Source organism: Clupea harengus, chromosome 17, assembly GCF_900700415.2.
Source record: "Clupea harengus chromosome 17, Ch_v2.0.2, whole genome shotgun sequence".
Lineage (NCBI taxonomy): Eukaryota > Metazoa > Chordata > Actinopteri > Clupeiformes > Clupeidae > Clupea > Clupea harengus.
The window spans coordinates 11,300,334-11,370,893 of NC_045168.1; the positions used below are offsets into that span (position 1 = coordinate 11,300,334).

Here is a 70,560-nt window from a genome sequence, read left to right on the forward strand (position 1 = left end):
TCCCTAGCCAGGGGTGGTTTGGGATTAGCGTGCGACCACGGAGCAGGACTGTGGCTACTTTTGTCTCTGGGGCAGCCAAAGGCAGAGAGCTGCCTCGTTTTGCGGGAAGGGAGGCCAGGCAGGTTCACACGGCTTCTTCCCATAAAGAGCTGCTCTTCCCTGGGCCGCCCCAACCACTAGGCCTCTGAAAACTCTGCATGCGATGGGCACTTGAAGAAGTGCTAAGTACAAATCCAACAAGAGCTCCGTTAGCTTAGGGGTAGCATGCAATTATGTCATTCTATGGGAGGGCATGCACCAGCACTAGCCAGCTGTGGGCAAGGGCTTCCTGGTTAGTTCTGGGAGACTGGAAGATTCCCTGGCATGATCTCAGGACTGTTAACAGCACAGTGGAATAAACACAGAGTCTCCTTCTCTCTCTCTCCCTCCCCCCTGCTATTTCTCTTCATATGCCCCCCCCCCCCCCATCTCTCTCTCTCTTCTTCCCCTTTCCATTTTTTGTGTCTACCGTTCAAAATTTCTCTCTGTCTGGACCATCAATTGCATGCAAACTACTAGTTGCCCTGATTTCTATCTTTAGCCACTTTGTGATGAGTTCTCTAAACATAGCTGTCACTTAAGGTGGAGCTGAGGGTCAGGGGTATCTGGTGTTTTTGGAACACCGCAGATATATGGGTGGGGATCTTTCACTCCGACTGCCGTTATAATATAGATCAATCACTTTCTATATGTAAACATTCATCATCATTAGCCACAATGATCTTGAGTATCCCTGCATGGAAAAACCATGTGGGTGCATTAAAACAGACAGACAGCCGCCCCGCACATGAAAGTTTTATGATGCCTAGTCGTTTAATTGAAAGGTTTCTTTCAAAGGGATGTCTGCTGTGCGACTACTGTTTGGTTCCTCTGAGGCCGTATAGACAGCGCATGGGTGGCCAGTGATCATCACTAATAAACAGAACAGAGGCTTCACGCTGACGGCGGAGCGAGATGAAAGCATTGCAGACAGACAGTGACTGTAAATAAACATGATGGGAGAGGCGCTGATTGGAGACCAAATGGTATCAGGAAATGAGATTTTATTCCCAGTGCGGTCAACAGCACATCAAGAACTTATCTGAAACACACACCAGGCAGGGACAGTGCTGTGGCCCGAGCGTTTATGCTGTCAAGATTAAACAACACCTATGCACATCCCTGTCTGACAGTAAATTATCAGATAATTACTATAAATACAGACGTCTATTCATTTACTTGTTAGATTTGATTTAATAGGGCTTCCTTATAATTAGGCACATTCTCCATCAGAAGTACTGCATTACCTTTCTCTCTCTGTCTGTTTTGAACTACAGTGAGATACACTTCATAAAGTGAGAGGAGAAACAGGCACATACCTATGAAGCGTAAATGTGTGTTGAGTAGGGTTACAGTGGAGGACAGTGATTGATGCAGGGCTGTGGTTTCATTTAAATGATATATAATTAGATCCCAATCCATGACCAAATCTATTATTGTGTAAGGGCAACGTCAATTCCCACACGATATACTACTATATAAAGTCTGCATCGTAAAGTATTATAATGCTAAATAGTGATACCTTCATAGTTTAGCCGTAAAGTATTGTACTGCTAAATAGTGATGCCTTCATAGTTTAGCAGTCAGTAGTGAAACATTGGGCCTCATGCAGGAAGGGATATACTGACACAGTTCCTCTCATTTTTGTTTGTATCCTTGATTTGTTCTTATTTTGGTAGTACCCATTCATTTTTTGGGTTTCACCAATTTCTTATTTTTGCTCTTCTCTTAAGGCCCCGTCACACCATGACGTTCTTGTCAACGTTCTATGAAGTTAGAGGAAACGTTGGTAATCGTATATGGTCGCTGGTATAGCACCAGAAAAGCGTTGTGTGAAAGCTGGTGAACGCTGTAATCGTCAGTAATCGTCGGTGATCGGCGGAGAACGCTGGTCCGAAAATACATTTTTGAACATGCACAAAAGTTCTCATGGAGACCAGCGTTCTTCAACATTTAATTTAAACGCTGGAGAACTTTCGTGTAACGTTTTATTAACTTTGCACGCGTTTGGCTATCATAGTCAGTCGTTGGGTAGGGTAGACTGAGTACAGTTCATGCACCCGAAATAACTTATGTGCGCAGCAATTCTGAGACGTGATTTTTAGTTTGGACATGCCTACTAACGTCCTCTTTGATCCCGGGAAATTTGAGCACCTAACCCATCTCTCATACAAAGATATCGGCGAAAGTTTTTTCACCAAGGGAAGATCTTGATTTTATCATGTCCCTTCTACAATTAATATGTTATTAACCATACGTGATCAACAAACGCAACTTACATTATTGCAAACGTTATTCTGTGCACTATAAATCTACATATTCCATGCTATCATGTCATGCAAGGTCATTGCATAATCTAGCGAAAAGCGGAGTGGAGGGTATATATGCTTGCTTGAGCCCAGCATGAAGTAGATGTACTGAACTTGAACATAGCTGAGCACTGTTATAGCTGGTGCTGTTCCATGGCAGATGGATATGATATGAAGACTCTTGTGACATGGACAATGTGTGTGGATGTGTTGATGTTTTCTGATAATAAACATTCAGAAACACAAATTCAGTGTCAAATTTAAATCATTTATTTTAATAACATAAAACCCCAGGAATAACGCCCGTTATTTCGTAAATCACAGTAATAATAACAGTAAATCTTCGTCCGAAGACATTGCTAGTGAAAGAGGCTTTGTATTCTTCTTACTTTCAGCAGCATTTATCATCTTCTTACTTGCAGCAGCGCTAGTAGCAGACACGTCAGCACACGTTTGTCGCGCACCAGTGACACGTCACATTTTGCTGTTACATGCTCCTCATGCGTGAGTCCCACGCTAGTAGTCATGCGTCAGTCCTACGCTATTCTTTCGTTAAGTCACACGCCAGATGTGTCCACCTCGCCCTAGAACGCTCGAAATTGAACGATTAGAAAGTTCAGAGAACGTTGACCAGAACGTTATGGTGTGACGGGGCCTTTAGGTAGGAGAAAAAAAGTGGTCGACAGCACTCTTACTAAGATAAGAAAAAAACATCTAATTTTCACAGTCCATAAATTGTTTGTCTTGTAGGACGGTGATTTCCTAGACCAATGAGAGAATAGGCGTTTGGAAGGTTTGGGTGGATTCGTCTCTCTTTTTGCTTTGCTGAAAAAGTAACATTTATTAAAACACCTTTCTTAGTACGACCATACTTAATCTGACTCCATTTTCTGTGTCTGACTTCACTCTTTTGGGAACCCAGTCTAAGCTCCTAGCTTTTACTGTAGATGTCGACCGGGGTTGTAGGCTGATCTCCAACTCAATGCACCTATCGTCTGTAGTATGAATTTCCTCCCTTACTTTTTAGTAACCAGTTTCTTCTCCAATTCGAATAGTGTCATTTTAAGAATCATGCCACGGCCGGCCGAATCCAGTTTGACAATTCCACAGACATAACCTGTCATCTAGTTCTGGACTAACCCAGAGGTCCTACAGTGCTGTTAAAGGGGCTTTGCAGCTTGTTAGCTTGAATTGGCTCAGTGACAGACCGCCAGACTGCTTGTACCATCTCTGTATGTCCATTCGATCCAGTGCAGAGGCTGGTCAGCAATCCTATCGCTATATTATACCATTAACAGTTCAGCTGTAGCATGTCTAGCCCAGTTGATTCTAGCCAGGAACCTCAAGTCTTACGTTTTTGTCCGCTATTGGTCTGCAACTAAATCCTAGTCAGTCGTTACCGAAACACCGTTACCTGAATAATTTTCAGAAGAGGTCATAGTGGGTCAGAATTACCAATTCATTACGTCAGGTACACGTTACTACTACAGTTACAAATCCAACAAGTCTAAAGTGAATAATATAAGTCTAAAGAACCACATAAAACATCCAAACACTTAGAGAACATGAACATAGCTGGCTGCTTAGAAGTGACTACTCACACGGTTGTGAGGGAGATCTGGGAACAGAATGCTCCAAGTTCTTTGACTGTCTTACCCTAGGTACCCATTTTAGTCCTGCATCTGGTCTAATAATTACCCCCATGAGCAGTGGTTTCTCGTTAGGATCACACATTAACAAAGACAAATGGAGAGAGACATATAGGTTTGAGATAAGAGTCTCAGTAGGGCGTGAGAGAAGATCAACAATTGGGACAGTGCATCTCTGGAATGTTTGTTGGGGCCACCATAAACCAACACCTAGGCCCCACCAAATGAGCAGTTACCAGAGGAAGAAGGCCATCTGTGATTTCCCACTGGCCAGATCCATTTGCTGCCTTACAGTCTAATGCAAGGAAGCATGAATATCATGTATTCAGGTGTACACACACGTTGACTTTCTTTAAGTTTATTTAACAGAACATCTCTTTCACTACTGCTGAAGTTCTTCTTCTACTTCTTGTTCTTCTTCTTACAGCCTATGTTTTGGTGGTATCCCTCCAATTCGTGGGCACCAAAGTGTTTGCACACGGCACCGACCCTCATAGTGTTTAGGGGGTGTTACCTATGCTAATAACAATAACAAACAATCGGCCATGTGCCTCCAATTTATGATCAAGTGGGATTCATCATTCAGCACACCAGGGTAAGAGCAGATTTAGATGGTTAAGGACATTTGACGTTTGGTGCATCTGGAGAAATTTAAGAGATAATCGCTGCATGAGGCTCGTTGTTCCCTCAGTTTCCTAAAATATGGTCTCATCTTCAAGCATGTGTACATACACACACAGTCTCAGACACACACTCACACACACACACACATTCAAAAGGCCTGCTCTCATAAGTGTATTGGCTCAGACTGACGTTATGGCTCACATTGCGGGTCTAAGCCAAATCTCCTTCCCCACAGGGACTTTCATTTCATCTGGTGGGGTTGAGCAAAGCATGAGATCAGCGGTGAGCAATGATGGATTTCACTGCCCCTCTCTGTCCCATGAAACCACATGGTCGTGTGGGTGTGTGAGCACAGCTGTGTTTGAGTGTGTGTGTGTGTGTGTGTCCCTTTCACGCTCAGCTGAGTAGGACTGTTTGACGAACAAACATGGCCGGGATGAGACTGTACGCAGTGCCCAAGCTCCCGCTGTTCGTTCCCTTGTCTCCCTTCACACACACACACACACACACACACACACACACACACACACACACCAGCACCCACACCAACATCAACATCATAAACCCCCCGACTCGCCTGCTCTAGCGTGAGCCGGCAGACTCAATAAATCTCGCGCCGGATATTTCAGGAAGGGAAAACAGCCCCCAAAAGGAGTTAAATCTAGACACCACCATACTTTAATGGTCAGAAGAAGAACTTTGCCACCGTGGCTTTTCAGACATCTCTCTCCTCCCATCCCTTTCTCTCTCTCTCTCTCTCTCTCTCTTTTAGTTCCCCCTCTTCTTCGGGCATTACTTTCCATATATCAGTAAATGTCTGTCTGGGAGTGTTAGGCCTCTGATTGTTTTTCCAGTGCATTGCTGTGTAATTTGGCTAAATGGAGCCTACCCTGAGTTTACAGTGAGCTGGTAAACAGTCTCTCGCCTGGAAAATGAATGTGCCGATAGGCGCCTCAACTGTACAATCAACTGTAATTACTATTTGGCAACGCAGGGCACCGAGCACACCTGAATAGTTCCTGATTGGGAGCGTGAGGGCGGATAACGCAGAGCTATTCCAGGGACTTGGGTCGCACTCTAGTGGTCTCGCTCTAAACACTCTGGCCTGATGTGTTTACGCTGTGGTCAGGGCATAGGAGCTGAAGTGTCACACTAGACTAGTCAGCCTCCCCACTTCCACAGCCAAGCCTGTCATGAGAGCGCAAGGCTTTTATTGGGTGTCGGCTACTGTGTTCCTGAGGCCCAAGGATGTTGGTCTTGTGGGTGTCAGGACAACCATTTTACTCCATCTGGAACAAGGCAAAGAGGCATTGTGGAATGTAGACAGCCTTGTATTTGGATTCTCTCATGCTTTATTTCAGATTAATGAAAGACTGCTCTGATATGGAGGGCTGGGGCCTTGGTGTTGTGTACTGTGTTGCCTTGAGGGAAGTTGGTAAGAGAGGAAAAACTTCCACAATGGTATCTCTGTACTCCTGGGCATGTGGGCTAAATGGAGCCAGGACAAGAATCTCTCACCCCTCAACCACACACACATACACACACACGCAGACACACACACTCACACACACACGCACACGCACACGCACACGCACACACACACACACACACACACACACACACACACACACAAAGCTCGTACACACACTGACACATAAACACACACAAACAACATGCTGAAAAGAACACTAATTACATGGATGGGCTAATCCTGTGTCTGACACTCCTCAATTTAAAACTCATCTTCACTGGGGAGCCAAGAAATCCAGACTGCAGCACAGTTCTGCCAGTGCCCATGTGTATGCTCTTTAATATGAAAAGGGAAATTAAATTTAACTTCCATGAGATACTAATTAACCAACACAAGTACATACTGCAAAAGTAGGCAGGAAAATAGTAATTTGAAAGATCTATGATTGCTCCAAGGCAGCCCTCTTTGAGATACAGAAAGTCCACACACGCACACACACGCACACGCACACACACACTCATAAGCACACACAGAATCCCCCCACTCACACTCTCACACAATCATGTAACATCCTCTTCACAGGTTATGTTATCTCAGGCTATGTACACCTCCCTCAATCTAATGCTTTGCTCCCTCTTCCATGCTCTCTCTCTATCTATCTATCTATGCCTCTCTCTCTCTATGTGCCTCTCTCTCTCTCTCTCTCTCTATGCATCTCTCTCTCTCTTTCTCTCTCTCTCTCTATGCCTCTCTCTCTCTCTAAGCCTCTCTTTCTCTCTCTCTCTCTCTATGCCTCCCCGCCAGTACTTTTCCACCGGCTGAAAAAGGGGCTGACTCACCCATTCCCTCCTGCTGCCAGCCCAGAGGCTCAGGCCCGACCCTGCCAGAGTGTGGTGAGAAACTCCACTAAGATGCTCCGCAAGGCCTCCCTCATCAAACAAATATTTACATCCCCACGCCCGGAAATCCAACAACCCAGACTCCACAAGTTCATCTGAGCAGGAGGGGTCACAAACCTCCCCTCACAGCCCTCAATTTGATCTCCACTCATCTTCTCTAAACCTCTGCTTGAGGGCTCTGGTCTGCTAGGATACTGCGTATGCTTCAGGGCAGGGTGGGGGGAGTGGGGAGTATCGTGTGATTCAAAAAACGTGTAGTTCCAAGCTGAAAAACAGGCAAGTCGAAGCCCATTTTTCACCAAATGCTATAATGTGAAACGGTTTACTTTATAAATTCAGTGGAAATCACAGGAGGAAACCTCCAGTCCAAACCCCCCAGGAGACGGACATTTTCCCAGTAATTACCCTAAATGCTCCCGCGTTTCTGAACACAGCTTGACTAGTCTGTCAGCATGATAAGACTGGACACTTGGAGACTATTTTGTTTTTGCTTGGCGTCTGGGTAATTGTGTGCCTGGCCTGTGGCGGGCCGCGGATCAGATGGGTGGCACTACCTGCTGGGCTAAACCTGCTTCCCATCCCTCTGCCGAGTGCCACAGCAAGGCAGACCACAGGGTGGCACCCCCTAGAGCGAGCCTGGCACCACAACACATTGCCCCTTACCATCTCTGTGCATGTGTGTGTTTGTGTGTGTGTACAAACATTTATAGATGCATTTGTTTTCCCCTCGACCTCCCAGCGTACAGTAACTCCACAGGGCGGCCTGCGTGGCCCATGCGGTCGGGACGGTTGTCTGTGCCACAGTGCACATAATCACTGTCTGTCAGCAGGCAGTCTGCACTTACAGTCCATACGGGCTAGGCCCCCGCTAACTAGCGATCGCGCCTCACATCTATTTTCCCATACCAACCATGCCAGGCAGCCTTTGACCTTAAACTCTCACACAGACATGCCATTCAGGTCCAGCGTAACGTACTTGCATGACACAAACTTAACTTGCATGAGATACTAATGTATGACAGTTCAACCACTGCTGTTTTCTGGCAGGTTTGTACCACCTGTACATTTGCTCTGTTAGCCCCAGTCTACCATACATATTTCCACTGATATGAAGTGATGATGTAATGCCCTTTCCAGCGACCTCATCACCTCCACAGGCATTCTTCCCCCTCTTCCAGGATGATGCCACAAGAACAACCCCACAAAGTCTGTCCTGTACTTCCCCGAGTCATCACTATCACCATCTGTGCACACAATTCATTTCTGCTGACTTCACTACGAGACTGGTGCAGATGCTGAGGCCTTCTGACTGCCAGACAGTCACTTCTTGATGTGACTAAAGAGGTGGCTTCACACAGGCTGCGCCCTGCTCGATTCCATCAAGTACATACTGCAGTAGTATGCAGGAAAATAGCGTGTGAGCTATGGTCCACACAGGTTCACTCTGAGGCGAGTGACTGACATCATACATTCAATCCTCATGCAGTTCTCCTACGAGACAAACTAGAAGTGGGAATATACAATACTATTTCTCTCTCTCCATCTCTCCCTTTCCTCTCTCCATCTCTCCCTTTCTCTCTCTCCATCTCTCCCTTTCCTCTCTTCTTCTCTCCCTTTCTCTCTCTCCATCTCTCCCTTTCCTCTCTCCATCTCTCCCTTTCTCTCTCTCCATCTCTCCCTTTCTCTCTCCATCTCTCCCTTTCCTCTCTCCATCTCTCCCTTTCTCTCTCTCCATCTCTCCCTCTCTCCCTTTCTCTCTCTCCATCTCTCCCTTTCCTGCTCTCAGGACTTTTGATAGCTTGTCCTCTGAGAAACGGGCCAGCTTATTAACTGGCCGAGCTTCCTGTGCCGCTGGCCTGGATCAATGTCAGCTTTGAGAGCAGCAGACTGGGGGGGTTGGGGCAGCGGAGGGCCACAAAGAGGCCTTTCTGTTCGCGTTTGACCTAGATCCCCCTCCTGCAGCACGGCCGAGTGGGACAACGTGCGAGCAGTCAGGGACTCGTTCCACCAGAGGGGAACACAGAGGGCACACGCATACGTGCACTCATATTCACCTTCACTTACAGTCACATGTAAATAAACAGGTACAGTAGGCAGCATATGTAATGACACACACACACACACACACACACAAACACACACAAACACACACACACACACACATCAATTTCATCACACACTTGGGTCCATACATGTCCTTCACATTTACCTGCTCTTAGACATCCAATCAAACCCAATCAAGTATTAACCAAGAGCGGACTTCCGGGTATGGCGAGGTGCTAGGAGGTCGCACATTTTAAGCTCTACTGCTGGAATGTAATTTAATCCTACAATACTAATCAAAATATTGTCAAAAGTCACGCAACATAAGTATAAGAGTATCCATAATTAAAATGTCAGGAAAAAATATTAAAGACAAGGCAAAGAAAGAGAAAAAGAAAGCACGAAAAGACGGCGAACATTTGGAGGTCGAGGAGGCTAGCAACATTCAGATTGACAGTATGGCTAACGAGGATGACCTTGACGAAGCAGACGACGAAATATTAGATCCAGACAAGAATAGCAATCAAGATATCATGAAAGCCATATTGTCCTTGAAAAGTGGACTTTATAAAAAAACGTATGGAGTGCAAGCAACAATTGCGGATGTAAAAAAACAGATACAGGACTGCACAGGCCGCATAGAGCATGCCGAACAACGGATCTCTGATGTGGAGGATGACGTTAACAAGCTAACATCCAAAGTTAGCACACTGGAAAGCACAGTCAAAAGCCTTGCTGACAAAGTTGATGATTTGGAATGCAGAAGTCGGCGAAACAACGTGAGATTGGTGGGGCTACCAGAGAAGACTGAGGGTCAGGATGCAACTGAATTTTTGGAGAAATGGATACCGGAGGCTCTGAACATGGAACCACGAGAGGGGTTGGTGGTGGAGCGGGCTCATAGAATAGGCGCTCCGCCAAGCAATGACTCTCGCACGGCTCATCCAAGGACTTTAATCATGAAGTTCTTGAACTTTAAGGACAGGGAGCGGGTACTGAAGGCAGCTAGAACCAAGGGACAGGTCTTGTACCAGAATAAGCCGGTTCGTTTTTATGTGGACCTCTCTGCTGGTGTGCACAGGATGCAGCGTGACTACGATGAGGTGCGAAAGAAGCTACGAGACAGGGGGATCCACAAACACCGAATCATCTTTCCAGCCCGGCTTCTGGTAACACACAAAGAGAGATCCCACGCCTTTCAAACTGCGGCAGAGGTGGACCGTTTTATTCAATCCCTTTGAACTAAGGACTGAGTCGGGCTCGCCGTTGAAAGGTTCCGACAGGAAAGTAACACAGTAGCCTTACTAAATTTACTTTATTTTATAGCCATTTCCACGAAATTATTATTGTTCCGTTTTTGTTTAGCCTATCCCTTTGACACGGACAGGACTGAGCATCACTTCTTTAGGCTGTTATGGCTAACATACGTTAAAAATGTAACGTTACTGTTGTGGACAATGGATTTAAATTTGGATGAGAGACACTGTTTAAGCACCCAAACACTGGTAAGGTGAAGTGACATTTATCGTCAACTTGGGAGCACACATTGGACAGAGTTGACATTGGTTTAGCCCTATTGGACGTAGGCTACAACGCATCGTGGATTTTATGTGGCTAGGCTAAGAACTTTTTGCCCTTTTCTCCGTTTTCCAGCCTGCATGTGCGGGTTTCAGGTTTGTGTTAAATGTGTTCAGGCGGTTTTACTTTATAATATGTCTAGTGACCAGGCTACAGGTTGCAAATGTTGCATAGTTCAATGTTACATTACTTATGTTGTGTGTGATTAGTATTCAGGAAAAATGAGAAAGCTAGTTAGAGCTTAAGAGAAGGAAGAAAAAGTTAGTAACTCGCTTTATCGTTAGCTTAAAGTGTGGGATGGGAGGGGAGGTTCAGAGCGCATGGACTTCAGGTTCGTATGGGGGTGGGGGTGGGGGTGGGGGCTTTTTGTTTTACGTTATTATTTGTTCTCTTATTTTCGGGTGTGGTTTGTCAATGTACTTTACCAAAATGGTTCCTAAGGATACATTAATACATATTGGATTTAATGTCGGATAGCTGTAAGATAAAATTTACTTTGTGGAATTGTAGGGGTCTGAACAAACTTACAAAGGTGAAACAAGTAATGAGCAGGATAAAATCCTTGAAATCAAAAGTAGTATTTTTACAAGAAACACATCTGTTGAGTGAGGATGTTTCCAAAATAGCAAGAAGATGGCAGGGTCAAGTGTTGTCTGCTCCCTACACCACTCATGCTAGAGGGGTTATGATACTAATTCATAAATCTGTCCCATTACGGGTACAAAATGTAGTTAAGGACTCTGCAGGTAGATATATTATGGTCCAGGGCAGGTTATTATCTGAAACCATAACTCTGATAAATGTCTATGGTCCCAATGAAGATGACCCTAAATTCTATGATAGTTTATTTTTGACTGCATCAAATCTCCCCGGACAATACATAATAGCTGGTGACTTTAATTGCACGTTAGACTCTTCAAGAGACAGGTCGACTGGTTTAGATGATACTCACAATAAGTCGAGAAAGACGTTACACCATTTTATGAAGGAATTAAATCTGTTGGATATCTGGAGACATGGTAAACCAAATGCAGTAGAGTATTCCTGCTATTCTAGCACTTATAAAACTCACTCACGCATAGACTACTTTTTAGTTTCAGCACTACTTGTCTCCAAAATTGACGAATGTCATTATAGTAGTATAGTCCTTTCTGACCACGCAGCTGTATCCTTGACCTATGAAGATACTAAATTAGTGAGTGATCCCCCAAAATGGCGTTTTCAACCGGGATGGCTTACGGATCCCACATTCGTAGATTTCTTAGATAAACAAATAGACCTGTATTTTGAATGTAACAAGTCCCAGACCTCTGCTAGTACAAGATGGGAGGCTTTCAAGGCCTTTATTAGGGGCCAGATCATTTCTTTCACTAGCTCAAAGAAAAAGGCTACACGACTTGAAATGAAGACATTAGATGAGGAAATTAAAAAGCTGGAAACAGAAATCTACTATAACAGACATATAGCTACGGATGTACATTCAAAACTGCTACTGCTTAGATCTCAGTACAATGAATTGGCAGCTAACAAAGCAGCTGCTGATTTAATGAGACTCAAACAGTCCTACTATGATCAGGGGGAAAAGCCCGGAAAACTTCTAGCATGGCGCATTAAACAACAACAAACAGAAAGATCTATTAATTGTATTGAAGCCCCAAGTGGTAGAACTATAGTGGACCCGACAGAGATTAATGAGACCTTCAGAGTCTTCTATGAGAAATTATACAGCTCTGAGTGTTCTCCTAATCTGGACACGCAGACACAATTCTTAGACAACCTTGATATTCCCAAAATTTCGGAAGAAGAAAGTAGAGCATTAGATCAAAATGTAACTGTATTGGAAATTGCAGAAGCGATTGGCTGTATGAAGGCTGCTACATCGGCCGGCCCAGATGGCATTTCGATAGATATCTATAAAAAATTTCAAACCAAATTAATATCACCCCTTTTGGAGATGTTTCAGGAATCCTTTAAGAATGGTCTTCTCCCCACATCTATGAGGGGCGCCTTAATCACTTTACTTCCAAAGCCAGGGAAAACAAATACAAAATGTGAAAATATGCGTCCAATTAGCCTTCTAAATTCAGACACAAAAATACTTTGTAAAATTTTAGCAAGAAGATTGGAGGATCTTCTACCTAGGGTGGTGGGGGAAGACCAAAATGGGTTTATTCAAGGGAGACAGGGTTTTCATAACGTCAGACGAGTGCTCAATATTTTATACAGTCAGAGAGAGGCCACAGACACGGCCTTACTTTCACTTGATGCAGAGAAGGCTTTCGATCGTGTTGAATGGCCCTATCTGTTTGAGGTGTTAAAACAATTTGGCTTTGGAGGTACATTCATTAAATGGGTTAGATTGCTTTGTACAGGGCTTACTGCAGAAGTTTTGACTAATAGTAAGGTTTCTAAACCTTTTAACATCTGTCGAAGTTGCCCGCAAGGGAGCCCTTTATCGCCATTGCTTTTTATCCTTGCGATTGAACCATTTGCTATAGCGGTGAGGTCACATAGCGATATTTATGGAATTCGAGAGGGTCATTTAGAACATAAGATAGCGCTCTTTGCCGATGATGTAATATTAATGATTAAAAATGTACATAGATCTATCCCAGCGCTCTTAAGTCTTATTGAAACATTTGGAAAAATATCCGGTTATAAAGTTAATTACTCAAAATCATCTATAATGCTACTTAATGAAACAGAGAGGAAAAATAGCCCTGTATATGCTTCTACTTTCAAGTCAACAGATAATTTTACATATTTGGGAATACAAATTGTCCCTGAGGTGAATAAGATTGCTCAGATAAACTATGACCCAATTCTGGAAGCTAGTATTTCCTCAATAGAGCGTTGGACATCCTTACCTATCTCAATGATTGGCAGGATTAATATTCTATAAATGAATATACTCCCCAAATTTCTTTATTTGTTCCAGAATATCCCCCTACCCACTCCCTCATCCTTGTTCACAAGAATCAAGAAACTGTTTACCAACTTTATTTGGCAAAATAAACGTCCCAGATTACGTCTATCTTTACTTTATCTACCATATGATCGAGGAGGCCTTAAATGCCCAAATATCCAATGGTATTACTGGGCAGCTCAATTGCGGTCGATCATGTTTTACTTCTCTTCCGGAAATCCCCCTGCTTGGATTGATTTGGAATCCTGCTCTGTTAAACCGAGTTTACCATTGCACCTGTACTTGTACTCAGCAGGCCGTAAATATCTGAAGAAAAATACAGACAACCCTATTATATTGAATATGATTGATGTTTGGTTCGACACTTGCAAATATTTGAAAATAAATTTGTCCCATTCACGCTTCAGTCCTATTTGGGGTAATGCCAACTTTGAACCAGGGCTAAAGGATAGAGGATTTAAACTATGGGCTGAAAAGGGGTTAGGGAAAGTACAAGACATGTACAGGGAGGAGGATGAAGTGTTTATGTCTTTTGCGGAAATATCTACCAAATATGACATTCCAAATAATAACTTTTTCAGATATCTTCAGCTTAGGAGTTTTATATCTTCATCTCAAAACCATTCATTAGATATACCGACCATTTCTGCATTAGAAGTAGCAGTCACTAGACACTGTTATGGCAAAGGTTTAATTTCAACTCTGTATGACTTGTTTGTGTCTGGATCTATTGAATCATCAGAATCAAAACTGAGATTATGGAATGAAGATATAGAGGAGGAAATATCTTTAGAAGACTGGAGAGAGGCTTGTAAAGAGGCACAGAGGCAGTCAGTCAGCAGCAACCTAAAACTCCTACAGTATAAATGGCTGATGCGTACATATATAACTCCTGTGAAATTGCATAAGTTTAATGATAATATTCCTGATACCTGTATTAAGTGTGATGAGGCAAGGGGGACACTGTTTCACTGTATATGGGAATGTGGGAAAGTGAAAACCTTCTGGCAAGATGTTGTTAATATGATTGATCAAATTTTATCAAAGAAATTACCATTGAATCCCAAGCTTTTTATTCTTGGTTTATATCCTACCATACCACTTCTACAAAGCAAAGAGTTCAGATTCATAGATATGTGTATATTACAAGCTAAACGTATAATTGCTCTTAATTGGAAAAGTGTTGATGGCCCAAGAATTGGTATGTGGGTTAAAGAAATGGCCTCAAACATGTCAATGGAAAAGATAACGTATATTGTTAGACGTAAACAAAATGTTTTTGATAATACCTGGGGACCTTTTAGGTACTTCTTAAGGCATAATACTAATGTTGGTAACTTGCTCCAGCAAGAACAGGCTCTGGGGGAGTAGGACAACTATCTGGTTATGTACATTGACTAGTAGGAAAAACAACAACAAAAAACACCCATTATTCAGTGTGTAAAGTATGCTTTTATGTTTCTTTTTATTATCTGTTTTTAATTTAACTATTATTTAGTTACTCTATTATTATGGGTGGGGGAACAGGGTGAAAATGTTTGCTGTGTATTGTTCTGTTGTTATTCAATTTGATATGACTTGCAAACTGAAAAACAATAAATACATTGTTTAAAAAAAGTATTAACCAAGATGGCACACACACACACACACATACACACACACATACAAACACACACACATACTAACAAACGCTCATGTTCACTCGAACATGCCCTACAGCTTCCCTGGAACACATCTCCCAACACATGCACATTGCTGCGTTTCAAAGACATCCCCAGACTTGCCCCGCCTCACATTCGCCCACACACATGTGGATACACATAAAGACACATCTGTGGAGAATCCATAGATGCCCATAGGACATAAATCATCCATCACGTACACCTACAGATACACAATACATCACCCGTCACGTACACCTACAGATACTGAATGGTGATCTGTACTGACACCAGATGTGCTGACCTCATTCTGCAAGTTCTAGTAAGCAACAAATTACGTGCTGCTAATACATAAAATTCCATATGTACCAGAAATGCAAATATGGCCCCCCGATTGTTTCTGGACTCGGGCCCCGTCATCAATCTTGGCTGAGCACACATGTGCAGCTGGGCTGTACCCCGTGAGGAGTGACGGGATAACACTCTGGCAAACTCAACTTTGTTGATCTACATGTCTGCGAGAGGAGCAGAGAGGCCACCTCTCTGCACAGCGCTTCTGAAGCCCAGGATTCTTGAGGGAGGCTAAAATTCCCAAAAAAGTATATAGTTACAATGGTACTGTGTCTGTGTGTGTGGGTGTGTGTGTGTGTGTGTGTGTACTTTGTGTGTGCATCAGCATGCAAGAGCGTGGAACTACTCTTTGATTTCATCCATTGACTTTGGAAGGCTAGCGGATACTTTCGCCATAAGACTCCTGATTTGCTTAGTGGCTGTTTTTAATACATTTTAGGCTGTTTTTAATCATTTTTGGCTGTTTTGCATACATTTCTGGCTGTTTTTAATCAATTTTTCTGGTGACATTTCTGTGCAACAGATAGGCCAGTATCTGCAACCTTACAATAAACCTTTCTATAGAGATTTATTGTTTTAGCAATTTAGTTCACCGAGTCCCTGACTGTTGTTTACACATGGTTAAGTTAGCCTGACTTGATGGTATTAAGGAATGTTAATGCTTTAAAGGCCACCATCTATTTACTCAGTGCCTACATCATAAAGAAAACAGTCAATGTATATACATGACATATACACAAGGCACAACTATCGCATTTGTTTAAAATATTTATTTTTTTCATCCATTTCATCCATCTGGAAAATAAGTTAAGAGATTCCACGGGTATGAGGCTCAAAGTTCATTCATACAACAACTTTCAGAGAAAGTAAACATGAAGCATCTCCTAAATGTTTTTAGTTCAGAAACCTTCAAAGGGCTTAATTGTATTTGTTGTCATGAAAAACATTTCAAGTAAAAGCTTGTAATTGAACTTTTCAAACAGAATTCATATTAAATCCTGCTGTCATGTGTATTTTTACTGCTGTGCAAATTTACAAAAATATAACAATTCTCTCTTTACAGACAAGCAACAATGCTCTCTTCAGTGAAAAAAAAACAGGAAATAGACAGCGAGCATAAGGAATATCAGTTACGACTTCAAACATGAAACCGCAAAACAAACAAAAGAAAACTAAAAAAAAAAAAATCAAAACAAAACTACATAAAACTGGCAAGCCTTTCTGTGGACTCAACAGCAGTTGAACTTTTCAACTTTTCGTTATTCATGCCAAATGGAGATGTATATGCTACAGCCATTAGTGGGTGACCTGTCATCTCTCGGTTGTTGGTATTGAATGAAGCATTGACAAATGTTGCCCGAAAGACTAACCGTGATGACAAGAGAATCCTCTTTCTCTTGCGTTGTTGAACACATGTTGAAACAGACAGTAATGAATGGGATGGGTTGGAAACATGTATGTGTCTGTGTGGTTGTGGGTGCAACGTTCCCGTGAATTCCTACAGTAAATTGCAGCAGTAGAAATAAATGAAAAAATGAAAAAGAAAAGAAAACAAAAACAGCCACATAAAATGACACTCACATAACATTTTCATGAAGATTCCATTAGAAATACCAGTCAAAAGAGAGACGAGGTTCAAGGGTCGATGAATGATACTGCTATGTAGCGTGTGCCATTGGTGGTGGGTAGCCCCTCGTGGAGGTGAGTCAGCCGGCCTGGATGCATGAAGCTCCAGCCTTTTCTGGGGGCGTCTATGGAGCAGTTATACCTGTGGAAGCGGCAGCCTCCTCCCTGGAGAGAAACACCACCGGGGTAAGCACAACCAGAAGGGGAGCAGCCGTCATCATTCACAAGCCACTTCGGACTAAATATTTACGGCTCGAGATATGTTTGCTCTGTGGAGAATGTTGTGTGTGCTCAGTGATGAAAACTTGTCAGTAGATGTTTAGCATAGCGTGACGCGTGTCCGAGGCTTTGGAGGTTTGTAGCAAACATCTCATCTCTAAAAGCAGCTGTGCGACGATGGAATTTTGTACAGAGCACTGTGTACCTCAAATGGGATTAGGCAGAATTGAAATAAATCTAACTTAATGGACCAAACAGAAGTGGACTCACAAATTAAATTGAAACAGGGCGATTGTTACTGAATCAGAAATGGAATGCAAGTCAGCGTACCAGGAAGTCTGTTCCTTTGCTGTTGAGAGCGATGTTGATCGTGAACGTGGAGGAGTCGTGGTGGGGCCGAAGGTAGGATTGCCTTCCCGGGGTGTACTTCACCACAAAGTTCATGATGCTATAGGCCTGTGTGCAGGAGAGATGGAGAGATTGTAAAAAGGGCTAGAGAGACAGAGAAGTTACTCAGGAGACAGCTGGCTCTTTTCTAATCTCAAAAACATATTGGCACTTCCCAATTAACACAGTGAAACATGGTGAAAGAGGATCCTTTTTTTCCAGGCTTAGCCCAGGAAGGGAGCACCTTCAACCCATCCCACTGTGATCTCTGAGGAATTTTCGATGTCGGGTTTGCAAAGTTGTGTGGACATATCATATAGGAATGTTCACTACATGTTTAAACACATACAGCAAAGAAAGTGTGAAAAGGTTCAAATATCTCTGGGTATTTTTTTCTTCAATTATGAGCGTACCTTACAGCCAAAGAAAGTGCGTGAAGACGATGAAAGCACTCTAGGATTTAAAAAATATTTGAGGCTGGGGGAATATGTTCCAGGAAGCAGTACGACAGTATGTTGTGTCTAAGGATGCTTTTTATGGCCTGTAACTGGGCCTTCAGACAGGCAGACAGAGAGACATGATCTCATCATCGCAGTTTTGTTCCATCCTTGGTCATCTGGTAGAATGGCTCCGCCACTGGATAGAGTCCCATCTTGGCCTAGACATTTGCTGGCCTCTCACCTTTGTGTAGTAGCCAGAGAAGACCTTGAGCGTGACGGGCGCGATGAACTCGCGGATGAAGTGCAGCCACTCCTTCTCGTAGTTGATCTGCCTCATGTGTATGTCATCTGTGGGCACACTCTCATAGCCTCCTGTGATGCGCTTATCCTGAGGGAACCACACACACACAAACAGTGAGCCATTCTATAGACGATACCCAAAAACAGCATATACCATTTAGGTCAAGGTCTGCGACTAAACAGACACACAAGTGCCACTGCATATGGCTATATATAAACAAACAGCTAAACAACTGTATGATGAGTGCCTGTCTGTGCGCCTCTGTGTGTGGGTTTCGAGTGTACTTAGTTAACCATCATCCGTTTCTGCATAGAATCGGAGCTGAGCAAGCGTAATCAGTAGTGACAAATAAAAAGCAGGTTTGCTTTTTCACCTTCATTCATCCACACAAAATGACAGAGAGCTTAGAGTGCGCCTGAAAATAGGCTCTCCCTGGAAACGGAACAATAATAAACGCTCCATTTCAATAAGGTGGAAATAATGAGTTTTTAACAATTTCATGCTCCTTAATGCTGCTTTTTTTCTCCATTTCTCAGAATGATGACAAATTGTGTTTTTTTCTTTCTTGCGTTCGTTCTTTCATCCTCTTTTTTCCTCTATTTAATGAAAGTGTCGGGCTGACCTCATGCTTGCCTCCAGACCATGTGCCGAAGCTTTCCATCTCCTCTACCAGCTCATCACAGGCTGTTTCTGTGAACACGGGGAACCAGAAGACATCTGGACACGGCTAAAAATACACATCAAAAGATACTTATTAAATTGCCATGTGAACAGGGGCACAAGGCATACACTGCAAAGGATAAGCAAGGTGCCACTTCAATAACACAATGCATAAAAACAATTCTATATTCATTTCATCCTGTTGTCCTTTCATACTCAGTCTTTTCTGTCCTGTGCCACTATGCCCTATTTCCACTATAGAATACCAAGACATTCTCAACACCATCAGAGTTCATCCATCATTTGTTTCAGGCATGCTCTTACCTGCTCCAGTTGGTTCTCAGAGAAGATGCGTACATAGTCTGGATGAATGTACTTCGCCTTCCAATCCTGTGACACATCAGAGGCGAAGGAAGGGAGGGAAGTGAAAAACTGCTTACTTGTCCTATCATTGACCCACATACTTGACAGGCTTTGGGCCGTACCACAGTTTACACATACTCAGACAGCAAAACCTCCTTTAAGAAATATCACCCAACTTTATCTTGATTTAGATCCACAGAACAGCGGAATAAATAAGAGGAAGGTTTTATTTTGGCCGACTTACCACAGGGTTCTCAAAGATTTGCCACAGGTCACCGTTTCTGTGCGTGGTGTTATAGTTAGCGGTGGATATCAGTCTTCCAAACTCTTGGCGGTTTGTAATGTACATGAAAATCCCCTACAGCGCCCAAGGAAAACAACATTAGGTTCCAAAGCAAACACAGGAAGACAGTACAAAGCAATGGAGACAGAACTGTTAAGATATAAGAAGGTAGAAGGAGCACATAACTTATAACAAAGAACAGAAAGTTTAAAAGAAAAAACTTACAATGCCCAGCTATTGATATGTGGGGGTTTAAACTGACACAGGGGTCATCAGAGAGTTTTCAAAAGGAATAAATAATCTGTGATTATTTATGTAGTGGACAGACTGTGTAGGCCAGGGAACAGGGAAGGTGCTTGGAAGTTGGAGGACACAGCCAATTCCGGGAATCATATTCCCTCTTTGAGGAAGCAACACCAGGGGTGTACAGGGGTTTAATGTGAGTACATGTGTCAGCCTAGGCTTTTTCTGCTTTCTCTCTCAATGCTGTTTCGAAGGAGAGATTCAAATCGCTGGAGCAGCATATGATTTGGCAAGGGACTGGCCCAGATGGTGTTTTTCTGAGAGATTTTGCAGGAACTGTTGAGAGAAGGCCTAGGCTGAGATACGGTCAAGGCAACTGGAGAGATGCAGATGAGATGGGCAGGGGAGGGGAGGGGAGGGGAGGGGAGAGGGCAGCTTTGGTTACTTGTGGGGGGTGGGGTGGGAGGGGGGGGGGGCTGGGGGTGGGCAGAGCGGGCTGCTGTCGGGACCGAAAGCGTCTTGGGTTACTACCAGGGGCTCCTGGGAACGCAGGCGTGGGCGTTATCGCTGAGCAATCTCAACAGGCCCTCCTTCTCACAGCTCATGCGAGACACGACCTCGCAGGCGATACACTCTCACGGTCTGCAGGTGCTAACTACTCTCGGCTTTCGCTCTCTCACATTCAGAGTTATTCATTCACATAACACGCTATGAAATCGATCACAATCAGTGAGCCAACAGCATATTTCCAAAAGGTTTCCTCCTGACGGTGAGAAATACGTCTGTCTGTGAGGAGCAGACTGTTTTCGGGATCATTTTAACGTTTCCTCATTACACCATGAATGGGGTTTTGGACTTGGCACCGCTATCTGCAACACTTGGTTGATTCAACATGTTCCGAGTGAGAACCAACAATCTTTGAGCAATTACATCCATTCTCTTCAATTTGGATACTGCAATGGTTCTCCGCAAGTCTTTTTAAAAAACATCCTTTTAAAAGGACTGCAATGATCTGCAATCATTATCTTAACTTCCCAATCAACGTACTGAGCGGCTGTTGGTGGAGCTTGAGGCCAGTGTTATTTATACCACTCTGGATTGTGGGAAAATGCAATCAAATCTACAGGCACTGACATCAAATTACTCCTCTTTGATACTCTCTCTGAGGTCATTCTGAGGGAATACTCTGCCACTGCACTTAAAAAAGACACAGCACAGAATGTTCCAGGCTAGTAAGAGAAGTGATGTTTCTATCCTACCAATGCAATATCACTCTATGGGAGGGTAGTTAAGAGAGTTTTGATACTAGAGAGCTCTTAAAAATGCATTTCACTAAAACACTGAGCTAAGGTATGTGGTGCTGCAAATGATCAATTTCAAACATCTTTGCTGATACAATCAGATTCCAGGACTGTTGTCACTATGTCTCTAAACCCTCATTTGAATGTCTGTCAGTGCAGATTGAGATTGGGTCAGATAACTGCCTTTTGGAAATCGACTGTTGGCTGCTTACTTGAATCTCAAAGTACAAAGAGAGTGTAAAGGAGAATAGTCAAGAGCTTAAGAACCTGGGGCGGCCTGAACATATGGAATGATTCCGGAGAAGGAGAGTCTTTTTCTCTCTGTCTCGTCTAAAATGAAGGAAAAGGCACCATTATGAGATCCCATTAACACGAATTCATTTTTCTGTTTTTGAGAAAGAGGAGAGCGGCAGGTGTGAGGGATGGATTATCAACAAAAAAATATGTACGTCACACAACACGGAGCTCTTTGATTGACATGAGGATGCGCCCGCGCACAAGACAGCTAATTCCCCTCTAGGAAAGCCAGTGTAGTGTGGAGGTGAAAGTCCCAGGTGCACTGCATGCGGCTGAAATAAGACCCCCCAGGAAACGACTTGAAATTGTCCTAAGCAGTGTGAATGCTGGTGGGTGTTAAAGAGTTAAGAGGATGTGGGAAAAGAGAGAGGAGTGAAGGCGATAGGGGAAGGAGGGAGAAGGGGGGAAGAGCCAACACAACAGCCTTCTGGGCATTCTTGACTGTTACAGATGGGACTGCAGACAACACAGGACTAAGGGAGGGTGGGGTGTGATGGGGTATGGCTGGAGGCACACCACAAAGGCTAACATAAACAGAGAGAGAGACAGGTCATGCCCTCAGGAGGACGGGGAGTGTGTTTATTCAGAGAATACTTGCCCAGCAACTCTTGGCATGCCAGAGGGACTATGAAACTTCAGGGATTAAAAACAAACTGATAGACATGTGGCACACCTCAGTTCACATAGCTAAGGTAGATCTACAGAGGCTTTAGGCCTTTGAGATAATATACGAAATGCTTTGAACAGACAAGATAAATACACTAGAGACACTAAACACACTAGATAGAGATTAGGCAAAAATGGCTAACATAGCTAATACTTTATGTCGTCTCTTTATAGCAATGTATGGTAAGCCTTTTAATGTCCAAATGTAGTAAGTGATGAGCGTATCATTTAACTTAAAGCCCAGACAGTACGAAGTCTTACCAACTCCCTGGCATTTCGGCAGAGTGCCATGTCAGGGTCCAGTTTCTCCAGAACGAAGTAGTTTCGCTCCTTCATTTCTGTACGCAGCACCTCACCCTTCACCAGGTAAATATTCGCCATGAATGGAATGTTCCACACACCACTGCAAGAGAAAGTTAGTTGGGTAGAGATAGACAGACGGAGAGAAAGAGAGCGGTTAAAAAAAAGATGTACTCAGACCTAACACTGGCTTTTCATTATATTGTGCACCTCATCCATGACAGGAGAAACTGATCCAGCATTGTTATGCAAAATCCATGCCACTGTGTGTGTGTGTGTGTGTGTGTGTGTGTGTCTGTCAGCAGCCACGAAACACATGTTATCCATCCTTCCCATCTGTGTCTGCGGTAAGATGCGCCTGTTATAATCACCGATTATCCTCTTGTCTGACTTTCGCTCACACACGCACGCACTCACACAGTGGTGCTCATAAACTCTCTATGCGTCGCTTGACTGGGTCGCCAAATGGAGGCCTGGCGGGCCTAATGGGATGCAGAGACTGTGATTTTCACACTGCGGTCTCCCTCTCACTCACAGACATATTTTGAATTATGCAAGGCTTCATATATTTCCCTCAACGTGAATAATGCGGACAGAGGCACACATGTAGAAATACATGGCTACAGGCACATGGAGGGGACGTCTGGACGCCGGCCAGGTTTACTTACACACGCTTGCCCTGCACAATGTCAATGTAGTCCTCCGATCGTGCATAATAACCATCCAAGCTCAGGGCTCCCCAGAAGTTGGACCACAGTTTGCCATGGCGAGTGACAAGGGGACCAATTATTTTCCTGAGAAGAGAGAGAAAGAAGGGATCTGTCAGTGAGCATAAAAATCAGTGACGTCTTGTGGGGGTGGAATCATTTTTTTTTTGTGGTGCAACGTTAAGTGCAGCCCTATGAAAACTTTAACACCAGGCCAGAAAAACTAAAAATGCAAGACTTGTAATTTGTGCATCCGACGTTATCAAGTAACACAAGTGCTCAGTGGAGTTCCACCCATGGAACAGCAAACTAGCTACAGTGCAAATCTTTAGTTGAAGGATGAACAGTGTCAATGTCAGTATCAAATATGTAAATATGAGTCTGCAAATTCATGAAAATACGATAAAACATTGATGCCTGCAATTAGAAGCTGTTATAACAGATAAAGCCAATGAGGTTCCCAGCTGTTAGTTGGGGCCAACTGCGCTGTCTTAAAGAGACATCCGTGTAAACCCTTTGAACCCTTTGAAACGTCATTCAAAAAGTATTTGTGGAGTCCTCAATACAATTTCAATTTAGAACAATAAAACAATATATTTTGTTGAGATTTACATTCCCTCTTGCAATGTGATTCACACACACACACACACACACACACACACACACACACACACACACACACACACACACACACACACACACACGCAAAGCAATACCAACCCAAACGACAGAGAATGGTGTCTTTAAATATCTCGGCCGGGCTTCCTCTAAGGGTGCACGACAGCCAAAAAATGCTTGAGGGAACGACAGGGAGGGTATGCCACAGAGACCTCTGTTTAAAGTGTGCTTTTTTACATTCTCACATGGGAATGAGACAGAAAAAAGGTATTTTGTTTTGGTATAACACAGAAAGACATTCCTATTCCAGCTGGGATGCTCCCACAGGAAGCCATGCGGGACTATTTTTAAAACCATGAGGGATTTTTTTTTCATTTGCCCGGCTATAATGTTCCTGTGGTTTCACCACTTTAAGCCTACCAGGCGGCCCCAGGGGACGGAGTGGGTACTGTAGAATATTCCGGAATGTTTGGTTGCCAGACAGTGCCAGGGGAGTGTCGCGGTGCATACCTGTTCTGTTCAATGAGGATCTTCAGGGTCTGCTTGTTGGTCAGCTGCACATCTGTGTCTATGCTGAAGTAGTAGTCACACTGTGCGTCCTTCCGACACGAATCCCTGCGTGAGAACAACCACAACAACACGCCTCAAAATCATTTCATCAGAGTTATAGTCAGAACATTTCAGATGGAATATGGCAGGTCCATCAAACGGATAGCCTAAAAATGCATATTTTTGCGGAGCCACACATTTGCATAGACCCTAAATATACACCAGCTGAGTTCCTAAGAGGAGAGATTGGCTTCTCAATTACCGAGCCTTAGGCGCCGCAGATAACAAAGCAGGCATATTAAAATGAAAGATTCACGTAAAGCCTTGCATTATCATGTCCCACGTCTTGGCTCCTTTAACTCAAAGGGAAATGCTTTTTTTTTTTTTTCTCCTCTCTTTCTACATCCCTCCCTCCCCCTGTCCTTCCTACTTCTTCTTTTTGCTGAGAGCAACAATATGTGTGTTTCCATGTCAGCAGACCATCAGTCAATCAATAACTGAGGCACTGGAGAGCAAGGTGTACTGTTTGTGTCTGTGTCTCTGACTCTGGTCGCCTCAGCATGGAATAGGCTCAGCAGGTGTGACCCCCTACATGCTGTGTACACCACAGTCAATGACCTGGCACACCATAAATCTGCATTAGCATCTGGAAGGACTGATGACCACCCACCCCTCTCAATAACCACCATACACACCAGAAAGATTTGTAATGAGGATGGGACAGGCTTTGTGTGCTCGTCCTCAGACTTGTGAGGTTTAGTATACTGGTGAGGATTAGTCTGGCCCATATTGTGCTATGTGATATAATGCTGGGGTGAACTGTAGGGAGACGACGCCATGTTGCCTTCAAGAGGCCGAGCTGAACTGAATTGAACAGTGCGGTTCCGGAAGCGTCTGACTTCTTTTGGTTTGGATGAAGAATTAGAATGCACTGCTCACGGCTCTTCAGACATACCACTGTAATTTAGACTCATAATGTGTGTGTCTGTGTGTGTGTGTGTCTGTGTGTGTGTGTGTGTGTGTATGCATGCGCATGTTTTTCTCGTATTCAAAGCATCCCTGCAAAATGATGTGTGAATGCAGACACTCACATGCCCATGTTCCTCGCCTCGCCCTCGCTCAAGTTCTCTTCTGGCCCTACGACCTTAAAGCTCGCAAACGTGTTCTTGTTGTCTTCCCAGAATCTCTGGATGTGTCTCTCATGATGAACTTCCTGCAGTCAGCAAGATAAAAAAGAAAGAGCGAAAGACAGAAACAGAAAAAGATAAAGGGAGAGTGAGTGATGCAGAAAAACAGCTGATATTGTTCATCCCAGCCCATTTCCTCTCCCAGGCTCAGGCACTCACGTTGTTGTGGATGAAGACGTTCAGTTTATCTTTCGGATAATCCATGTCAAGAAGTCTCTGGAAGAATTCAGGCATGAAAGGGGTCGGCTGCTCGATAAACACCCCCACCGTCACACTCGGGTATTCCTGTTTAGATAAAGCAAAAGGTTCGTTTAACAGAACGATGACCTCACAGAAAGCTGCTAAACATCCTTCTTCTCCGCCATGGCAGGACTACAACTAATTACTACACTGACCTTTCAGCACAGGCAGTCCTGCACTCCAAGCAAAACACTGCAGGCAATCTGGACCATACGTTAAATATGCTACCCTTCAATTTGGTGCGCTAAATGAGCAACATAGATCGAAAACCAGGGGGACAGTTCTCACCATTGTCCTCCGCCCTAGATGGCACAGCCCTAAGGTCTCATGGCACACAGTACTTTCCCAATATATTCTGTATGGCCTGAGACAGTATAGCTTGGTCAGTGAGAGACATTTTTCCAGGCCTTGACCAGCATGTGCAGAGTGCCAAGGCCTGGATGAAACAAGAGGCCGAGCTCAAGCATGTAATTTGCTAGTTCCGTGATGGCTCGGCCTTCCTGGGATGGAGGGAGTGCCCCTGCAGAGATCAAGCCAGTGGGCCTTTTAAATTGGTACTGCTGGAGAAGACCATGGAAGGGAGGAGACGGGTCGTTGGATGAGACAAGGGACGGGACACAAGACAGACTCAGACGGCGCGCTGTCAGTCCCTTCAGAAGAGCCTCAGACGGACAGACCCATCCTGCCCTGGCGGTGCCAAACCAGAAACCACAGACATCAGAGCTCACAGGCAGCACTGACCCAGTGTGGGGAGAGTTCCCATACTGAGCTTCCACAATAACAGAGGGCTTTCAAGGATCCTACTGGGTGATCCACTGGCTGGTGAAGGAAACCCAGCAAAAGTGTTCTCTTAATCAAGAGTGCACTGGCCCAGCTAGGAGAATATGGAGCTAGCATTACAATGGTAATTAGTTCATTTTATTTAAAGAATAGTACAACAATTACCGCAAAATACAAACTTTTACAGAGGACAAAAGTATGTGATAAATGGCTAAGCATAAATGAACACAGCCAACATCTATAACCTCAGCAGAATGTGCCATACTAAAAACTAAACACCCTCTAACAGAACTGGAAATGTTTCTATGAAAGGATCAAAGCTAGCTAGCAGTAGTCCACGGATCTTGGTTTTTCTGGTGTGTCATCACTACTGGGAGCAATATGACCTCTGACACATTTATGGCTGAGTTTAGGAGAAGCTGTAAAGACGTCAACACAACCGGCCAATCTTTAATTCCACAGTCCTGCTTCACCTTCTCTCTGCCCTCCATGTGGTTGCAATCATCGTAGAATAATTGCAGGTGAGGGATGTCAAGCTAGAGAGAGTTAAAAAAAAAAACACACAGGAAGGAAGAAGAGGGACGTGCCAAGATGGCTTAAAGGTCCCTGCCTTGCCAGCCTTGGCTGAACCCTATGACAAATTTTCGGGGCAACCGCGGTAACTTACCCAACGGGTAAAACCCATACAGAGAAGGCCACTAAAAAGCAGCCTGGTTGACAGTGACACCCCTTTAAGTGAACCCTTCAAAAAACCAGAGAAGCCATTTCCTGGGCCACAGTCGCAGTGTGCTTCTGTCTTCCTCAAGCGGCTCAGCTGAGACACTTATGCACTTTTAATGAGGGTCCCGCAGGGCATACAGACTGTTGATGTTGGACTGCGAAATGGAGACTGGATAGGTTCAGAGAATGGAGGTTTTGGAGACAGATTCTAGATGCCTGGTGCCTGTCCCTGCATGGTTCTCTTTAAGGTGGCAAGGACATTTACTGATGCGTGTATGGATGAAGCAGGAAACATGGGAGTTTAAAACGGCTGTTCCTGTTTTAACTTTGGAAATCTTGGAACCTTTGGAAATCAAACTTAACCCTAGTGTTTGTAGAGAGAGCCGAAAATCAAACCCAGTGTGGCTTTTTTCACTGCTTGACTTACGTTGGCCTGAGACAAGTCCACCATGTTCTGGTCGCAGTTGCCACAGCCTTGCTCATAGTTCCAGGCATCGGGTATGTAGTTGGCCAAGTAGTTCAAGTAAATCTGTAAGGAAAAAAAAACAGTACGAGAGAGTCAAATAAAGAAAGAGGGGAAAACATTTGGACTATCAGCAGCACACAAGACAGCATGTGGATCAGACAAAGCCAAAGTCAGCAAACCAGCGGATGTATGAAATACAGCGTTTGTGAAATACAGCGTTTATCTGTTGGAATTCCACATTTGTCTTCCTGTTCTGTTCTGTTTTAGGGAGGGCAAGAGACGCGTTCACCCTTGTGAGTTAGAGAGGCCACTCACAGGTCAGGCCCAAAAAATGGTTGACCAAGATAGGCAGCCTGTCAAATATACATTGACGAAATAGACGGTAATTATTCCTTCGCACCCACGTTCTAGTCGTAAAAGATGATGCCTCAACCAAGATGATTTTAGACTGCCTCATCTCAGACGTCTTCAAAAACATTCCAAAATGCGAAGGGCATTAGTGGGAACTCGCTCAGAGACGAACATTCCAGCAGCCAATAAGCATTGAGCATGCCTGATAAAACGTTCTTGTTTTTTTTGGGGGGGGGGTTCTCTAGCTGAATCAAAGATTTGTGGCAAGAGAGAGACTCTATTTCATTCTATGTCATTTCTATGAGTTTGATTTAATGACAGCAGCTAATATGACTTGAAGAACACAGCCTGCACTGACAGGCAAAGACACATCAACATGCTGCACCTGATAACTGCTAACCAAAGCTGTGAACATGAGGGGGATCCTCAGTCTAAAACACAACACTGCCAGCAGATGGAACCCAGATGTATGGAACGCTGCTCTGAAAAGCCTTTTAAAGAGCCCAGATTATACCAAATGATGCGTTAAGCAATCACTGTTTACTTTACGCAAACAAGTTTACAGGTCAATAAAAATGAGTGAGAGACTCGCGTGGAAAAATGATCTCTCTCTCGCTCTTCCTGTTCCCAACTTTAGGGAGAGCACCCAGGGCAGACAGCTGTCTTTAAGCGGCCGAGGGAACGGATACAAAGTGATTCTTCACAGCCACGCTTGCACAGAAGTTTTACAAGGCTTTGTGTGTGAGCCCGAGCCAAACATGTTGGAGCAGACAGCACAGTGCTGCTTGGTGGCGACACGTCTACAAGGCCCGTAGTGTGCCAGCCCATCTGAGAGAGAGAGAGAGAGAGAGAGAGAGAGAGAGGCACGCTAATGAGGCCAATGACTACTCATTACCCGTCTCCATTGGAGCCTCTGGAGAGAATGACTCAGCACTGGTGGGGTTGCCTGTGAACACCATAGATAGGACGGGGGCGGATGGGTAGAAGAGGGAGGGAGAAATTACCCTATCTAGCAGACATCCGTCCCACCGCAGGCTGTCTAGGGCCACACCGCTGGATGTGTGAGGCAATAATGAGGTTTGGCCAAGTTGATCTGGTTCACTAAATAACCAGCTGGGTTCCTTTGAGGCCTCAGTCCTAACCCCCCCCCCCGCCCCCCCAAAGAGGTCTGGTAAGAACTTCAAAGCCCATAGGTCTACGTGTTGGAGGTCCATGGAAACGCACAGTTCTCTGGAAACCAACCGCCCAGTCAGCGGGCACACATGGACACACACCTCGCCAGCAAGTGAGACACATGATAACACATGATAACACACAAGTGAATCACTGATCTCCAAAATCTGTGCCCTGTTTGTCTTTCCCCTTCTGTTGAAGATGCAGAGAGAGAGAGAGAGGGAGAGAGAGAAAGAGAGAGAGAGAGAGAGAGAGAGAGAGAGAGAGAGAGAGAGAAGCCACTCACCTTGGTGTTGATGTTGCCGTGGACGACCACGGGGAGTGTGTCGTACATGGTGTTCCTCACACGTACCCTGTCGGTTGCGAATTTCAGCATAACCTCATCTGCAAGGGCCATGAAAACAGGACAATGATAGGATCTCCAAATACTCACAACCAAATATGCATAGTTTTGGCATTTGTAGTAGTGTCAATGGCAGAGCCACGCTGTAAATCACTTAACTCAAACTGGGAGAACACCGTTGCATTGGAAAAAACAGGAAACAACTGCTAACCAATTTTAAATACCTTTGACTTTTTATAACAATGCTCACCAATCGCTCCGTTTAAGTTCTGAAAAATCTGGCACTTGTGATCCAGGGTCATGTTCAGACTCCCCTAAGAGGCAAACGAAAGAGAGGGAAAGAGTGACAGAGAGAGAGTGACAGAGAGAGAGAGAGAGAGAGAGAGAGAGAGAGAGGGAAGAAATTCTCAGACCGTGTGTCCCCGAGTGACCAATGTGCTGTGTATTTTTAACCTGTTTGTTTGTTTTCTGAGGGTGTGATGTGTTTCCATGCATTTTATAAGTACATATGACGGGATTACAAGCTCGCTTGTAACTTTGCTGCTTGTAACTTTTTTTTTGCACGCAGCCATACCCGTCACCCCATCTGAACTTTGAATGCCTCTTACCCGCTGATGAGGGTCCACGTAAAGCTTGGTGTAGAAGAGCTGGTCATCATCGTTATCGTGCAGGTCCCACTGTTTAACGAGCCGGTTGATGTACGGGGCGTATCCAACGATTCCTGTGGAAGAAATCAGATGCTCTAAACACTTATGGCTCAATAAAGTCAAAGTATAGGGTACGAAAACCGAGTATGAAGAGTTGGGGCGCAAAGGGTACTATGGTCCTCCTATGTGTCAATTAAGGGGACTGTAAAAATGTTTGCAAGGCTAAATCAGGGCAGACTTAGCCTGGTTCAGTGCCAAGAACCTTCCACAAGAGTGAGACTTCTGGCAAGGCCTCCAGATAAACAAGCTACAAGTGATGGGCGGCACTGTGGTCCTGGCCGTCACACCGCAAGAGGGGGACAGGCGGGATTTCAGACCCCTTACGCTGAAGTCCCAGAGGCCCTTTAGCTAGATGTTGGCTCCTTCAAACTTCTGGGAAAACCTGTGTCCATTCCCTCTCTCTCCCCACACACACACACACACACACACACACACACACACACACACACACACACACACACACACACACACACACACACACACTCCCTCTAGGTCACTCTCCATTTCTCTTTTGCTCTTACTGCTCTCAATCGTTGTCATCTCCCTCCCTGAATCACACTGACCACAACAGAAAATTGCAGGGTTTGGCTATGTCACTGGTCTTTGTGCAGTTTTAGGTACCATCATTAAAATGCCCTCAGACACTGTAAACACAAGAAGAGGGACAAATACTGCACTTGTGAAAAAAGGACCAAAAGAAAGGAAAAGAATAGTGCTAGAAAAAAACATTTTCCAATTGTTTGGCAAGAGCGACGTGTTAACTTCTATTTGTTTTCCCTGTAAGGAGCCACAGAGACAAGGCTTCGCAAACATCACCCTCAATGCCAAACCTAATTACGAGCGACAAAGTCCTGCATAAGACTTGAACTACTAAATATTGCACACTGGCTGAACATAAACCAGACTTGAGTTTGAGTTTAATCACAACATATTGTCTCATTTCAAATTAAGACAATGAACGTCAAAGGCAATGACTTTCAACGCATGTGTGGTGATGTAGAAGAGAAACTGAAGCTTTCTGCACAGCTAACTGAATTAGAGAGCTCTTCAACTGAGGGCTACTCAATCATCAATGGGGGGAAAAAAGCCTCTGGGTGCTCAAATGAAGTAAACTGGGCTGATTTTACAACTAAAGCATTACTGCATTCATTTGGGTTTTACTGCAAGCTTTGATTTGGGCCCAAGACGTAATTTAAAAATATCTGAATTTAGAGCAGCATGTGGGAGTGTGTGTGTGTGTGTGTGTGTGTGTGTGTGTGTGTGTGGGCCTGAGAGGCTGCATGTCTGAACCACTCGAGGGCCATGACCAGTGAGCCATAAATCATTGGCTGTCCGCATTACTGAAAATATCCAGCTTGTGACTATTCGTGTTACAATAATAAACAAATCCACATCTTTTGTGGTCACCTCCATTCTACCAGACCTGAGTAAGCAGTGGCTGGAGATAACACAATCAAAAGACTTGGCCAATATGTGTGATTCAATAGCTTTTTTTTTTTACCATGGCATGGATTCTTTATGCTTGATAAATAACTAAATGCAGCTTATTGTGAAAGACTGCAACATGTGGTTTCAATACTGCTCTTCCCCTCCCCTCGTTTCTCGGGAGCAATTTATCTCATTTAGGCCTTCTAGGGAAACAGGACCAAGTTCATCACCGACTTCCCCACTGCTTTACTCCCTTGCTTTCCCGTCCTCCTACTTCCTGGAGACATAGAAGACAACTGTCCTCGCCCAAAGTTCAAGTGAAATTTCCAAGTGAGACGAATCAGCCACGAAACAGCCACCGCTGGGATTTGGACGCTCAAACCGACAATGCTGCGACCAACCTTCAATTTTGCGTGAACGGTTCGGGCACAGAAACCAAAACAAACATACATGTCAGGCTAACGACATCGATTCCTCAGCACCCTGACAGGTCTAACAGGAGTATGATTCACAAAGGCACAATTACAGATGCCAGGGTAGCAATTCTGCCTTTTTCAAAACAGTAGGCAACCAAACAAGCTATGTGATTTCCAAACACAAGTGACCACATATTGTTAATTGTCTCATCGATAAATAAACATAGCTCATAGTGGTGCAGCCCATTTGAAGCTGCATGAGTGCGGATCAACAGAGGGTGAAACGAGAAGAGAGGAGTTCAAAGCGGCCCACATAAATGAATGCGCTATTCACCTAATCCCCAAGACTTGAATGGACCAGTATATCCAAATGTCCTTCAGGAAATACCGCAACTATGTGACCGGCCAAGAGCAAACACATTCTTTATCTGCCGTTTTCTTTGGACTGGTGAAGATAATGAAATCCCCCTCTTTCTGGAGGCCCTGTATAATCATGTTGTTTACATTACTCTAAATTCTGCCTTGACCAAACAATGGCAGACAGCAGTATGGAGAAGGTAAACAATGACTGTGTTGACAGCTAAGGCTGGAGAGGGTCATGGCCTCCATGAGGTTGGCTGTGTGGTGGTGCTCTGATTGGGATGGATTTCTCCATACTCACTGTGGTTCAGCAAGGGAGAAGGAGTGAGGAGAAGTGTATCTGTATGATACGGAAGTGTGTGTGTGTCCACCGTGTATGTGTGTATGCATGCGTTAGTGTGTGTGTGTGTGTGTGTGTGTGTGTGTGTGTGTGTGTGTATGTATGTGTGGTTAGGGGCAGGTGGTGAGGGAGGACAAAGAAGGATAATGTTTGAGATTATTACTCTTGTGGGACTGATTCATCTGATACATTTCTCATGGGATGCATCTGTCAGCGTGCACACTTGTATGTATGAGAGTGTGTGTATGTGTGTGAATTATATATGCAAGTGTTGGAGGCATGGGTTAAATGTCAATTGCATAACATTTCCTGTATCCATAGGGAACACTGAGGTTCTGAAGTATCTGGGCTTCAGGGAATCACAAGATGGATCACTTGTGAGCTCATGCTAAAGGCAGCAGAATGTTCTAGCCCACACATCCAACCCAGGCCCCAGGACAGCAATGCTACAGTATGCTTGTATCAAAATAACAGCTTTTTAACATTGATTTGAGTCTCCAGAGCCTTCTGTAAGGCAGGCTCAAGCCAGGCTCACCCCGTAAACAGCATTACAGATGTATTCCATTCATGAGTCTCCTCTCAACATCTGCATTTAAGCAAACAGAAGCACAACATCAAGAACTGGACTCCAAGGATATCCGTCAATCAAAGCTGGTCAAAACGGCACGGAGCATGGAGAAGGAATGGAAAGAGGAAGATGCTTTTATTGCTTTTAGTGCTTTACTCTTTTCAAACAGGAATAATATTCTAATCATAGGGTTTCCTGTAACTGTGGGCAGTCAAAGAGAAAAAAATAATAGGTTAAACTAGGTCATGCAGTGTTGGTGGTCCTGGAAAATGATTTGAGACCATTTCAGCTGATTGGTGGTCAGTCAACAGCAGGACAATACAAACATTTTGGGCTCAACTATGGTGGCACATCATGGGGCATCTAAATAAATAAACACAACTTCCCATGATGCCCTAGCAGCCTGAGTACGAGTTCTACCCACCTCCAGAGTTGAGGAAGCGCTTCCCACTGCGAACAGACGGGTACTTCTCTGCGAGCCTCCTATCTGGCCAAATCAGGCCCTCGGCAGCAAACATGACCTTGTGATTGGCCTGCTGAAACTTCCTCAGAAGCTCTTCGGGGCTGCCGGCAAAAATGACATCATAGCTGTGGAGAGAGAGAGAGAGAGAGAGAGAGAGAGAGAGAGAGAGAGAGAGGGGTCAGAAAAAATACCATGAAAAGAAATTGCATGCTTTATCATCGTCGGCCTCTGCTTGAAACTTCCACATTGACTTTGACTCTTTAAAACCTTAGGATCATTACGCAAACTAAAAGGAATGCACAGGAATGCTGAACCACTCAACCTCTCACACCAGTTTACTTCATGTCTGCTGAAGATAAAGGGTGGAGAACATATCCAAATAACACAGAGCTGTTTCCCAACTCTCTCCATACAGCCAACCCTAGCCTCTGTAACAACAGAAACACAGACACAGGACCTTGAGGGCAGGCAGAGGTGCACTGTTCACAAATTACAAGCACCGTCAATATTCCTCAGCATGGGAGCTACCGCTAAAGTCATCAGTCCCAATCCAGGTGAGGTATATCTGCACATCTGGAGAGCACATGAAGTCGGTGCACATCTTGATGTACCCCTGTCTTTGGCTTGAAACAATGTCCCATCACCTAGTATAAGCCTATCAGAATCAATGGAAAACCCAGTGGTGAAGTGTTGTAGTGGTGGGTGCCAATTGTCTTCAGCTAGATAGCGATCTTCCCACAGCACACAGAGTGTATATTCACTTCGATGTGTGTTTAAGTGAGTTTCTGGGCGTTCACACGGCCCAACTATTCAGAAATGAATGTATGGGCGAAGTTTGTTATCGGTATAAAGTAAGCTTTGATCTGGAAGTCTTTAAAAATAACCATAAATAAAGTAGCAAACCTCCACCTCCACCTCCCCTTTACTTCTATGTGTAATTAGTGGCTTCAAGGTTCGTCTGAACCCTATAATAACAACTTGCTGTGAACGTGTGTATGGGAGGGCATCATTTATCACTTTCGTACATAAACAAAAAACAGCTTGTGCAGCAGCAGGTAAAAGAGCACTGTTTTGAGGACGTGGCTCATTTTACACTCTGATCGCGATAATTGACGGTTATTCTCTATTTAATGGATCGTCATGGCAGAAATGGGAGGTGTTCTACTTCACACCCTCATTATAAGTGGACGTTCTGCTATTTCATACGGTATAGAACTACAACATGGAGCCTTCATTATGTCTGATTAAGTTAATTGACCAAAACAATAACGTAATTTACAAGAGCCCATAGTTATCAGTGCATTACATCTGGAGAAATGCTTTAGATCTTTTTATTTTCGTTTGGCTGCCACATAAGCACTTACATGCAAACACATGCACCCACACTCTCATACTCACGCACATATAATGGAGCTTAAAAAAATCTCATGTGATGCTAATGAATTTTTACACAAAATGGCAATAAAAAAATCCACCTTTGCGCCAGGATTAGAAATTGGTTGACCTCCAGTGTCAATTGAGCAGTTTAAATGAACAGGTAGCTAAACCCCATATATAACCATTTTGGTCAGGGCAGAATGATATTTATAAAAGGGGCATTTGGTTTCCACAAAGAGTGAAAATGGAGCAAAAAAATAAACTGAAACCTCATTCTTAATTAGCTGAACCCCAAGGAATAGCCTTGGCCTGACATTATAGAGTACGGCTGCTGTGAATGGCCTGTGAATGCTGGCAGATGTGTGTTAGTCTGGGGAAAGTGAGCTTAAACAAATGACTGTAGAGGGACCGGTCTCCTCTTGCTTCTGACCCTCTGGGTCACATTTAATCATTGTGCAGCCACTGTACCTGTCCACTGACAAGACCACCAGGTCCTCTTGGTCTGCCAGGCCCTCCATGGCCTCCTTCAGTAGTCTGACTTTCTGCCCACCACCGATAGACCTGCCCACGTCTCCCCCCCTCCAGTCCTCTCCCATCCCCAGCACCTGTAACAACACAGAAAGCGAAAGTCAAATCCTCAGGCTCAAGGAGCATCTCCTTGGCCATTGCCAGAAACAGAGCAGTGGGGCATTATGTGACGGAGAGTTCATTCAAGCTAAACATACTGCAGATGGCTTCGTTTAACATTCTCCCTTGGTGATATAACTGATTGCTAGTAATTGGGTGGTTATTTCAGGACTAATGAGTGGATTGGAGGAGATATTTGTGGGGGCCAGAAGATTAGCTTGGCTTACCTTCACAGTATAGTTGAAATAGTTTGCTGACTGCATGAAGCGAAGAAAGCCATCAGTTTCTTGTGTGGCAACAGTAAGCACAAGTAATTTCTCTGCAGACATAAGAAAAAAAAGACAATCAGAAATGAAAACACATATCATGCCTGTCAAGATTCTCTGGGCCTCATTTACTAACAGGATTGCGGCCATTTCAGGTGTAAAATAGCGGGTAAAAACATAAAACCGTATTTACAAAGGAGGCGCACTTTAGATTACTGCTGCTGGGAGGGTATAAGGGAAAGTGGGTGTTGGTCGCAAAGAGATGGGAGGAGATGCGTAAAGTGCGCCTAATTATGTATTAGTAACAAAACAAGAGGTGTTTCAGCATGACATATCAGCTGCTTAATGAAAACCATGTGCCTGCGAGAAATTTGAAAAACACGAACATCAGAAATGTTATTTTTATATTAGTGCTGTCAAACGATTAAAATATTTAATCGCGATTAATCGCATTTATGTCATAGTTAACTCAAAATGAATCGCGATTAATCGCAAATTTGTATCTATTCTAAATGTCCCTTCGTTTATTTATTTTTTCCATAATTTAATTTTTATTTTAATGCCCTTATCAACATGGAAAAGTGGATTGGCTTGCTTTATGCAAATGTTTTATTTTATTGAAAACCAACATTGCCAAACAGGGCGGTACAAAATAAAATTATAAAGTGCACATTTCAGGTAAACAAGGACTCAGCCTATAGTGCAGTTAAACCATGGCTTAATATTTTCTTTTTTTCAAGTTTGCTGAGAACATAGCAGTCAGGCCTCTTATTTCAGAAACAATGAACCGTAACAGTTAGGTTACCAATAAAAGGTAAGCCTACTACTTCTTTGCTTTCAGCCAGCTGCCTGTTGACATTTTCAGACAACAGTGAAGATTGCTTCTTTTGCACAACACAACTTTTAAAAGTAAACTTTCTATTCAGAAGCTTTTTATCATCCATTTAGCCGTATTGCGCTCACCATTCACTCAAACCGTAACGTTAGCCTACTACACAGTTTGCGAGGCCAAAAAGAACGTTAATCTAAAAAAAAAAAAATAAAAAAAAATCGCGTTAATCTCGCGATAAAAAAATTAACGGCGTTAAAATGGGTTTGCGTTAACGCCGTTAATAACGCGTTAAACTGACAGCACTATTTTATATATTTAGCTGTTCGGCCACGCTTTACCCAGAATCGCCGCTCATTGCATGGTTTACTTTAAACTGTATTTTCACCCATAGTTCAAGCACACAGAGTACAGTGCTCGCCTTCTGTGCAGCAGTAACGCGTATCTATTCAGGAAAAGTACTTGTAATCGAAGTACACTAACTAAACTAAGTACATTGTAGAGATAGAGCAGCATATTTATTTCACCTTCCATGTTTATTTTGACGTTATAGCCTCTCGAGCGCAAGCTACCCCCAGTGCCATGCCAACCGAACGTCTGAAAACTTCAGTTGCCCCTGTCCACGCTACAACTCCAGTTTTCAAATGGATCTGCCTAGGGCAGCATTTTTGAAAAGCCTGGTTTTCAGTGTTCAGGAATATGCCGTTTTAAAATATAGGGGGTGTCATGTATTCCTACCAGACTATTTAACGGGATGCTATGGAGCAGTTAACCTGGCTATTAACTATCCTAGATATCTTTATCTTAGGGAACCATCTTAACAGTTTGCAGTTGCCTGTGTGTGATTACCTCATGTTAATATGTGTGAATATGAACTTGTGAACATAAACTCGTTAATATGAAGCTGCACAGGCACCCTGAGGGGTAACCATAGCAACCCCAAAACTCAATGTTTGCTGAAAAGTTTAATTTTCCAAAATCAGCTCACCAATAAAAGAGTCCTTTTTTTTTAATCAAATCTTTATTGATAATATAAAGGTAGAGATACAAAAAAAGCACAGGTTTTACATTTTAGATCAATACAAAAACATACACAAAACAGAAACAGGACAGTTATCCCCACCCCCCCACCCCTCCTCAGGGTTTTTGGAGGTATCATGAAGATTCTCCCATACTGTGTCCCAGCAAATCTCTTTCTCATCCTCAGAAGGTAGGTCCCTACACCATACACTTTCTACTGGTAAGGATGCATAAGATTCAGAGATAAATTTATAAAGTTTTGAAACCATCCCACGTGTCTGTCTTTGTACAGCAAATATTTTATGCAAAGGGTGTGTTAGGAGTGGTACACCCCAAGGGACACCATATGCCTTCATGGCAGATCTCAGTTGTAAATAAAAGAAAAATGATTTGCCGGGCAAACTGTATTCATCTTGCAGATCATTGAAAGCTCGTAGACCATTGTCATCATAAAAATCTTGAACATAAACTCCCCTATCCATCCACTGTGGAAAAGAAAAAGGTGCATTGCCAATAAGAAGAGAAAAATTATTGAATACAGGAGAATGCTTGTGCCATTTAAGATCGACCTTAGCGTGTTTCAAGACAGTGCGGCAGGTTATGAGTAAAAAAGACACCAGAGGACCTAAACTTTTTTTTAGCTTCTTTAGATGGTATATTGGAGTACGTCAGGTCTTGTAGTCTATGAGGTTGTGACAAATTCTCCTCAATTGGTCTCCAGGAGACAGATGCATTAGGATTAAACCATGCAGACAGGGGGCGAAGAACAAAAGACCAAAAATACGTTTTAAAGTTAGGTAAAGCTAATCCTCCTTGTGTCCTGTCTCGTTGAAGGGTTTTTAATTTCAAACGTGGTCTCTTCCCATTCCATACAAATTTAGATGTGAGTAAATCCAATTTTTCCTAATACATCTTTGGGGGTGCAAGAGGAACCATAGAGGAGTAAAAGTTAATGCGAGGAAGTACATCCATTTTTATTATTGATATGCGCGCTTGAAGGGAGTTTGGGAGTTTAGACCAGCGTTCAAGATCTTTCTCAATTTTATCATATAAGCCTTGGTAGTTCCGTGATGCAATGAGAGATGTAGAAGGGAATATGTCCACACCAAGGTACCTAAACTGCCTTACTATTGGAATGTAGGATGGGAGAGGCGTGAGTGATGGGGCTGAATTTAAGTGCATTAATGATGATTTAGTCCAATTGATTGTATAACCAGATAAAGAGCTGAATAACTCAAAGGTGGATAATAAATGTGGAATTGAGGACCCTGCATCGTTGACATAGAGTAAGATATCATCAGCATATAATGAAATCCTGTGTTCGGTATAATAAAAGACAGTCTTGAATTCAAAGTGATCACAACTTTTAATGTGAAATATTTATGAGTTTCTATATTTACCCGGGTTAGTTTGCTGTAACCTCGTGAACCAAAACCTCATGGATTTCTCTTTCTTCCTTATTTTAGCGGAGCGCTAAATAACACAAATGGGCGGTGTTAGGCGCAGATGACGCGGCGAGGTTCTTGTCTTGATAAATAGGATGCAAAATACCGTGCACTATATGCGGTTTGGAAAAGGCGCTGATTGCGCTGCGGTCGCAATGTTAGTAAATGAGGCCCTCTGGGCTGCCAATGAAACCTACAAACAGTCCTTACCAAATACATAAATGGATACAGGATTATTCTCTTGAGCACAAGAAACCAGACAAATGTTCTAACCAAACTCCTGGCTCCATTTCCAAGAGGCACTCCACCAAAATGTATATATGCTGTTTTTTCACTTCTGAAGTAGAGGGTGTACAGTTACTCCAAACCAGACCACAACCGAACCTCAGACCTATGTAAACACGTCGAGAACTGGTTTCTACTCCAGAACACAGGAACATAAAGGAACATCTCAGGTTTCCGCAACATTTCCGCTAGGATCTGGAGGGGACGGGAGACCAAAGGGAAGTGGGCACCACAGCCTCGTGAGAAAACACATTCAAAGGCCAAGGATGTGATCAGGACCAGGTTTGGCCTGATCGTAAATCATCCTTGAGAACCTGCTGGGGAACAGTCCCAGAGAAATCTTAAGAAAACAGCAATGTGGAGATTGGGAGCTCAGGGTTGTGTACACCATGCATCACAGGTAACGCTATCCAGAAAGGAGCGTCTTTGGAGTGTGTTGGCAGAAAACCACCAGAGAGGGGTGGAGGAGAAAGAGCTGGGTTGGGAGGAGGAAGAAAAAGAGCTGCTTCACTTGGTGAGGAAATAAAAGAAACATGGATAGAAGAAAAACATGTAGCCTACTTGTACTATAGTATATGGTATAGTATATTATGTAAACAGTACTATATGAGTAGTCCTATACTACTAGTAGTACAGTATGATGTATACAGTAGAGTATGAGTATCGTAACGGCACCTATTAACGCCCGAAACCTATTAACAGCCTCACGCGGGTACATGTTACTTAATATTGATTTCTGTATCAACCAGGATAACAGATTTTAAACACCATACGCTCCTACCCAAAAGGGGTATTTAACTTGTATGTGTGCAAAAAATTGCAGTTGTACAGCGTTATTTAGTGTACTAGACCGATTTATTTCTGTGTACAAACCCTCATGGAACGAACTGAACTAATTTGATTTTGCGACGAGAATTTGTGAGGGTCATACAGTTTTCCATACACATATATACAGAAAGGCTTTTAATGGGTACCACCTCCTGTATCAGCTAATTGTGCGTGTCGGTCTACACAACGGAAAAAAACTGAAGTTCAAATCCAAACAAGTTACCAGTCCTAATCTAGACACCCACCTCTAGTCCTAATCTAGACACCCACCTCTAGTCCTAATCTAGACACCCACCTCTGCATTTATTTCGATCTATAAATGTTTTTAACTGTTTGTCACTTTTTTTAATAGCTGGGGCGTCTCTATTCTGTGCTAAAAAAAAACCTTCTGATTCAAATATGACCAGTGAAAAACTATATGATCTCTCCTGACTTAACCTTCACACCAGATATCATCCAGGGATGTTGACACTCATTAGAAAACCAAGGGAAGACCAAAAGGGAAGCTGGAATAGTCAATATTTCTGCCGTGCCCCGTTTTTTTGTGTTCCTTCTTTGATCACTAACAGGAAAATGTGATTTCACTTTCAACGACAATAAATCACTTCTGCAGGCAGGGAGAGAGGGAACGGATATCCCAGCTGAAGCCTGGGCCATTTCCGAGAGCTGAGGAGTCATAAAGAATGACAGCACAGCTATTTAAGGAGGGGGAGATAAATAAGCCAGCAGTGATAAAAAAAAAAACTGTCCCTCCAGGATTTTGTTATCTTGCAAATTCAATGGTTTACAGGGTTGCAATTTTTTCTAATCAAAAAAAAAAAAAAAACCACAGTCATGGACTTTCTGCATTATTTATTATTTATTGACCTCAAAATGAACGTAATGTTAACCACCACAGCCAACTGGTCGCAACAATCAAAACAAACACTCACAAGAGCCTGATTTTACAAAAAAATTCAAAATCACCTCAGCATTTTTTGAGAATTCAAAAACTTTTGGCCGCAGTCACTTTTGGCCGCAACAATCAAAACAAACCCTTGCAAGATCCTGTAGGGACTGAAAAGTGTAACAATTGAATGCAGACTCTCCCCATCACCAATTCATACCGATTATGACTTCTCAAGACATGAGTCAGATGGCTGACACCCAATACATCTGCCTGTCTGGTCAATAGGAAAATGGATTTGTTCAGCTTTGGTGGGGGAGTCATTTCACAGCTCTGCCAGCTTTCTAGGAAGGAATAACACAAGCTGATTTTGGGTTGATAAATTATTGCCCAACAAATTAAATAAGAAAGATCACTGGCATCATTATTCTTATCATGGCAAATATGCAATCTTTTTTAATGTGTTATTATATGCTGGGGGATTTTAGTATTGGAGTCATAAATTTTACAAGAGGGAGGTCAAGCCAAGGCTGTAAGAGTACTTTATCTCGTCGTACAGAGAACGGGGTTGTTGAGTGGGGAGTTCTCCAATGGGGGAATGTTTTGAGCGAAGCCAGACACAGGGCGTTCGTGACTCAGGGTTCAGGGTTCCGGTGGGACACTTCTAATGAAAAGAGCCTTTGCCTCCCATTTCCACCCGAAAGTCAGCCCCACCGCCTGTCTGCATTGCTTGGCCATTCGCTCACGCCAGTCTTTTTTTCTCCGACACAGGCTTCTGGCGTGCCTGCCTGCCTGCTCCTGTAAAACGTACATGATTCTATCACGGGCCATATAAGGACTCCATCTTGCCTCATAACCAGGCCACTGGGATGGCAGCCGACCATGAGTTAGCGGGAATCTGAATGGAAAAGACTCGAGTCATACACGCAGAGCAGAGCGCTTTACTGGGCCAGGTGGAGACTGAGACGTGACTGTTGAGGTGTGATCATGTAATGACCTCACAAACAGCCCTTCCTCTGGGGGGGGGGGGGGGCACAATCAGGCAGGCTACAGAAAGAGTACAGTGCAGAGCAGTAAACAAAAAAAAACAAAAGGGCTGAAAGGGCTGTGTGTGTGTGTGTGTGTGTGTGTGTGTGTGTGTGTGTGTGTGTGTGAGGAGGGTGTGTGTGTGGGGGGGGGGGGGGCTGAGGAGGGGGACTTAGCTGACATCTGTGGAGCTCATTTGTAACTCTCACTGTGAAGCAGCTGTGTTCAACAAAACATACGGGGCAGTCATGCTACAGCAGTCTTCCCTCAAACATGCTTATATACTGATACCACCTTTACTACATTATGTCAGTGACAGTTTCATAAATATTGCCTGAGGTACTCAAAACTGATTTTGTCTGGAATTCTTTTGATGTAAAGAATATGAGGCAGCCAAAGGGAACATGGAACTTAAACTCACACTGGAGTTAATTTCTCAAAGACTGTTAAAGATTATTTCCTGTCTGGCATTAGGGCAGAATTCAAGCTCTGAGCTCATTTTGATCATATCCCCACTATTTCCGATTCGATGCCAAATTATTACAACCTAAATTTGGAAAAAGTGAATCTTATTTTTTGAGGAGTTTATCTGAAATTCATACTGTGAAAATACTGGTATACAACAAAAACATTCTTACTAACTTTTCTAAATGGGTACAGGACATATCTAGTATATTACACTTAAGAAAGTTCTTTCTGTGTACTTTCCAAATCAGGGAAAGTACTTTCATATATGTGCCATCACCGCATGTACTGACTACCATGAAAACAACAACAATGCCAAAAGTCCAAGGATTCTAAATATTGTACTTTTCAAAACAATAATTAAACAGTTTTGTTCAACATGTTCAAAAACATCTGGATATAGCCCTTTATTGCCTCAGTACTGGTGTCCCATATTGGGTGTTCTGATACCTTATTTTTTAATGTAATATTTGTACCATCTCTATGTGGCATGCTGTACTCTTGGTTGAGCCATCAGAGGAATCTGCCTGCTATTAGTTTTGACAGGCTGAATTGAGGAAAACCACAGGAAAGAAACTCAAAGCAGAAAGGTTACAGGCCACCCTACATGGTTTGTCCTCTTCTTCTTGCCAGAGGCAAACTGCCGGTTTGCCAGCCATCGCTCAGTGGAGCTGAGGAGGGCCTGTGTCTCATTGTCTAGCAAGGCACTGTAAGATTGCATCAACTCCCTACATCAGGAATTCCAGGAATGCCAAAGTAAGTGCAGCAAGTCTCCGAGAGCCCCTGGAGACAAATGTTGTCCACACGGCTCGTGAAAAAGACGACAAATTACTCCTGACCTCTGCGTGACCCGACCCCTTGCACCTCTCCTGTCGTAAACAAACAAAGCAACTGAGCTCATGCCAACATGCGCTGCAGCCTGGCAAGTTCACAGCAGAACTTCCCCCAATTTAAATTTCACCTTCAGTTCAGCAATTAAATGGAGACACTTTTTAATTCCCACATCACACAGAACACATGATTCGTTGATCTTTGGTTACTGCCCGTACTTAACTGCAAGGATTTTCCAGGATTTACAAGTGAATACTTGCCAGAATAACATGTTCCACAGCAGGGAGGATTTTTCCAAAGCGGTTCTAGCAGGGCCACTGCACCAGGGCATGACGAGTGTTGTGTGACCAACAACGAATGCTAAGATGACCCTAACCCTAACCCTAAGATGACCCTTTAAACCATCAACAGATGTTTTTTTTCTGTTTCAACAATCCAGGTTCCAAAATGTTTACGGTTGGGAAACAAGCCACATTTTGTTGTCAGGACATTCACAGCCAAATTCATTTTCCTTCCTAACCCTCCCCTGTCTCCACCAGGCCTGTATTTACTGATGTAGAAATGTTGTGAACCGCAGCATGACTTTTTCTCATAGTTTTTATGAGTCAGGCAACAGAAGAATCTCCAGGAGGAAAAAAGTGTTATTTGTGTCCTATGCTCTGTTTCTATTCTATTCTATTTTCATGTTTGTGTTTTGTTTGTGTTTTTTTTGGGGGAGGGGGCACTGAATTTGCCAAGGCATGAGGAGATATGACATGAGTCGGCAGAGTGAAGTCTCAAATTTGGATGGAAGGACACAAATAAGCCATAATTTCCAAGGGCCTTTCCTCTAATTAGATATTAATATGCTCTAACTTGTGGTCCGTGATGCATGATGACTTTCCCATGCTCCATATGTGAGGCAATTACTGGCTCTATAGCCAAAACGTGTTTACAAGAGTCCATATCCTGGGGGGGCATGTTCCATGTGCTGATGGAGTCCACAGACAGTTCTAGAATTATTTTCATTTGTCTCAAATGTTGCCCCTCAGAATTACTGAAAATTCTACAAAATTATCACGTTCACATTCAAGCATGTGAACATCTAACTTGCATATGGTACCGTTCAGAGAAAAAAAGAAAGGGAGAGTGAGAGCCTGAACATTGGACAGCTGCAATTTTGGAGGATGAGCGTCTAGTCACTGCAAACAGAAGAGGAGAGTGCTTGACATCCTCCTGCCAACAGCCCCAGAGGCCAGAGGAATGCAGCTCCAACGTTCCTAATGTTAATCTGATGGGAGAAAGCCTGCGTTTGCTTTCCCTGTGACACAAAGAATCCGATCACTTCGGCAGACATGAGCGAGACCTTAACGTGTAAGTGCTATGACTCACAGTCTAGACTTCTGTTTCCTGTCCTAGTGAAAGTGAGAAAAGTAAAGCCCCCCTATGTCCTCTTCTCTGCCATCAGCAGAATTGATGGCCTACAGTACAGATTTTTTGTCCCTCAAGTCTATTGTGTCTTGGCTCAGGGCACCTTGGCAAACCCCAAAAAGATTTACAGAGAGATTCTTCTTAAATTTCTGCTCTCTGCTCTCCTTCGTCTTGGCCTCTGTTCTGCCTGTGTGGATGGCCAAGGCAGCTTGCTCCATTCTGAAAGGGGAACTCCAACACTGACATGGAAGCACTCAGCCAAGAATTTTTTTCTTCTTCCTAGTCTTCGCGTCTGTGCCAAGTGGCAGGTGAATTTCCGTCTACTTCACAAATTATGCCTCCTTAGAGCAGCATATGGAAGTTGGAGAGGGGGGAGATCGACATGTGGTGGTGTAGGTGACATTTATGGTCCACCTGTTGCCATTCATCCTGGGACACAGCCGCTGACACTAACAAGACCTGTGTCAGATTTACAATGTGTTTGTGTTGCTTTTCTGAAATTTCATCTGTCTCAGAGTAAAGCAACCCATGTACTAGAGCCTGTCCCCACAGCTACGAAAAGTTGTAATTCAAAATGAAATAAGGAGGCACAGCAGGGGCTGCCGAAGGGGGATGACTATTCTGTATAGACGCGACTTACCAGCACTATTCTACTGATGGTGGTCTCATAAATCAGGCCTGTAAAGCCTGCTATGGCATAAGATCAACTCTGGCACAGAGGGCTGTTTGTTGGAGAATGGCTCTCTCCATCTGTCCAGTGCCAACTAGGCTTTCCCTTTAGCCCCTTCATCAGACGTGCCAGAGAAGACTGATCTGGGACCAGTTCATAAAGCATAACACCTAAACAGTTACCTCCGTCTGGCATGGGACTATATGGGAGAACTTTTGCCGTAATGAACTTAAATTACACCCATAAATAAAATCCCACAATGATAATAAGATCATTAGGACACACCACAACTCCATGTGGCTAGTCGAATTATCCTATTTAGACCATGATGTAAGAATCTTACTCACACATACAGACATACCCACACTGGCTAGGATCCTTCTAATGAGTTTTGAGTTGACCTGGTTTAATGCCCTCTTCTAGAGTTGTGTCAATGACTGAGCAGCTTCATTCATTTCCAATTGGTGTCGCAGCTTAGGAAACAGAACAGGCCTGGAAAACACCTTTACAACATGCTCTCCGCTCCTTTCCCTATATGGGCATGCATGCTTAACGCCAACCGACGACTCTCTTTTTGCCTACCCCACAAACACAAAAAAGGATGCCAGTCTGGAGCACACCCCACCATTACAACGAGAGGCAAACAAGCTTGCAACCTCGCAGCCTTAAAATGGGAAGAATTTTAATGTAACCACAAGGCAGCTCTGGCACACGAATGACAGGCACAGTACCTGTGAGCCTGGAAAGTAGACGAACGCACAGACATTCCTTCTCACCTAACAAACACCCCAGTCTCCTACCAAGGTGAGTGAGTGGCCCATGTGTTTCCACTGCCTACGCTAAAACCCTCACTTTGAGGTCTGGGTGCTGAACTAACCTAGGAGCGGACAAAACAGATGGCAGGATGGCAATCGTTAGTCAGACATTATTTCAGCTGTCACGGCAAAAAATAGAATTCTGTTTCTTGCGGCCCACAGCGCTCCCATGATGGGTAAAACACACACACACACACACACACACACCGTCTGATCCGGGGAAGCTTGTAGCACATCCGCGGCAGGGCCCAGGGGCCTCAGATTACATGTCTGCGTCGCAGCCATAGACCTCAGCCTCGGAGCACTGCATGACATCATCGGCATTTGTCCAGGCTGTAACTTATGAGCCTCACTCTGCAAACGCTGGAGTTGGGTTAGCACACTCCCGTGTGCCCTTTTATTTACTTTTCCCATAGTGGAAAAACAATCAACCGGGGTTAAAACGAGAAACTATACGGGTAATAAGGTGATGTCACACACCCATTCAGAGAGCTAATGATAGCAATTATTGTGGTCACTTCCTGCGGTAGACAGGCCGGTCTGTTGCCATAGAGCATAGAATGGAGCGTTTGAGGGAAGAATGGCTAAAATACAGCAGGAGCGCCAGACAGTATGCAGTCCTATTTCCTCCACAGTGTGAGGAGCCCATAAAGAGATGGAGCCTGGAGGGGATAGTGTGGTCTTTAAGGCGCTGAGAAAACTTTTAGATATTCTATCATAAACTGAGCGAATCGATTGTTGGTGCATTATTAAACTTGCCATTTTGATTGTTTAACAGAATGGCCGATGTTTGACACTGTCCGATAACTTACATAGCTACGCTAAATGTGTAGCAGGTTCAATACATCTAAAAAGAAAAACAATTCAAAGACATTAAGAGACTTTGTGTCAAGGCATTCAGGATTATACAGGGCAACTTCTTTTTAGTCACAGACAGACAGAGAGGAAGAGAGAGAGGCGGATGAGTGAGAAAGAGAGCTTAATTCAGCTAAACAGCTCAATATATATAACAAAATTGATTGAGGTGTCAAGAAAACCTGCCAAAATGGCATAATTATTACTGCAGTTAAAAATCATGTTGACTAATTCAATATTTACAGTATGATCCAATTATCACTTGAACCAGATTAATAGCTTTTGGCATTTGTATGTATTCAAAAGAGCTGACTGAAAACTGCTGGTTGACTCATTAATCTGTGGTTGCCTTTAGGCACCGTGTGCTTCATGTCAAGAATAAAACTTAGTGGTTCTATTTATCTATTGTGTAAACTACTGAAACACCCCCAAAGCAAAAGCTCAATATTTTCTTACAACTGAAGAGTTATTTATGGGGTTTTTTCTGCACACAGATAGATGAACACAAAGAAAGAAAGAAAGAAAGAAGAGTGGAGAAGAGAAAGAGAAGTGAAAAAACATGTCACTGTCGTGCAATACAACAAGCTCAACCTTGCCATTGGGTCTATGTGGCCAAACTTGAAAAAGAGAATCTACAAAAACCCAAATCAGCTCGTTAGTGTGCCACTCACAGATACTCAGCGGTTTATGGAAAACACAAAAACAAAACAGGAAAACAGGACCATAGCCTATCACATGTGTTTACAGGAAGCAGGCCATTTCATCAAGGGCATGGTGGCATGCCAGCCTGCTCCAGAGGACCAATTACAGGTTTGGCCAGCCAAGCCAGATTGTTAGCACGGATGAAAAGCTTATAATCCATCGCTGCTCTCCCATATAGACATACAATTTATTGTCACATAGCCCTCCTGAATGTCAGACCATGACCAAAATCTATAGTACATATTTCATATTTAGCGGTGGAGAAGACTGCCCAAACCATTGGTGGCCAAGGGCTAAGGAATGGCCTCTTTCTTTGTGTGTGTGTGTGTGTGTGTGTGTGTGTGTGTTTGTGTGCGTGTGAGAGTTTGTGTATGAAAATAAGGGAGTATCCAGAGCTAAAAGGCAGGGCAAGGCCTCTCAGCCGCAAGCATTTGTGAGGAGAGAAGTTCCAGATCCGTCGGCAGCCGAGCTCCAGGATGCTTATTTAAACAAGCTCCCTCCATATAACACAGCAACATGCTGACCAGTTTTAAGAGCTGTCATGATGTAATTCGCCAGTGCCAGTAAAATGCCTTCCACGTAGACTGGTAGTACCAACCAGGCGTCATCTCACAGCAGTGTCTGCTAATAACTATGGCATAATTACTATGGATTAACACAAGTACAAGCACACAGTCTCACACACACACACACACACACACACACACACACACACACACACACACACACACACACACACACACACACACACACACACACACACACACACACACACACACACACACACACACACACACACACACACACACACACACACACACACACACACAGTCACGCCATGTTCCTTAGTAATTAAAACAATCACCTTTTAAACTACTGCGGCATGCTGCTTTAAGGCCTGCCGTGTTATCAAGTGATTTTTTAAACTTCCGGCAATGAGTGAGTGTGTGAGAGACGAGAGAACGTTCTTCTGAGCACATTGGCCTCTGATCGGCCCCAAAGCATGCTGGGAGTATTCAACATTTCACTGATTCTTAAAAGATTATCCCAAAAACTGGGAATCCAAACAAATTGGGGAAAAACATAACAGATGACAAAATGATCTTGGCACACCATTACAATGTTGCTTACGAAACCAGTAGCTAAAAGGTTTATGCTGAAATAAAGCCAAATTCTCACAAAAAAGGACACACTGCTGAACAGGACATCAGATAACAACATGAAGTCCATTGTTTACTTCAATCAACTCTGCAAATAGCAATGTGACCCCCCGGTAATTGTATTTCTTACAGGTAAGGCAGTGCTGATGAGCTGTCATCTCTTTCAATCAAACCTGGCTGGCATAAGGTCAGAATTCTGTTTGCTAGAAGCCACTGACTGCCAAACATAAATGTAACAGGAAAGAGCAAATATGCACATTTTGTGAGGGCTGATTGCAGTGTGTTGCACCACTAAGAGCTGGGTAGCATACGATCTTACTAGCAAATACAGACTGCACTTTCAACACAAAATGAATTACGAAGTGAAAAATCCATGATGTAACCAACACCTGGACAATGACCTATGTAGATAATAGAGAAATAAAAGACTTTTTGAATTATATAAAACACATGTGGTGTTCAAAACACTCATTAAGTCATACCAAAGGTGGTTGGTGCTCATGTTGACTTGATAGCTAAGGCATTTTCTAATAAAGATATGTTTAAAATGGCTTTTATTACTAGGATATGGTAATGAGCATATATTTTTTTCCGGGGATGTATTGTTGTAATCATCATTGTGAGTGCAATATTTTTAAATTCAATTCATTTAAAATTGAATAACAAAGGATATGAGAGACGTGACGAAGTCGACTGAATTCACAAATAATCAGAATGCCGAAAAACACAACTCTGTGGTGGCTATATTTCTGTGGCCCTTGGGAGCAAAAGAATTTGGCTTGATATGTCACCAAGCCCTCTGAAGCTAAGCAGCCATGCACTTAACATACAGAGTGAGCTTTCTTGCTGTTATACAGCCATGCACTAAACATACAGAGTGAGCTTTCTTGCTATTATACAGCCATGCACTTAACATACAGAGTGAGCTTTCTTGCTATTATACAGCCATGCACTAAACATACAGAGTGAGCTTTCTTGCTATTATACAGCCCTCCATTCTAAGCATCGTATTCACGCCACTTCTTCAAGAAAGCACATACAGACGGAGTGTTTTTGCCGCCACACAAAAAAAGGCCTGATCCTCGAAAGCAGACCTATAGGGTCCATATGTTTTCACTCAGCTTCTGGCACCAGCGTTATATTGGTTGTGGTCTACTTAAATGATTTTGAGAGTTAATGAGAAAGCAATTTTAGTGACACTCGCCACTTTACTGAGGTAGGGATTATTCAAACAAGGGCTGTAAAGTTCTAACCCTCAAAGAGGATTTGCAGGCATCTCTATAAATGGCTTGCTGAAAGAGAAAACGTTAAACTTGGTTCACACTTCACCACTGCTACCTTACATTCGTAGGTCCTATTTGTTCCAGTTTTACTGGTTGGGTTTTCTATAAGACTACCAAGCACACATATGTATTGACCCGATACATGCATACACTACACATCATCTTATCAATCATCCGTCATGGCAGGTCAAGGAAACAGCTACACATCCAATCTTATTTCGATTGTATCAACACACCACATGTATGTATGCTTTCTTGAACTCATTGGTCTGCCAAACAGTTTTTTTTAAGGCAAGATAATGCAATTTTTAAAAAAACGATAAGATATTTTAATAAGCTTACCATTTAACATGAGTACTGACCACAACTTCTAAAAATGGATAATAATGTGTTTTACGTTCACACCCAAAAGTCATTTGTAGTCCACACAGCAGTTTAAATCCAAATACCAGGCCTACGCATCCTAAAGTTATCACTTCAGTTGCTGAAGAAACTTCGAGGTGGTGTAGTGTTTGTTGTAAATTGTTCAGTTTTCTGCGCAGTTATAGCCTACATCTTAGTGCGCCGATTCTTTCAGAAGATCTACCTGACATGCTTGCTTTATACACTTAGATGAGAAATTCAAAGCAAATGTTAAATAGTCTGTGGATTGTGCGAAAACCGCGGTCTTTTTTTCTTACGAGTCAGAAAGAACTAGGCATGAGACTATAGCGCAACCGTGTAATTTTGACATCACCGTGTTCCACTTCGCAGACGTCTCATTTTCCCACACACCATGAGCCCGTGAGAGAGTGAGTGAACCCGCATGTCCTCAGACGCAAGTTTTTGAGACATATCCAGACACTCGATTACTTTAAACAGTCCACATAAACCTACTTTTCCTTATACATAGAACTTACATAGAACGGTCACATCTGTTGCACCTAGTGTTGTGCAAAGGCTAAAAAATTACCCGCCACTGATCTTTGTTTAACTTTTTCCCAAAAAGTAGATTTTTTTTCTCAACTTGAAATTTGATTATTTTTCCTAGAGTGACCCAGATATTCACTAAGTTTGTGATGAATGACAAATTCTTGCTTCAAACAAAAATGGATTTGGGGTTTAAAATTCAATTTAGCTGCTTTGTTTTAGGGGTTTAGTGAAGACAGGTAATTTTTTTACCCTTAGGACAAGGGGAGTATACAGATTGTTAAGACAACATAAGGGTTAACTAGTAACAGCATTCCAGGCTTTATCAAAGGCTTATCATTAATCTACCAGACCACAACAAATAATTCGAAAAGTTTTGAATAATTACAATGACCCCTGACACATATAGTGTCAAGGGTTGAGTGACCACCAATCAAATAAGTCTTTACCTGTAGGAATTGATACTTGATTCGTGTCGAAGCCATGAACGTTATAAATTAAAAGAATAAGTAAACAAATGAAGTGAAGTCTCCGGGGGTACTCCATCGTCGCCCTCACTGTTTCGTACGCTTCCTGGGCAGAAGTCGGGGTGTAAAGGGACCAAGCCACAGTGTGTGTTTGTCCCTCGTTCGGTAGTGGTCAGTGGACACTTTGTTCGTACACCCTCAGGGTTGAAGGCTCTCGCGATAATTAAATAATGACGAAAGAAACTTTATGCCAACTTCCCCTGAGAAAACTCTGGTCCTAGAAAGTAAGAGGAAGCGACACAATCGTCCAAGCACGAGCTCTGGAGAATTGACTGCAGTTGATACGGTTATAGCCTACTGAGAGGGCAGCAGGCAAAAGGCGTGGTTCCTCAATTGTAAGTGTAGCCACTTGCCACTTTCCTGCCGGAGGAATGAAAACCAGTGAAGATAACGGTGGGATGCAGGCTGCTGCTGCTTAGGGAGGGTGGCGGCGGTGCACGCTCTGTAAGTGTGATTGAACAAGCACAGCTGTGTTTGACAAACCCCCACTACCCAAACCCACTCCACCCATCCTCTCCCCCTCACAAGTTCCTTCACATATCATGATGTTTGTGTGGTCAGCGGGGATTGCTCGAATGTCGTTGTTTCTTAGCCAACGAGAGCGCTGGGATGAAAACGGAAACAATATGCCAGGTTAATGAATTGGTTACAAAGTTAAAAAAAAACTTGAAACAACCAAAAACCCAGTGAATTTGAATAAAATAAAACTAAACTACACATCCCGTCCCTTAAAATTCTTAGTACCATTGAAGCAGTTCGTTTAAAGTGTCGTGATAAAACTCATCTTTTGCTGAAAGAATAATTGAGATAACCACTTATCCAGAGTAGTCATTGTAAAAGATGTGAGGAAAAGGGGATGATTAAAAAGACAATGTGTTAAAGGTATACTGGAATGAATGAATGAATGAATAAGCTTCCATTCATTTTCCCTCAATGTAAAAGTCTTCATAGACTTCAGTATCACTGAAACAAAATGGCATGTTAAATATCCAGCATTTTGGTTGCATAGATATCTCAGGGAAAGTAGTAGACTATATTATACAAAGATTCTAGTGTGATGCTATTGTCTTATAAATGTAAAGGTTTATCCTTTTATCTAAAGCAACTTACACGTGTCTTACTGAAATGTGTTTGCAGAGCATGAATGAGACAGAGAGACTCAGGATTCTGTTGTGTTGCATATCATCCATCCTTCCAGCAGAATGTTAATTCCACCCTCTGTGTGTATTTTACATGTTGTGATGACGATTACCTTCCCAGAGTGTCATTTTTCACGCATTGTCACATCATTCTAAAGTTTCCTTGGATGCATTTGTTGTTGTTGTTGTTGTTGTTTTTGTTGTTGCTCATTTAAATATCTAACTGGAAATGCTTGTCATTTTTTTTTGGTCTGATGCAAAGGAAAAACCTGCCACTGTCAGCTCATCCAGCCTCTCCCAGTGACTTCAAGGTTTCATGCAGAGCCATGGAACTGCTGTTAGACTTAGCCAATAGTTGCACAAGTTTGTCTTTATGAGTCCTTTGATATTTGTGTGTTAATGAGTCCAGCATCTGGTGCTTGGCCTATTATTGTGCATTAAATGTACTAAAATCCCCTGCTATTGGCCGCCTATGAGTACATATTTGAGAGTTTTATTTGGTCCTTTGTCTGTCCCTTATCCTCTCTGCGCACATAGGGGGGAAAGGGGCAAATATGTGGTCTGGGTTTCCCTTGCTGTCTGTTTATATTATTTCCAGAGTAGGAGACAGTAGAACATTACATCATTAGTCTCTCTGTCTTACAGGTGCTTTGAGAGAATCACATTTATGAGCACAGAGATTTAGGGGCAGAGAGGCTGGTGTAAAGGGTCTGTTGCCTTTTCATGAAAACCACATGGCTTACTTAGACCGTGACCATGCTACTTTGGCTTTTCATTATGAGATCCCTCAATCCAGGAGGTATTTGGGTTTTCTAATTAAGTAATCACAGAATTTGTCTTGTTTCTCTCCAAATGTGTTTTGTGACGTTGAAGGATACTGTTAAAGTCCCCATAGTTAACACGGGACCCCTTCTGAAAATGTCAGTGCACACACACACTTCTAATACACACACCGGGATGAGTAGACAGAGACTAAAACAGATTTCATTGCAAATTTTTTATTGCAAATGTTGTCACACACGCATGCATAAACTTTAATGAATTTACACACACACGCTCAAGCCACACACTCAGCCCCACAAACATGCTCAGCTCAAATCTATGACTCATCAGGGACACTACTACCCACAATCATTAAGTATTTCACAAAGTATTTCAGTTTGGTCACAAATTGTGGTCAGGCATCTTGGGCAACCCACACACAACCATTACGGCAATGCCTGATGATGTCTCAATGCCTGATGTTTCAATGAAGATTGGAGGTATTTTGGAAGATGGTCAACCATCAGAGGCACATGGCATCTATTGTCTCTTTTAAGTTGGGTTGATCTGGACGTGTCGTGTGGCTTGGCCTGGATATGGGCCCGAAGAACCAAGGTTGGTTGTGAGCCACAACCGAGCCTGCTGTTGAGGAAGGCAGCGTATGCTTGGCGGCAGCCGACTAGAAAAACCGACAGTGTGTGGTTTGTCAGTGACATTCTGGGACATGTGCTGCCGATTAGGTGGAAGAGGGGACCCCCTCTCCTCATGGGCTGAGCTCATTGTCTGTGGGATGCTAATCCAGTCCCTGGGCTTCATTGGTTTTGCACTCCAAACATAGCAGAGAAAGTTTTGTTGTTGTTTTCGAGAAGCATGGTTTATATTCCCCCTTATTGTCCATAGTGGCATAAAAGGGCTTTTCCTTTTAGTATCAAAGCAGTATTACAAGCAGCACTACATTCTGCCCTGTATCTGCTTGAAGATGTAATAGACCTGGCTAATAGTTCTGGCTGGATGGCATGTGTTTTGTGTGTGTGTGTGTGTGTGTGTGTGTGTGTGTGTGTGTGTGTGTGTGTGTGTGTGTGTGTGTGTGTGTGTGTGTGTGTTGGTGTGGTGGGTGTATGTGTGTGTGTGTGTGTGTGTGTGTGTGTGTGTGTGTGTGTGTTTGGTGTGGTGTGTGTGTGTATGTGTGTGTGTGTGTGTGTGTGTGTGTGTGTGTGTGTGTTTATGAAATGAACTTTAAGCAGTACTGCATAGCAGCTGTTGAGAATATATTATACTGCCTTTACGACACAGTCTCTCTTCAGATCGACTTGTTAAACAAGAAAGGGAATGTTTTTACAAGCCATGGTTTAACGGTAGGATGGGACAGAGCTTTTGTGTATGTGCTAAATCTATGATGATACTTTCAACTACTGTGAGATCCTAGACAGTGATATACGACTAACTATAGTATTTCTGTGGTTTAATAATCGATCACTGGTGTAGTCATTTGGGTTGCATTGTATTTTGTACTGTCTAAATGAGTCTGAAAAGACTCTTAGAGGTGGAATTACTATACTGTAAAATAATTCTGATCTCATTGCCGGGAATCTGGAGTACAGGGCCGACCCCAAAAGTTGGACACTAAGGAGTATGGAATATCCTCGACTTCATGCAAACCACAGACCCATGATTCATGCCTCTATTGCATTAGCCTGTCCTCATTCATTTGCACTGCTCCAATGCTCTCTGTTCAGATTGAAAATAACTTAAGAACTTTATCCAGGTTAATGGCGCCACTGCAATATACTTAAAAATAAAAATATACAAGCAGACAACTCTGACCTATCCCTGCAAATAACAATACAAGTCACTTCTAGAAAAAGGGGATATCTTGACATTTTCCCTTAGAGAGGAAAGCCACCGTAACCATCCCCTGAATCTGACTTGATGCTTATGGCAGCCTTGGCCATTTGGTTTCTCCATCACAATAGCACGTCACCCAGTCCTGCGAAATGGGCACATAATTGCCTCCGGGTATAGTATTTAATTTCTATTTTAAATGGGCTCCTTTAATCATCCTCCTTGGGTTTAACTGCTAGCTGTGATCGATGGAAGACAACTCCTTTTGCTTTCCGATGCGTCAGTGCTCCTCCTATGACAATCTGTCTCTCCATCTCCTCTAACCGCCTGTCTCCCTCCTCCCTCTCTCTCTCTCTCTCTCTCTCTCTCTCTCTCTCTTCTGCGGCCGGTCAAAGAGAAAGGGTGGAGTGTGGTGAGGATGAGGGGGCCCCATTTGAGGCAGCCAGAGTTGGTCTGCATTTAAGCCCATTAAGATCTGAGACTATTGGACCACCACACAGGAAGCACATTTCTCATTGCACCCTGCAAGCCTGTTTAAAGGTGAAAGTAGACATCGGCTCAGTGTGGGTGGCGGCTGGATAGGTCGTCGGAGATACTGCTACCCACGCCTATGTAGGCTAGCTATTTCTCAAGAGCCAGCGCGACAAAATTGGAGGGAAAAGACTAAGATTAAGATGTACCACAGCCTGGTCTGTCCGGCCCGTGGCCCTTGAGGTTTTTTAGGTAGAAACTTTAAGCGGACAGCTTGATGCCCTTGGGAGCCTCCCCTAAATTACACAGGATGAATATGCAGGATTGGTCTTTCATTAGTGTAATACCGTATGTGATCATTAGAATGGCTAGCCTGAAATCATAAGGACATAAAGAACATCTATTTATATGCACCACAACATTTTCCCCCCTTTGCTTGCTTCCTTGTCTCTTTCATGGAATGTGCATTGTCAGCTAGATTAAAACAGTCCAATACATTTTCGCATAAAGTGGATGCATCTGAAACACACAGAAAAGTCAGTGGTGAATGTATTAAATATAACTTTCTCCTTTAGTTCTTGGATATGAACTTGGATGGAACTTTTTTATATGGAAATTTAAATTGAGCAAGTATTGTAACTGTAACAACTGTTTTATTTCTCATTGGTGTAGCACCCATTCCTTGGAATGCTTCATCCAGGCTGCTTTGTAGGACTTTGTTTGTACAGATATTTGTGGATTAGTTTCATCCATGTGAAGACCTTGCATGGACACAGGAAATTCCAGCAAAATTTCAGTCCATAGAAACCAAAGTTCTGAGTGTACACGTTGCTTCTTGACTTCTTTTACGTGATCTCTTGCACGTATGAGGTCCCTTTCTGTGAGGTCAGTCTCAAGATAACTTGAGATGTGGGAATCAGTCCAGTCAACACTCTAGATATGTATACAGTAGTATACACTGCATACTTCACCTCACAAAACCTCATCTGAGTACAAACAAAATAAAAAATGTCCCTGTGTGTGCAGTGAGACATGGAGAGGCCCATACCTACTTGAGTTTACAGGGCCTGGAAATACAATACTTGCTCTGTAGTACATAAACAATACACATCGCAGTAAAATGTTGTCCTTTACAAGTCTATGAAAGCATTGTGTTACGCACAGTAACCCAGAGAGTCGCAAAAGTGCGGTTTGGGTTTTCAGAAGGTGAGGTTAAACAGACACCAACTATTTAATAGCAAGTGTTTATTAAGAAGTGAATGTAAAATGTAAAAAAAAAACACTGTTTTGCTCTAAAGATAGAACATTGTATGTTTATAGACCATATGTGTCTTGACTCTACTGGATCTTTTAACTTAATCATAATACAGTTTTGATTTTATTGTTTGCACCAGGGAAATATTAAATAGCAGCAACCAAAATGTTGAACACCACTGCCAGATAACTGCCTATTCCATTCTCTTTTTCAACATCTTGAAGATGCAATGAATCTTTAATGAGATTTAGAAAAAAATAAAGAAAAAAGAAACTTGGCCTGAATTCCTGGTTTTCCAGGAGCTGATACTATAAATGACAAACAATGCCTGAACAACAAAAACTTGCATTCAAGTCAGGGTAACAATTGGGGTCCAGCACACTGGACAAAGCTGGCCAATACATAAACTGTTGAACGTCACAGGCAAAATAGCCAGGCTGTAAATGCCAGCCAGAGTACAAAAAGTTCACGTCGGCTTCAGGCTCACTGCCTTCTCAAGGACCCTCACACAGTCTAAACAGCAGCCCACGTAGGAGTAGTCCAAGCATCACCATGAAAGTAATAAATGCTGAACAGAACCATGGTTACCAGGCCAGACTTTGGAAAAGATCACTAAAGGAAATGTTTGTTAGTCTGTGTTTTAGGAGTTCTCTTTCAAGCATTTGATTAGTATCTCACTATGGGAAACGCCTCTGGCAGGACCATGGAAGCACCAATGACACTACGTCTGTCTGTAGACCGATCGCAGCACACGGGGCAGGAGCACTTACACCTCCCTTGTACACGACTGTGCAACCCTCCTGCCTCATTCTTGCTTTCTTACCCGTGAAGACCACCGCCTTCCTCAGCACTCGGCTTATATTCTTGCATCCCACTTAGCTGTCGTTTAGTAATCAGAAGGTTGCTAGTTCGATTCCCTGTCGAAGCGTCCTTGAGCAAGACACTGAACCCCTAATTGCTCCTGATGTGCAGTGTGCCATCAGTGTAAATGTAAAAGGTGTATACATTGTAAGTCGCACATATGTAAGTCGCTTTGGATAAAAGCGTCTGCTAAATGACTAAATGTAAATGTAAACTGTCGAGAGATGGACCGTCAAGGCTCTGTTGTCAGGTGTAGGAGAGCCTTTTATTAGCACCTACCCCGACAATCACAAGGAGGATGACGAGAGCACCATCCTCCCTACGGAGGCAGCATCCCATTCTTCTAGCTAACAGGGCAGCAACCCTCAAGCCACAATGGACTTTGCTTTCATAGAACTCTGCCGTGGCTAAATTGGTAGTGGAGTGGCCCACATCCCCAAAAGATTTATGTGACGGTAAGAGGCTTCCTTCTCATCTGCCTCATACTAAACACCTGTTCTCCACGTTGCCCACATGCTTTAAGTTTACTTTACTGAGATAAACCCATCTCTCACTGTTATGGGTTTTTTCCATGCTGGACATCAGCGGCTTGGAGGAGTTAGGGCTCAGCAGGGTTTTTACTCCCTTTTCTTCCTCATTCCAAAGAAAGATGGATGACTGTGGCCGATTCTAAACTTGACATGTTTTGAACACACGTCACTGAAAAAACTTATTCAGAATGCTGATTCACCATGTTCTCTTTCACTCAATTTGCCCAGGAGATTGGTTTATTTCAGTCGATCTCTAAGCTATCCATTTACCCTGCCAAGAGGAAATATCTCAGGTTGGCCTATCAGTTGACAACCTACGAATACCTTTTGGTTCCATTCGGTCTCTGCCTAGCCCTTTGAGTTTTCAGCAAATGCATAAAAGCAGCATTGACCCCCTTAAGACAGTTGGTTTCAGGATATCTAGTTACTTGGACAATGACCTCCTCTGTGCCTCAACATGGACACACAGTGAGGCTTATCACCATCTCTTGAATTTAGGGTTCAGCATCAATCACACTAAGAGCTCCTTGACAGAAAACTCAGACAGAATCTCTGGGTCTCCAGATCAAGTCTATTACTTTTCACGCTACGCTGTCAGAGAGAGGGACAGCAGCATTTCATCAGAGCAGTTCACGAGGGCAGGTCAGCCAATGGGACTTGGCTGACATGGCTATGCAACACGCGGTGCGCGCGGTTGTCATGTTCTACTAAGGACAGCCAATGCAACTGTGGTGGTGTACTTCAATTGCTAAGGTGGGACATGCTCCCTTCGACCAGTCCGGGACTATAAAAAGCAAAAAATCCACCAAAATTCTCTCCTTTCGAGATTTACTTTGCACAGCGAGACACCACTCCCAGTGCTCCTGCCACGCTTGGGACGCTTCCTTGAAGTCCGGCTCTTTAAGCGTATCATGCACCGTCTTTGATGCACTTTGGATCTCCTCACTGTGTCAAAATGGCGACCTCTCAACTTGAACTTCATCTTGGAATTGAGCAAGAAGTCACAGGGAGCCAAATCCAGAGAGCCGGGGTGGTGGGAAGTGACAATCGCATTGAAAATGTGCACGTATTCCACGTGTTGTGTGTGTGTGTGCATTGTCATGATGGAGCACTCAAATGCCAGCGCACCACAGTTCAGGTCCCCCAGGGTCAGACTGTCAATGCTCCGTCAATGAGTTCTACTGTAACGTTCTGAGGCATCCAAAGGTCTGAGGGAGAACATTCAGCACAAACTATTTGAACTGTGGTGCACTGACATTTGGCTGGCTACCTCTAAGAAGATGGTGGCCAAATTTAAATCAGGTACCATTTTTGCTTTAGGCGCAGTCACAGAACTTTTTGACAACAACTGTTTATGGTTGATTATATGAACACCTGGACCAAACCTGAATGCAACCTCTGCATTCCGTCACGGCAAAGAAAAAACGATCTTTTGCATGCGCAGGTGTTGTGCAGCATTTCTTCTTCTGCCTTATTCTAATTAGCCCACATGTATACAGTATGTGAATAGAAATAACAATCAGAAAATAAATAACAAGATCATTATTGTGTATTTTCACCATGGACGACATTTGCTTACTGCTGACTGAGCATTTCATTCAAGTTGGACAAAAAAGTGATATTTTTTTGCCAGATAAATAAATCAGACTAAGGCAATGATAGTTTAGGATTGTAGCATTCTAATGTTCCCTGGCAGAGAAGAATATCTTGCCACACCCATATTTAAAAATCCTCGGGGGAGAATTTTGTTTATCACCAGAGTTTAGAAAACAGTCTATCTCTCTTGTAAGTGGTTCCATATTGGCCAGGGAGACTGTGACGAGCACAGATAATTCAGATCCTGGCAGGAGAGCCCTGGCCTCTTCCATTGCGCAGATGTACTCTCTCAGGCTCTCGGTCAGATCCTGCATCCCCAACCAGAGCGCCTGGCTCTTTAGATTTGGCCCATGAAAGGTTAAACTTCAATGCAGCAGGCCTTCCACCCAAGGTGATCGTTACCATACAGAGTGCCAGAGCCCTGTCCACACGTACACTGTTAAACAATAAAGAGCATGTTTGAAGAGTTGTGAAGAGTTTGAAGAACTTTTTAATGCTTTCTACAGGAGCTGTTAAACAAGAGTAGAGCCTTCGCCACACTACAAAGTCCGAGCCTGTTTTTCACTCCCTTAGGTAGTCTGCCATGCCTTGATCATTTTGTATATTTCACCCTAACTAAAAACATTGAGGCAAAAGTGGATGATTGTGTATGATGTATGATTATGATTATATTCTAAAAGACCTCAGTATTAATAACATAAGAGTGAAAGGAATGTAGTAAAAAAAAATTGTATTAAATCAAATCTAAACAAACCCTTACAAAAACATACTTTCAGAGTGATGGAGATCATTTCCAAACACTGTTAATGACTTAAGAATATAATAATCAAGTGCTTTGTATTATTAATTACCTTATATAAATCATGTACTTATGTAAGCAGGAACATGGCTTTTCTGTGTTTCTGTGTGCGTGTGTGTAACTAAGATATTAGGTGCCACTAAGTCTGCACATGTACAAGAGCATGTTTAGACCAGAAGTGATAAGAAGGGTCGAACTGTGCTTCTTCCGACCTTGCAAAACTTCCATCCTTGCCTCGGACATCAGAAATCCACCACGTGGTTTTCTCTGCTGAATGCTCAACTTCTGTCTATATAAACCTTGTGCGATGTGTTTATCATTGCTTCACTTTCAGCCTTGTGCTGGGAGTGAGCCCGATTGCAATTGTTGTTTGTCTAATAAATATACTTATATGCAGCTCCGGAGTCCTGAGGTAACTAGGGTGAATTTTCACCTATCATAATTGGGGGCTTGTGACCGGGATTCCAACAACCTCATCGACTCTCCACGCTGGGCTAATCATCAGGACCTGAATCGTACGGAGGAGTACGAGACTCAGTTTTTCTAAAGACCTCCAACTTGAATTGGAAGGAGGCCAGGGCCTGCCAGCATGGAGAGCCGAGAGTGAAGGAATTGAATTGAACTATGGGGGGTGGACTCTGAGCTGTTTGTGAGTATATTGTTTGTTTGTTGTAAGTGCACGGTAGTATATGGTTATTGTTTGTTTCGGTTTTGCATACACTTGTCTTCAAGTGGGGTTGAGACTAATTTTTGCATGTTTGCTGCGGGGTGTAAAGGGGAACAACGGTTCAAGGGAGAACTTTTTCCTGGTTGCCTCGTGTGTTGAACGAATTGCTAGAGTTAGAGAGACTCCTGTCTGTAGTTTTCATGTTCTTGGAGCGCTCAAGGCTAAATGATTGTATATTCCTGTTTACCTTCCTGTCCCCTGGTAAGGTAGAGACGGAAGGGTACCGTTCGTTTAGGAAACGGTAAAGGATATAAGCAAAGAAAGCCTGTTGCCAAAAGAAGGGCTAGCGCGCGCTAAAAGTATAAGTACTGTTCACCTTCCTGTCCCCTGGTAAGGTAGAGACGGAAGGGTATCGTTCGTTTAGGGAACGCTAAAGGTTATACGCGAGAGCGCTGTTCACCTTAAAAGGAAGGTGTCATCTGAAGTTGAAAACTCTCTAGGCCTATTTCTCCGGATATTTCTGTATATTTTCCTGTTCGCCTTGTATGAAGGGAACAAACTTTTCAATTTATGTTTTCCTATGGGCCCCCCTGGTAGGCCTCTGGGTGCTTTGTTAAAAAGGGCTTTACAAGAGGGTTATAGTCCGTTACGAATTGATATATTCCTGAGGGAGACGAGTCTCCTTAAAAGATAAAAAGAGAGAGTCAGAGATACTCCTGTGTGTTATTTTTCTGTGGGGTTGAGACAAACTTTTTACAATGAGTAAAACACAGATAATGTAGTCATAATTTATGTAATTAAAGATTTCGCATTACTGAGATGCCTTGACCCGGAACCAGTAGGGGACTGATGAAATTCCCTGGCCTCAACCTCCTCACCAAACGAGTGAGACGGGGGCCCTCTGGTCGGGCTCGGGTTGACTCAGCATTGCGATCTCAAGAACAAATAATGGGAAGGTAAAATGGAAAGTAAAAATGGGAAGGTAAAATGGAAAGTAAAAATGAGAAGGTAAATGGGAAGTTAAGAAGAAGAAGAAGAAGAAGAAAGTGAGGAGAAGGTAAAATAGAAAGTAATAATGAGAAGGTAAAATGGAAAGTAAAAATAAGAAGGTCAGTGGGAAGTGCAGAAGAAAAAGAAAGTGAGGAAAGTGAGGAAAGTGAAGTGTTAAAATAGAAAGTAAGAAGAAAGAGACATCTAAAAGCAAGTCTAAAAGAGTCTGAAAGTAGAAACATAACTAACCCTAGTGTGAAGAATAAGATAAAGGTAATTTAAAAGGTTTCAAGATCAGTTAGAGGTATTAAGAGAAATACATAAAATAACTTAAAAAATGGGAAAAAGTGTGTCAAAATCAGAAGACGTACATGATAATGGCAATAAGAGGTGGCTTAAAATGTCAAGAAGAAGAAAATTGTAACACTGATTTGAAAATGTTTTTACATTTTTATATTGGTTGCGCCAAACAGAGCAAAGCTTACGTTAATGGTGGCAAGAAAGCCAATGATTTTTTGTTTTGTTTTGTTTTGTTTTGTGTGACTCTGATTACTCTAATTAGATGCCCAGAACAGTAAGGTTGCAAAAAGAAAGAGACATCTAAAAGCAGACTCTGAAAACAGGAGAGATGTTTAAAAAATACAGATTATGTTTCAAAAACATGCCCTACAAATTTATTAGGAAGAGATGTGATGTGGGTTGGGCATTAGAATTGTTCCAACAATACATGGGTTTTAGAATAAATTAAACAATGGTGTGTCAAAGAAATGGTGTCTCAAAATATTAGTATGTATAGAATATACACTGTTTAGCCCCAAAAACAAAAAAGATTTAAAGAGAAATTGAAGCCTGTCACACTAACTACATTAACCTAGACTGATGCATTGGACTAACACAGGCTGGGTGGGAGTTGAGTGCTGGCTCAAAAGAATATGCTGTTCCTCCAGATAAGAAGACTTGTAAACAACACACCCTGGTGTTGTTAAGATTTTTAGCAGAAACAAGGCCACAAAATTTGCAACTGTGGTCCAGTAAAGTAAAGCTATCTTAAAAAAGCACCTCAGCCACAGACAAATAAATAAATTATGTCTTAGCACATTCATGACATGACAAAGCCATTCGTACAAACTATAGACTGTAAAAAAAAGAAAAAAAAGGTTATATGACATCTGTGTTAATGCATAAGTGGGGACTTAAAGTTGATACCAGTGCCATACTATTCCACACGGCTAGATCCAGTAGCCCAAGCAATGTCTGAATGTTTACAAGCAGTAGTGGCTGCAGCCTTGGCGGTGCAGGCCTCTGCTCCTATTGTACTAAACAGACACTTAGACTGAAAGTTCCACATGCTTATTTATTTAATTTTTTTTTTTTGCTCACTCAGCCTCATATCAATATTGAGCGCTGCGTGACATTTAACCCAGTTACACTTTTCCTTACGGCAGAAGACAGATAAAAACTATGGCAGCCAGAGCTGACCTACGAGATATGCCTTTTCCAGAAGCTGATTTAACTATTGTTTGTTGATGGTTCAAGCAAATAAACCTTGAACACATAGCCACTACTTCCACACTATTCCGCACAAGCAGCAGAACTGATTTCCCTGATTGCGCACACACACACATGCAAAAGACCCGGTTTCATTGGAAAACCACAAAGCAGACAAGGCCACTAACCAGGCCGCACTACAACAACCATCTGACACGTACACAATTGAAGAATTAGATCTCACAATACTAAAAGATATGCTGCAATATTGAGCCATGGTGAAAACATGCCTCAATAAGTGGGGATAGTAAGCATATATTTGTAGTTCTTATTTATATTTTATGAGAAAGATGTTTAATCATTCATTATTGATTTTATTGAGTTAAATCCCAACGAAAGAAAGAAATATTGTCTAGCCATAGACAATCACTGTTCATACAATCCCCAGTCAGTCGGACTGGTAGAAAAGAATGAACCAAACTATTAAAAGCTAATTGAGAATCCAAGAGTGAAATTAGTGAAATTAAGCATGCATGTTGTTATCACTGTTTAAAATGATGTATGGAAGAATCTACACTGCCTCAACTCTTAAACCATTTGCTATAACAGACAAAGAGATTGAATATACATTTGCAGAGTACATGGCAAAGATCATGTCGAAACTAAATGCTCTCAGACTTCTCTCCCCTACACAGGAACACTGTGAGGCTGAAACCAAGGTTGGGTCAGGAGATTGTGTCCTAATCAACAGCCTCAAAAGAAAACACTGCCAGACAGTGACCATACCAAGTGCTACTGTCAACACCTACCGCAGTCAAAATAGCTGAGAGTGACACGGCAAACGGGTAAGCCTGCACACGGCTGAGGCAGAGGAATAAAGATCATCTTTCTTTGCTGTTTCCAGGGAGTGCCCACTGTGACAGAAGACCAGCCTACAAAGGGGTTAAGATGTTTAGATTCTATTCGTCTCAACCACTGGCAGAAGATACAGTACTGTCCTGGGGGATTAGAACCTAGTGGAAATTGTGGAGTAAGAGGTCTCTTCCTCTGCAAGGTCATGGGAGGTTACGGAAAGTGGGCCAAAGGATGTGAGGGACTCTTAGCAACGACTGTAGGATTTTACATTGTTGGTCTATTAACATACTTATGGATGAGACAGCAAACACCGGCCCTGGACGAATATCTACGATGGGACCTGGCTAAAGATCACCCGTGATGGAAATGGGTAAATCAGACCGTCAGAACGCAAGTACCACAAGGTGACTGTTTAGTCTGTGCAGGGCCCAGGGTGCCGACCAAACCACTCCTGGCGACCCCTGTACCTTATGACATAGATAGCCTGGAAGAAACATGTCAACTTACTCTTAGCTATCAAGTGCACGTGTAAGATGTGCCATCTAGGACACCTCGTGAAAAGAATGTTCACATCTTCCTGCCCAATGTAACTACATACAACAGCCAATGTGTTCTGCAGAATGTTTGCTGATGATGGGAAATAGGGCGTTTAATGATACAGCTTTACAGCATGACTGTTCACATTTTAACTGGCCCTACATGCCAGACAATGCTGCTCCACCTCCACACATTATTAGAAAAGATGCTCTGTTTGAATGCTATTTAAAACCTGGGGAAAAGAACGATGCACACCTAGGACACTGGACACAATGTAAAACCATTGCACATGTTATTGATAATGGGAGAGAAATACAGTTAAATACTTCCACTGAATGTAGAATAGCGGGGATGTTAGAATGGCAGACTTCTTGAAGTACAGGATATAGCCATAGCTGATATGTGGGGATATGTGGACCTTGTGCTAGAACAATGTTGGTACAACCTTTTCAGATTACCCCCAGGTCCAAGACTCACCAGTACCTGAGGAACGTTCCAATGCATTCCTTACGAGGGAGGAGAGAAGCAGGGGATGACAGCGGGATCTGGTTTGATGGCCTGGGCATTCCCTGAGGCATTCCAGACCACTACAAAGCCTTGAACCCAGCAGCCAATGGCCTGGCATCTACCCTCTGCCCCTGGTGCGTCATCGGAGCACACACAGATTGGATTAACTTCCTTTACTACGCTGAGATGAAGTTCCAAAACCTGACCAGAGACGGACTACAAAAGATCAGAGAAGAACTACACGCCAACTCCAGGTTAACGCGGCAAAACACAGCTGTGCTTGAAATTCTCACTGCCATGAATGGAGGCATTTGTGTCATGCTTGGTACTGACCAATGTTGCACATATGTCCCTGATAACACCAGAGATGGGAAAGACTTAGATCTGATCCTACAAAAGATGCAAAAAGTTGTCAAACAGGATGCCTGATGGGGAACAGGGCCTTCAAGGACACAGCAAAGAAACCTTGTTTGAATTTTATCTGAAGCCTAGGCAAGCTAATGACACACACACAGTCGACATTCACTATGTTGGCCTACAAATGCAAACTATACAAATGTGTGATGAGAAATATGATGACATTTTAAATGATTGACTTATAATGATATGGAGTGATGCTCAGTAACGATCTCTGCTCCGAAAATCCATGTGATGAAGCTCAGAGTGATGATTTTGAGGTTATCCATTGAAATTGATAATTGACGAATTAAGAAAGATGATTTGTGATTTTGATTTTGATTTTGAATTATCCATTGAAACGGATAAAAGGAGGGACTGATGGAGATAATTTCCAAACACTGTTAATGACTTAAGAATATAATAATCAAGTGCTTTGTATTATTAATTACCTTATATAAATCATGTACTTATGTAAGCAGGAACATGGCTTTTCTGTGTTTCTGTGTGCGTGTGTGTAACTAAGATATTAGGTGCCACTTAGTCTGCACATGTACAAGAGCATGTTTAGACCAGAAGTGATAAGAAGGGTCGAACTGTGCTTCTTCCGACCTTGCAAAACTTCCATCCTTGCCTCGGACATCAGAAATCCACCACGTGGTTTTCTCTGCTGAATGCTCAACTTCTGTCTATATAAACCTTGTGCGATGTGTTTATCATTGCTTCACTTTCAGCCTTGTGCTGGGAGTGAGCCCGATTGCAATTGTTGTTTGTCTAATAAATATACTTATATGCAGCTCAGGAGTCCTGAGGTAACTAGGGTGAATTTTCACCTATCACAGAGGTGCTCAGACTTTGTACAAAAAACACATTGTAAAGATTTTGGAGCAAGGCTTTTGAACTCTGAACTTTGTAAACATAGGTGTTAGCTATACAAAGGTGAGATTAGCATTCAGAAAGTGTGTTTGGTTTCACTACTACATATTTATAATTTCAGAGTGACCTTTCCCTCTCCAAAACTAGTGTTCCTACTCAATGCATATTGATGGGTTAGATGTAAACACACCTGGGACACCTGAGTCAAAGTCAATGGCCATTGCGTAATGGCCCTGGAATGTCTTTGTGGCCCTCTACCCCCCACAGGTTCTTCATCATGACCCAATAGCGATCACTGAATTACCATTACCTTATCATTTGAATAGCTGTCATTTACTAATGGGCGGGTCGTTAGGAGCTGAAACCTCACTCAGAGACTGAAATGTGCAAGAGATTAGTTCTATTCTCCTTACAAAGTGCTTATTTATATTTTAGTTTCAAACTGTATATATTTGAAAAGTACCGGGTGTCTGGGGGTGTTATTTTTATGTCTCTACGACAAACAAATGGAGGTTAACTCTTTGCCGGTTAATGACAGGGGCAGTAGGATTTATTTTGTGCAAGAGGGGTAGAAAAGTGGACACGTTCAAACAGGACTGGCAAATGAGGCTAAGCGTGGGATTGGTGATTGCTGGCTGATGTTGGTAGACAACTCCAAGTTCCACAATGTATTGATGTGACTGCTATGAGACCAGACATGGTGTTGTATTCTGAGTGTGAGTGCATTGTTTACTTTATTGAGTTAACAATCCTCTTTGAAGATGCAATTGAGGAAGTATTTGAAAGGTAGAAGCGAAAGTATGCGGAACTGGTAGCAATGTGAAGATAGGCTTTGTAGCTAAATCAACCATAACACTTTTGCTGGATTTGGTTTTCGAGGACGGCCACTCAAAGGAGCTTTAAAGTCTGAGGCTGCTGAAAAAGTGTATTTGTTATTGTCTTTAGTAGTGGCGTGTGTTTTAACCCATCATAAGTATGGAGGTGGGTGGCTCTGGGACACCAGGCACCATTGTTGAACCTTCTGGAGGTGTCATGGGTCTAATTAAACGAAACACTGATGAAGGAAGGTGCCTACTTGAAGACCCCAGAAGGCACCCTTCAAATGTGAAAGACCTGGAGCAGTTGGCAAAAAAAGAGTGGTCCAAAATTCCAGTAGACAGGTGTAAGAAATTCATTCATGGTTACAGGAAGCGATTGATTTCAATTATTTTTTCCAAAGGGTGTGCTACCAAATATTAAGTTAAGAGTGCCAATAATTTTGTCCAGTCCATTTTTGGAGTTCTGTGTGGTTTCATATAAGATTTGGCCTTTTTTCTCTGCTTTTTTGTGTTGTTCCAATGCAATAGAATAGAAATAAACATGTGAATACCAAAGCATTTGTAATTGCAACAATTTTCTGGGAGAAGTGGTGGATTATCTGACAGAAGTGCAGGGCTGCCAATTTTTTTGTCCATGACTATATAACTAGAAACAAACTTTAATCTTACATTTTTTTTGCTTTTTAAGCCTCTATTCAGACAGGACAGTAGAGAGAGTGACAGGAAATCAGTGGGTGAATGATGGGGTGTGGGTTTGACTTGACGTGTGGGATTTCTGAAAATGAGCAATGGGGACATTTTTAGACATGATCTCACTCATTCCCCTGGATTTCTTGTGTGGAATTCCCTGCTAGAGGCAATCTTTTTATTTACATCACACATTTAAATGCTGTATACGATGTCATGGACCATGGTATGTATTGTTATGAGACTTCACGATGGAAATGTTACTAGACACGGCACAATGGTCCGGGGGTGGTTTGCAATGTTTGCTCAAGCCTAACCAGCTATGGAGTAAATGGGTTGCCAACAACTTGGGCTTTGCCCTTCATCCACTGAGGGCAGCCAAATGTTAGTGCAGAGCTCTGGACCCCGCTACGGCCCTCCCTGTCATCTGCGCGGCATGCGGCCCTTTCCCTGTCCTTAGGACCAAAAAACACACGCATGCGAAACACACAATAAAAAAGGCAGCCGCGGGAGAGACACGCTGGAGCTGTGTGCTATGCCTTGATCTTGCCTCAAAAAAAGCTCCTGAACACACATACACACACACACACACACACACACACACACACACACGCACACGGCTGAGTGTGTCAGAGGCGCTTGAGCTCAGCAAGCTTTTCCCGAAAAGAAGTCGTCATCACTTCCAGAGAACAGATTACTTCGCTTCATACTAGCCCTTCAGCTCTCAGAACAGCCTGGACTGGATCAGTTCCACTCTCATACAAAGAACCCCACTGCTTGTGAACAGTGAAATGACAAAACAACCCAGGAGGAAAGCCATCTATTTATGCTGCTTTATGGATGTAAGCCAGAGACAGGCTTCTCATATTGAGTTAAAATAAAAATGTCCTCCTAGCATGGCCAGTGTGGCCTGTGTGTCCTGGAGCCCCCATGTAAAGGTTGGGATGATGGTTGGTTTAATGAATCAGGGGGCACAGAAGTAGAGCGAGGCCCTGGGACATGCACACAGCGTGCAGGCAGGGAGTCATTGGGTTTTCATTTTCAGACAGCCCAAAATTCCCAGCTATGCCCCTGGGGAGTATTCCAAGTAGGTGGTTTAGTGACAAACCTGGGTAAGTTAACTCAGAGTTAGTGGTAAACCACCTAATAGAAGAGCCCCATGGCTTTGTTTTGCTAG

General features: G+C 43.0%; 1 protein-coding gene across 2 annotated transcripts; it reads right to left on the reverse strand.

Moving 5' to 3' along the window:
• Positions 1 to 16,344: 16,344 nt before the first annotated feature.
• plod2 (procollagen-lysine, 2-oxoglutarate 5-dioxygenase 2) lies at positions 16,345 to 52,617 on the reverse strand. Of its 2 annotated transcripts, XM_012815191.3 has the most exons (20): positions 52,230 to 52,617; positions 36,323 to 36,414; positions 35,937 to 36,073; positions 34,053 to 34,216; positions 30,418 to 30,530; positions 30,060 to 30,123; positions 29,753 to 29,850; positions 27,904 to 28,005; positions 25,896 to 26,021; positions 25,641 to 25,762; positions 24,511 to 24,615; positions 23,344 to 23,469; positions 22,637 to 22,778; positions 21,680 to 21,742; positions 19,830 to 19,943; positions 19,547 to 19,612; positions 19,185 to 19,289; positions 18,503 to 18,649; positions 17,765 to 17,890; positions 16,345 to 17,380 (listed from the first exon to the last, which is right to left on the reverse strand). In XM_012815191.3, exons 1-20 carry the CDS (start codon positions 52,324 to 52,326, stop codon positions 17,225 to 17,227), a joined length of 2,265 nt encoding a protein of 754 aa, XP_012670645.1. In that variant the 5' UTR covers positions 52,327 to 52,617; the 3' UTR covers positions 16,345 to 17,224. The 2 variants fall into 2 exon arrangements, with proteins under 2 accessions (XP_012670645.1, XP_012670646.1); XM_012815192.3 differs by lacking the exon at positions 21,680 to 21,742.
• Between the last annotated feature and the right edge of the window lie 17,943 nt (positions 52,618 to 70,560).

Excerpts from the sequence above, each read along its gene's own strand:
- plod2 (XM_012815191.3), bottom strand. The coding sequence starts at position 52,326 with ATGGAGTACCCCCGGAGACTTCACTTCATTTGTTTACTTATTCTTTTA. Across the intron at positions 21,743-22,636 it reads GCCGAAATGCCAGGGAGTTG|ACGAGACAGAGAGAAAAAGA; the intron begins GTAAGACTTCGT and ends CCTTCATTTTAG. Across the intron at positions 19,290-19,546 it reads CTGAGAACCAACTGGAGCAG|CCGTGTCCAGATGTCTTCTG; the intron begins GTAAGAGCATGC and ends GTGTATTTTTAG.